This window comes from Peromyscus maniculatus, chromosome 5, assembly GCF_049852395.1.
Source record: "Peromyscus maniculatus bairdii isolate BWxNUB_F1_BW_parent chromosome 5, HU_Pman_BW_mat_3.1, whole genome shotgun sequence".
NCBI classification, from domain to species: Eukaryota; Metazoa; Chordata; class Mammalia; order Rodentia; family Cricetidae; genus Peromyscus; species Peromyscus maniculatus.
Window position 1 is genome coordinate 72,366,806 of NC_134856.1, and position 72,089 is coordinate 72,438,894.

General features: G+C 42.3%; 1 protein-coding gene and 1 long non-coding RNA gene across 7 annotated transcripts in view; both read left to right on the forward strand.

The window, feature by feature from the left end:
• The first annotated feature begins 10,732 nt into the window (after nt 1-10,732).
• On the forward strand, nt 10,733-11,772 carry LOC121829764 (uncharacterized). Its single transcript, XR_006072833.2, has 2 exons — nt 10,733-11,304; nt 11,676-11,772. It is a non-coding gene; the product is annotated as an uncharacterized LOC121829764 (long non-coding RNA).
• A 43,665-nt stretch (nt 11,773-55,437) lies between these two features.
• The window catches only part of C5H10orf67 (chromosome 5 C10orf67 homolog), a 120,653-nt gene continuing 104,001 nt past the window's right edge, over nt 55,438-72,089 (forward strand). For 2 of the 6 annotated variants that reach the window (XM_042278038.2, XM_076572583.1), the window contains exons 1-3: nt 55,785-56,000; nt 66,407-66,527; nt 68,762-68,905. In XM_042278038.2, the coding sequence (XP_042133972.2) occupies nt 55,888-56,000; nt 66,407-66,527; nt 68,762-68,905 (378 nt within the window). In that variant the 5' untranslated portion in view covers nt 55,785-55,887. Of the gene's footprint in view, nt 55,580-55,781; nt 56,001-62,195; nt 62,282-66,406; nt 66,528-68,761; nt 68,906-72,089 lie in introns of those variants that run through there. The other 4 variants (XM_042278036.2, XM_042278037.2, XM_076572582.1 and 1 more) reach the window with 4 other exon arrangements.

The window sequence follows — 72,089 nt, forward strand, 5'->3', positions numbered from 1 at the left end:
AACGTTTCTATCATTGTTATTGTATGTGTGTGCGTCACAGGGGGCACACTCACGGAGGTCATGACAACTCTGTGGATCTGGCTCTCTTATTTGACCTTGAAGTGCGTTCCAGGATTGAACTCAGGTCACCAGGCTTGTGCAAATAAGAGGCACCTTTACCTGCTGAGTCACCTCCCCAGCAACGCTACCCCCTGATATTTCAAAGATGACTAAATTCATAGTTAAATAAGGTTACTCCAGCTAGCTAGATGCCCATTTCTTGGTTTTTATTAGCCTGTGTCCTAACAGGGTACTTCATCACACTGGTGGGTAGCCTGCTCGGAGCTCTCTTATAAAGCTTCTGTTTCATGCATCTTTCTGAGGACTGTGTTTATAACATGCACAGCACGTGGCAGAAGGCAGTTATTCAGTGCAGTCGCTGTCACCAAAGCCTCTGCTGGGCTGCCACTGAGATTCCAGGAATTTATTAGATGGACTAGGGAGTCACCTGAGTGTTTTGATATACTACAGCATTAATGATCCAAACTGCGTCTGTCTGTCACATAACACCATACGTAAGTAGAAAGTAACTTGAATTTTAGTGACCAATAATAGCCATGGAGAATGCTAAACTTTCTGAAGACCATTTGCATTCTTTTCCCCCCTATTTATTTTGAAGTGCAAGAGTGTTTTGTTGGCATGTATGTGTACCGCATACATGCAGTGCCCTCGGAGGCTAGAAGAGGGCATAGGATCCCTTGGGACTGGAGTTACAGACAGTTACTATCTTCCAGGTCCATGCTGGGAATGGAACCTTGGTCCTCTGGAAGAGCAGCCAGAGATCTTAAATACTGAGCTGTCTCTCCAGCTCACACCTTGCATCTTATTTGTTGGTATCCCCTGACATTTTTTGCTTATTAGCTCCAGAACCACAACACTAGCCAGACTGGGCCTCACAGAAGGCTGAGGCAGAAAGATTGCTGCAAATGTGAAACCAAAAGGAACATAGTGAGTTCTAGTCCAGTTTAGTTTGCAGAGACAGACCTTGTCTTAAAGAAGACAAAGGCCAACGTACAGTACTGATATATCCAATTTTTATACTTAAAAACTTTTGGTATTTGGTAGACTTATGACAGAGCATGGGTAAGGGGTTGCTTAAAGGAACATGAGGGACCCCCAAATAACTAGAAAGTCCCACCCCATCATGGTTGATGACTTCATGGAAGCTGCATCATAGTGTTTCCCTTTCAACTAACCTTCCATTTCTTTTATACTCTGGCATCTCCCAAGATCATTTGTAGTTTGGTGGATGAAGGACAGGAGAGAATAAATCCTGGAATTCTGGTTAAGAGTCCTGTGACCCTTCTATGATGTGAGAAATCCACAGATGTCTGGGAAGAAGACTTATTTAATACAGGATGAAATGGGGATCACACACTGACGAATATAAAATGAAGCGACACCGTTGCCTCTTTGTCTCCCAGGGAAAGATGGGGAAAACTCCAGACCAGTTCACAAGGTTACAGTTTTCTGAATTGTGCATCAGGAAGCCTTCCATGTCCTAGAGAGCTTGTGATTCCCTCCCTCTACCCTTTTAAGAGGTCTCATAGGCAGACAAGAAGTACCACCTCCATCAGGTGTGAATACCCATTACACTTCTCCACCTCTTTCTACTAAGGAGAATTTACTGTTACCATCCACCTAGCTGATAATATGTTAGTCTGCTCAACTAGTTGTGGTATTTTTGGAATGGAGATCAAAACAAGAAGATTTATTTTTTTAAAAGAATGAAATATAGAAAAGGGAAATACTCAAACACCCTCATAGTGGTTGCTGGGAAATTAAAGCTTTGGAGGTCAAAAGTTTGGATTTAAACTTTGGAGATCAACATTGCTAAGATGAAATTAAGTAGGGTTCAAAGCGAACTTTTATGCGTATGTTCCAGCGTGTATTAGCAATTTCAAAAGGCATGAAGTTAAATTACAACCTACATGCTGGCTTTTTAGATGTGCCAGAGAGAGATGGAGACAGCGGGGTATAGTGAATTTCCTTAGCTGTCCATTCTTTACTTAGCAAGCATTAGACACCCACCACAGTCCAGGGAAAGATTAAGTGCTGACTGTCACAGGGAACAGGATAGATGTGGTTCCTGCCCTCTGGAACTTGCCTTCTTGGAGAAGACATAGGAAGCAAGGTAAACATAGAATAATGAAAACATTTAGTACAAGTGATGAAGATGCTGTGCTGGTTAGGTTTTTATTGTTAGCTTGACACAAGGTTGAGTCATTGAGAAAAGGAACCTCACTTGAGAAATGGCATTTTCTTGATTAATGATTATTGTGTCTGGGAGGACCCAGCCCACTGTGGTTGGTGCTACCCCTGGGCAGGTAGTCCTAAAAGGTATAAGAATGTGAGCCTGGAAAGCAGCTAGTAAACAGCATTCCGCCATCTCCTCTCCTTCCCTTCAAGACATACTGTAAGCTGTAAACTGAAATAAACCCTTTCCTTCCCAAGTTGGATCTGGTCCTGGTTTTTAATCACAGCTATAGAAAGCAAATTAAGACAGGAGCCAATTTCCTCCATCCAGAGCCTACTAAGAGCTCACCTGTAGTTGAACAAGTTGATTTTGGCCATTGCATTCAAGAGAAAACACACAATGCGGATTATGTGGTGTGGTGGAAAGAGACGGTGGGAAAATGATGATGGGTAAGTTGGGTTGGGAGCCCTGTTCTGAACAAGGCTAAACACCGAGGGACTTTTGCCAGTGTTGAAGAAACAGCAGCTGCCTAGTTAAGTACAGCGGGACAATTTGATACCGAGTGGGCCACCCGGTGGCCTTGTTCTTGTCTTGCTGCATACTTTCATTCATTTCATCATGGTCTTAGAGGAAACTTGTCCGAGTTTGAGAGTCAGTAATGTTGCTTCTATCCGTGCATGCCAGTGCTTCCTCTTTCCCATCCTGACTCCTAGAGGAAACCAATAAGGGACCATGGTGGCAAGTGGTGGGAAAGAAATTTATATTCCTTAGGGGTAATTAGATATTTTCTTGTCTCTCCCAGCATTTTATCCTTGGAATCTTGGAAAAGACACTAAAAGACACAGCAGTTAAAGACGCAACTGTGTGTGTGTGTGTGTGTGTGTGTGTGTGTGTGTGTGTGTGTGGTTACTGAAGAACATGATCTGAGTGATTTAGATTTGTCTTATTCATCTAGTGTCTAGAATCTGATTCTGACAAGACAGCCCATACATGATTAATGACACAGAGAGCACCAGTGCCATGAAACTGACTACAAAGTAGTTCTAATCATCATCTATCAATAGCTATCAGTAATGTAGGCCTCAGACAAACAGGCAGGTGTCAGCGGTGTGACTACTGAGGATGACTGCTGGTACACTGGCAAGAATTAAAATAGTGGTTTTGAAAAAAGTCATAAACGTAATGAAATGCCTTCATTTTTCAAGCCCCCCACCCTTCCTAAATTCACCGATCTCTCAGCTTTCTATTTTTACTAGAAAAAAAAACTATATTAGGGAGATGTTTGCATGCTGTAGATGCTGTCTGGGATGTCATGGCAACCGCTTGCTTTTCATCGAGCAGTTTGTGTCAAGATTATACATTTAGCAACTTTTTGCAGGATGTCTAAAATGATAGGTATGTTTCAGCCATCACTGCAGGCATGGGGGTCTTATCCAGAGACTCATAAATTCAAATTTGCATGAGAGAAGGATGGAATACAGGGATCATCTATGCTTCTGAAGAAAGCCTCCTTTCTCCCAACAATGGGTGACTTACAAGACATTCTGTAGCTGACAGGCACAGCACACAATGCCACCACACAAGTATAGAGGTCCATGAGACAACGAACAGACTGGGAAATAACAGTGTTCAGCCCTGGTTTCCTAACTCTGCTATGAAGCATGACACCAAAGACTGCAGGACTCAGTTTCCCTAGCTGAATGATGATGAATTGTATTGAGAGAAGTCCTTGAAGCCTTATGTTTCCGCGGTTGAGGCTTTACCTTCATAAGCCTGTGTTCAAGAGGCTCCTCCAGCATTTCCTCCTAGACAGAGCAGTGTGGTCAAGAGTTCATGCTTGGAATGAAAACAAACCAAGTTTTAAATAAACCCTGGCTCTGCCCACACACTTGCTATGTGTCCTTGGAAGGCTTCCTCAGTTGAGAAATGGACCTTATAATAGGAACCAGCTCATAGGGTTGTTGGGAGGATCCACAGGAGCTTAACTTAGTATTTACCTCATATGTTAAATTAGTTTTGTGATTGTGGTGGTTTGAATGAGAATGGCCCCCCACAGGCCCGTATATTTTAGTATTTGGTTCTCAGTTGGTGGAAATGTCTAAGGGGGATTGGGTGTGGCTTCGTTGGAGAAGGCATATCGCTGGGGAAGCTTTGAGGTCCCCAAAGCCCATGCTGTTCCCAATTCGCTGTGAGTGGTTGTTACTCAGGATGTGAGCTGTCAGCTAGTATTCCAGCATCTTGCCTGTCGGCCTGCTACTCCCCTCCCCCATCATGATGGGCATAGATTCTAACCCTCTGAAACTACAAGCCCCAAACAATTTCTTCTATAAGTTGCCTTGATCATGGTGTCTCATCACAGCAATAGAAAAGTAGCTAAGCCATATGAGACAGTGTAATAAAACTTACTTACTATGGTGTTTGACCCATTGAAAGCGATTAATAAGTTTTAGCAAATACCAATGCCAGCCTTAACAGATATCCCCCTTAGGGAACTGTTAATGTAACACATGACTAGCCAGGCTTGTAGAGTTAAAAAATAATCAGACTAACAAAAACCTCTTCATAATAAAGTAAGAGAATCTGAGATATGTTAATGTTTGCACATTGGTGCATAATGCATATTTCTTTAATGATCTCAGCACCTGTAACCTCTAATTGATCACAGGTAACAGTTCATTCCATTAACCTGCCCTACTGGGATTAATCAGACCTGGGGTCCATGCTCAGAGAGTTTTTGTAGAGCCATCTTCCTTAGCTTTATGCTATCACAGAAAATATAATCGTCATGATAGGGGCTCTGATTACTTCCTATCAGCCAGGAAGCAGAGAGAGAGAAAAAGAGGAGGGGCATGCATCCTCAAGTACATGCTCCCAATGACCTAACTTCCAGTAGGTTCTATCCTTTCAAGGTTTCACTACCTCCCGATAGTGTTATAAGCTGAGCAGAAGCTTTCAATACGTGGACCTCTAGGAGACATCCGAGAATTGAACTGTAACCACTGTAAAAAAAAAAAAAAACAAACAAAAAAAAACATACTGAATGACTGAATCCCAGACATAAGCCTTTGCAGCTCATCTGCCTAGGGCCAATGAAAAATTGTATCCTAGTTCTCTAGTTTTCCACACTATATTTTAATGTTGTTATTTAGTTTTCCTAATACCAGAGTTAGCTTTGCTTTCCTATCCTAAGTTACATATAAGTAGAGTCACGTGTATTTTCTCCTTAGTCACATACTGCCTGGCAATCAGTTACACACACACACACACACACACACACACACACACACACACACACTGACACTGACACTGTAATAATGGGTACATGTCATCATTCATTTGCAAACCCACATAGTTAGTTGAGGTTTGTTAGTAGCCATGGTGTAACTGATGGACATGTGGTGTGTAACTAAGGACAAAACACACAAATGACTCTACTTGTATGTAAGTTAGAAAAATGTAAAGAATAATCATCAATAACATTTGTACCAATATTGGTTCATAACTATGGCAAATATATCACATGATTCCAAGACATTAGTAAGAGAGGAAACAAAACAGGGCCTGGGAGTCTAAAACCTTTCTAAATTTCTCTCTAAAACTAAAACTGTCCGAGAAAGTAGACTCTGTTTTAAAGGTCAGGGGAACAAGTCTAGGTCATTATGAAAATTATACTTCTTATGGTCAGATATATGTTCCTTCTAAGTCATCAATCTGACCCGGGTATCATTATTGTCTGCCTGGATACAGGTATGTCGCAATCAAGTCTGGGTTCTAGTTGGCGATAAAGGGAAAGAGAGAGTAATGGAGGCATATCCACAGTCCATGGGTCCGGACCTGCATACTGCTCCAAGAGTTATTCTATTTGAGGGACTTAGTCACTTGTCATGGCTGAGACAGGATCCCTCCAGGTAGCCCTGGCTGTCCTGGAACTCATTACGAAGAGCAGGCTAGCCTCGAACTCAGAGTCCACCTGCTTCTGCCTCCCGAGTGCTGGGTGCAGTGCCCAACACCCTCATTTGTCTCTTTACATTAAGCAGGCAGCAAAGCTGTAAGACGATGCTTTGCCATTTGCTGATGAACTCTGTTGAGAGCCATGACTGTACCTGTCTTGTTTCATGCTCCAACAAAGGTCCAGGCGCTGAATCTCCTGCACTCAGCAAATGAGTGGTGTGAGTGAGTGTGTTGGTTATTTTATCATCACCATGGTAAAAAATATACTGGGGTTACTTAAGAAGGAAGTTTTTGCTTGTTCTCGGAGGTTTAGCTCATGGTTGGCCCACCTGCTTGGGTAGAGCATCATGGTGGCAGGGGGTGTGTTGCTGGAGAGGCTTCACCTGGCAGAGGCTGGGGAGCAGAGAGAGACCACTTGCACTCTCTAGCCTCTTTTGTACCTTTTATTCCATCCCGGTCCCAGACTGGCACCACCTACACACGGGAAAGGTCTTCTTCTCCCTTAGTTAATCCTCTGAAATAGCCTCCCAGACACACCAGACGTGTTTCATCCAGATGACTGAAGAAGGAAAGTACCTCAGAGTTCTCAGGGCATTTCTGGGATAATCCTTAAAGCACAATTGCTTCAACAAATTCACAAGAACATTACCTGTTTTTATAGCTGCTCCCAGGTTTGACCTGCAAAGAGTTCGTCCTGAGCTTTACTCCCATCTATACTGAATGATAAGGACCCATTTCTCCCACACTTTCCAAAAAAAAAAAAGGAGGGGAGGGTAAAGATTTACCTTTCAACAAAAATAAATAAGATCAAAGCGAACAGTTATTTTAAAACCTGATTTAATGTATCCCTATAATTATGTGTAGAGAAAAATGTTTTGTTGTGGGGAAAGTTGAAAATCATAAAATAGGGGCTCTCGTTAAATAATCGTGTCTGTTGGGTTTTTTTTTCCTCTGTAAAACTTCTGAACACTATTCAATGTTCAGTTCAGCTTAAATATGCCTCAGTGTGTGTAGATGGTGTATTATTCTACTTTTCTTCTTCTTAAAAAAAAATTAGTGGGTAGGGGTATGCCTCAGCGGTACAGTAAATACTCAGCATGCGTAAGGCTCTTCATCTCCAGCACCACACAGAAACAAACAAAACAAAACAAAACCTAAGATGAAATAATAACATTTGAGACCAGTTTGGAAAGCACAATAAAATACAGAGAAGAACACATATTTTAAATCTTTGGTTCGAGGAATGTTCACAGACTCAATGTGCTTATATAACAAGTCTCAGACCAAGAAACTGAACACTATCACTACCTCCCAGAAGTCCACTAAGTACATTCTTATTTATACAGATGTTCATCTCAATGATGTCAAATTAATCATTGATATTAGTATTGACATACAATATTGCTGTTATTGTCATTTTTATTATTAATGAGGATTGAACCAAGGTCCTACACATTTATTATATACAGACTCTACCACTGTGCTACACTCTCAGACAGAATGTATGTCTTATATGAGTGCATTTAAACCACATTTGTATATAGTGACATTTCCTCTATCATTACACTGCATATTTTAAAAGCAGACCAATGCAGACAAATAGAAGGTTGCTCACGTCATGGCTAGCTAAAATTAACATCCCTGGTCACTCTGCACATTCTCTGAGGTTTCCAGATAGCACCAAAAGCCAGCCACACAAGTCATGGAAACAGCTGAGGACTCCGTGTAACAGCCAGTGAGGAAGATGATTCAGGTCCAGGGCTATTATTAGAGCCAAGTATGTGCTAAATGTGTAAACAGATTACTAAATAATCCTTTGGATGAGGAAAGAGAAAAGGAAGAGTAGAAGTCACAGGCATTTTATCTCTCCCAACTGTACCATCAGAGTCCAAATCTGGTGTCAGCGTCAGTCTGTGTTCACACTGCTTGGACTCCATGTATCTGACAGCTGCTTGGGAAGACACGAGCAGCAGGTGTCTGCTCTATGTCATCTATGAGTGAATCAACTCAGTGCAGTTCAGAGTGCTCCATGAGGAGGAAAGAAAGAAATGCATACAGCCGCAAGCAAAGTTCCAGAACCTTCAGTGAGCATTCGTACTTTTCCCCAACTTCATTTTTTTTTAATCACATTTTCTTTGACCTCAGATGTGACTGCTTATTCTATTAGTGCCACAGTGCGACATAGTTTGGTTTAGGGTAATTGTTAACATCTTACATACAAAGACTCAAATCAAGATAAACATCTGCCCGAAGTATACGTGGAATCAAAACAGCCTCCCCCAAAACAGACCCATGAAAACAAAATCAACCACATAAACAAACCAACTGTGGTACAACTTGAAACAGGATCAGTCTTTGCCTCAGATCCCAACACAGAACTTTCTCGTAACTCCCCTAGTGACAAGGGTACCCAAAGCATCTATTGCTGTAATGGCTGGTTCTTGAATCAATTTGCTAAAATCCCAGGGGTTCCCCACAAGCAGCAACAGCATCTTTCTTTCAAGCCTGCAATGGCTTCAGTGTCAACTTGTCACAAATTAGAACCACCTGTGTAGGAGCCTCACCCAGAGATTTGTCCTGGTTGCTTTTATCGATGTGGCAAGTCCCCACGCCAAGTGTGAGCACACTCCGCTCACTTGGCTTTCTCTCTTGCCTGCATAGCCTTTCACCTCCCTGCCACGGTGATTTTCCTTGGTGTTGCCGCTGCTGCTGCTGCTGCTGCTGCTGCTGCTGCTGATTCCTTGCTGATACTAGAACCAGCATTTCCAGGCTCCCATCACTGACTGAGGACCAGTGGCACTCCAGGAACCTCCCAGGTTTTCAGTGCCAGATTGGGACTTCAGAAGGACCCAGCCTTACAGACCAAGGAACTACAGAATTCTCAGCCTTGTTTTATTTCGTTTTGTTTTGTTTTGAGATAATTTCTCCTTGTAGTTTTGGTGCCTTTCCTGGATCTTGCTCTGTAGACCAGGCTGGCCTCAAACACAAAGAGATCCCCTGGCTCTGCCTCCTGAGTGCTAGGATTAAAGGCTTGCATCACCACGGCCCCACCCAGTTCTCAGCCTCTTGGTGTGAGACAACCACTGTTACTATTTTAATGTAAGCTGATTAACAAATATATATATATATATATATATATATATATATATATATATATATATATAGTCATCCTATTGGTTCTGTTCCTCTAGAGAACTCTGACTAACTCAAAGTCCTTTGGATCACATTAGAATTGGTGCTAGTGGAGTGAATTTGGGTAGGTGGGGGTCTATAGACAGCATTAGCATGAGGTCAAGTGTCCAGAAAGACCAAATGATCGTGACATTAGAGAGTCACTTCAGCGTCATACACCAACCTTGAGGAGAGAGGGCTGACGCACTGGAAACTGACCTCCATAGAAACTCTTAGACAGTAACATGCAGGGAGCTTCCGGTTGGACAAATCTAGGTGCTAGCAGGGTGGTAGGCCCAGAGAAGATCATGGAGTTGCCAGCCCTATAGACCAAGTTCTACCTGTCTTTGGCTCTGGGTACTCATCTGTATCTTTTTTTTTTTTTTTGCAATATGTTTTCCAATAAAGGGTTATAGTTTGAATATGAAATCTCTCTGACAGTTCATGCATTGAGTTAGCACCATCTAGGGAAGTGGCGAAACTACAGGAGGTAGGGCCTACCTAAATGCAGTAGGTGACCGTTGGCATCCTTTTGAAGTTGTACCTGGTCCCTAGTGTCTTGTTCTTTCTGCTTCCTCTCCACTGTGAGGCCAACAGCAGCCTCCTCTGCAAGCTGCCATCACTATGGTGTTCTGACTGAGTGCATAAAGGCCAAGTGTCCCTGGACTGAACCATCTGAAATCCACAAGCGACATAAGACTTCCTTCCCTGAAACTGTTTCTGTCAGGTATTTTGGTTCCAGATATACAAAAGTAACAAATTCAAAACTGGTAAATGTTTTCCCCTCAGCTCTAAGAGGCATTCTGGCAAATGAGTCAAACCTGAGAGACCCATGGGTCAGGGGCATGGATGACCCACATGACAGCTGGCATCTGAAGAGGACAAACATTGTGGGAGAGAGCCTTCAACCCGTGGGGTTCTGTCTCTAGGTAGCTAATGTCAGAGTTATAGAACACTCAGTTGGTGACTCCAGGAGAATTGCTTCGGGCGTGGAAACTCCCACACACCAGATCACAAAAGCTCTCTGTGTTGCACTGAGTGTATGAGTGGAAAAGAAAAAAACAACTTGTTTTTCCCTTAACACACACAAAAATTTTTTTTAAAGAAGTAATAGTCCTCAATGTACCAAATAATTACAAATTTGACTTTCAATCTTGGCAGACTCCATCAACATTCAAAATCCCTGTGAATGAGCGAAATTGTCTAAGGGGAATAAAGTTCAATGTAAGCCTGAAGCAGAAGGCTTAAGATTCTCAAGTGTCTGTATGACAAGCACTTTTGCATTCCTTTCTTGTTTTGTTATTCTGAGGACATAATGGCCATTGTGATCTAGTAACTAAGGACTGAGGAACAGAGCTCAGGTACATGTCTGGTGGGAGATAAAGGGAAACAGCCTAGGTCTGTTGGACTCTCACAGAGCAGGTTCAGCAAATGACCACACAGCCTGTCATTGCGATTGCCCTGCAACATCTGGTTTAAAGAGGGAGTGGTTATGTGAGAATAAGCCAAAGGCGAAAGTTACAGGGTATCCAGACTCCCTGCTTTGTGAACAAAGGCACCTCAGGACTGTCTCCATGAACCCGGCAGCAACTGGCTTCCCAGGGAAGCCTGGTGAGGTTTGGAAGGGTTCAAGCAGATAAAAGAAATGAAGGTGGGCCTTGAACCCAGGTTTGGCATTTGATTCCATATGATGGCTTTCCCAAATGGATTCCCATGCAAGTGAAGCAAACAAGACTGTTTCTTGGATTGAGTCGCAAAGGCTGGACAATTGATAAAGAATAAAGGTTTGCTTTTAAAATCGTGGAGGCTAGGCAATCTAAAGTTAAAGGCCTGCATAGGGTAAATAAAGTCCGTTTAGCTTATGGGGACTCTGCAGTCAGGTCCTTGCTGACAGGGACTCTGCAGAGCCTGAGGCAGCACAGAGCATCCATCCTAAGAGAGACAAAGTAAGCATGCCTCTTTGAGTCTTTCTTCCTCCTCTCTTCTCTTCTTTTCCTCCTCCTTTCTTTTGTTGTTTTTATTCATTTCCTTTTTCTTTCTAGATGAGACCTTTCTTTATAAGCCAGACTGGCCTTGAATTCGTGATTTTCCTGCATTAGCCTCTTGAGTGCTAAGAGTAAATGTGTGTTCCTCTTCCTCCTCTTTCTCTTCTTCCTCCCTCTTAAGGCACACATTCCCCAGGAGCCCCTCCCCTCACCAGTGCTGCTTATCCTGATTGCCTCCCCAAATCACCATGGGATAAGATGGATTTGGGTAGGACGTCCAAAGCATAATCATAGCACTAATTTTTACGCCTGTTTTCTGAATGTAATTACAGTAAATCTTGGAGGCACATGGTTCTCTACAATCAAGCATGAGGTTTCCCATCACTTACGATCTCCAGGCATAAATACAAATAAAAAGTGCAAATGCCACATGACTGAATATTTCAATATGAACAAGGTCCTACATAAATGATGCTGCTCCTTCTATCAAGATGAACTGATCTTTAAAATACTCTGGATGGCTAAATTTCATTTTTCTAGTTCTCTCACTCCTTGTCCTTACAAACCATGGGTGACTGCACAGGCCCACACTTACCCTCCTCCTCCCATGCCTTAAGGAGCTCTTGCTATCCTTCATGTTGATGAGAATTCTGTGCCATGCCTCACCACCCAGGACAATGCTCCTTGGGAAGACAGATACTCCCCCTCCAACCCCCCCCCCCAAAAAAAAGCTAGAACAATCTCTGCAAAGCAGTTTGTAGCTCTTAACTCAAGGTTGTTTGGGGAACTAGGGAACTTAGGATCATGCTACAGAAGAGGGAGGTGTAGGTGTTATATGGGCACATTCTATAGTCCCATCACCCCAGAGGCTACAGCCAGAGAAACATCAGAACTAGGTCCTCCTGGGTATAGGGCCCCTCCTGCTGGGCCTCTCAGCAGCAGGAACTGCTCATGGTCCAAAGCCAAATGTAAAGACAGCCCCTTCAGACAGTCAATGTTATTTTTCTAAAGTGGATTCCGTTATTTTTAGCTGCCTAGGCTCTCAAACATGAAATGATTTTTAATGTTTAAATCCCAGTAATATTTTTTAATCGTTACATCCGTTGCTTTTCTCATTGCTGTACCAAAATATCTGATGCAAATATCTTAAGGGAAAAAATATATATTTTATTTCACGGTGGGGAAATCAGGGCGGTAGGAGTGTGAGGCATGTGGCTGAGTTGTAGACATAGGCAGGAAGCAATCACACACACACATGCTGGCACTCCACCCACTTCCTCCCTGCTATTCCGTCCAGACCGGAGTCCATGGAGTGATGCCACCCCAACGAGGCGTAAGTTTCCCAAGTCAGTAAAAGCCTCATGAGGAAAGCTTCACAAATGAGTCAAGACCTTTGTCTGTAGCTGATTCTAAATCCCATCAAGTTGGAGCTTAACCATCACGGCCATTTTTCTTTTTCCATTTTTATACCACTCAATGGCTCCAAAGACCTTCAGTTATACCTGCCCAGTTAAAGGCTATTTCTCCCCCTCAGCACTCAGTTCCACTCTCTCAGCTTTCCTCCCCTCCTCCTCTGCCCTCCTACATCCCATTTCTTTAGCTTTCCATTACGTGAGGCTTACCTTTCTTAAGGAAAATTCTGGATTTGTTTTAGACATCTTCTTCCTCTTCCAGCTCGGGCTCTTTTCATCCCCCAACTTTACATTACAGATATTTTTAACCAAAGGAGAGAAGACCGCGTAGGGACAGGGATGGGGAGGGAAGTGTTAATACTTAGAAGTTGACTAGGAGGTTGGATGCGGTAGAGGGGTGATATGAGAACAGAAAGAACAGCTTCTTTGGATGGAATCTAAGAAGAAATTTGAAAATATGGCTTGGATAGCCTCAAAATAAATCAAATATATTTTTTTCCTTTGGTGTAAGTGTACACTGAAAATCTGATTTATAGAAGTAAAATACAGAGAAATCATTTTAAAAATATTTTTATATGTGTGAAATGAATGTTTTTACTGATTAGTTTGATTTCTTGTCCAGTATGTTTGTCTAAAGAGCAAATGTTCCTCTAACACTTCAGAATGTACCATGTGGGCATCCCAAGCATATATCACAGGCTACATCAAGGGAAGGTATTTATGACAGCTTCTATTTGCCTTCAACTCAAAGTTTCCTTTTTCTCTGGCAATATTGGAGGGGTGGGGTGAAGATTGAACCCATGGCCCTGGGCCTACCTGCCAGGCAAGTGTCTTACCACTGAGCTACAGCCCCACTCCCAATGTGTCTTAAATTGAAATGGGAGGTAGTTTTCCTTTGAATTTTGAATGTGTTTTTAAAAAGTAAAAATAACTGCCACACTGCTGCCCCTGGCACTTAGCTTATACAAATGCTGATGTTTTAAATAAAAATATTATTTCTCTCCAGCTGTATTTGTTTGAAGGCTGATAGCTTAGTAAGTGGGGATACTTTCATACTGAGCTCTATGTTTCTTCCTAGGAGACAGCTCTGGAATTTTATTTTAAATGATATGAAAAAAACAAGGATTGATCAAGGAGAGTATGATTTGCAGGTGCAATTTTAAGAAGGGATTAATTCCATAAAATAGAGCATGTCCGCCTTTTTTTTTTTTTTTTTTTTTTTTCAAGATTCCACCTTGTGTTTTAAAGGCAAATTCATGGGTTGGTTGCAGATTTCTTCTGAAACATTGCTAAAAAGGAGACATCTGCTTCCTGTGAAATGAAGCCAGAGCAACACTTCTCAGCGTTTTTAGCCATATAGTGCTGTATGTAGTAGGACAGTGTTGGTGCCGAGGACTGCATGGTTAATTCTGGAGTAGGCAGGATAAGCTATTTGGAGCTGGAATTTTGCAGTAACTAGGTCTTAGGACACGAATGCCAGGCAACTTGTATGAATCATCCTTCACTTCCTGGTTCTTTTCCTGACATTTTGAAGGACTTCTCAGCTTCAAATGATGCTCCACTTGCAGAGAGCTTGGAGGCCTTTTGGTCCACTAAAGTGGACCGTCAGCAAGAAACATGACTATGACTTGGTATCTTGATTGTTGTTTGTGAAGTCTGTTAAGTTCTAAAAATTATCAACAGAGCTTTGAGCACAGAAAGAAAGAAATATGTAGCAATTGTCCCCTAAATTTAGTGTCATAGCCTCTCACATACTATATTTAATTCTGGGCTTTGCATCTAAAAGAAGACAGAAAGCTTAGAGGGAGTTGAAAGGAAAGCTTTAAGTACAATTAGAGGTTTGAGAAACCAGCCCCATGAAGAGCTTCAAGAGGTTTTGTGAATCCTGCTGCTGCCGAGAACGAGAGCTGAACGGACTCAAGTTTTCAGCTGCAGGGTGGCTACTGACGTTGCTGCTCTCCAGAGAGGATTTCAGTTAAATGTCTGACCATGGAATGATTTACCCCAAAGAACTATGCACGCAAACCCACAACTCTCATCTCAAAGGTGATAGTTTATTCTGGAGCCAGACATGAGTGAGTGTGGCCTGGCAATGCAGATTTAGGTTACCCCAAATTCCACATTCCAATGTGGAAGCTGTTTCATGAAGCTTTTATAATAACAGAACAAAGAAAGTCACAAATCAAAACACTTCTCAACTATATTGGTGGAAACACTAGGTAGGCAGACAAAGAGCAAAGTGGCAAGGCTCTGTTGTAGGCCTCAGATGCTATCTGATGACATTCTTAGCTTTTGGTTGCTTGGAGATTAGTGTTTTGTTGTGGACTCCAGAAGATCCACCTAGTGGTCGTAGAGACATTAGGTCAGCTACAGAAGATGGATGTTAAGGGGCCAGAGATGGGCCAGGATAATTAGTCTCTGGATGCACAACATTCCAAACTCTCCATTGAAGCTCCAATCAGCGCCTTCCAGAAGTTTCAGTGGAAAGTACAGCTTCCTTTCTGGAAACTTCCGATCACAGACCATAGAAAAGTCCTTTGCAAAGAACAATGAAAAGTAGGGTAGATTTTAAAAATAGGCCTACCATATGATCCAGCTATCCTACGCCTGCATATATATCCATAGCAACTCAAAGAAACCTACTGAAGAGATAACTGCACACCACCCATGTTCATTCACAGTAGAGAACAGAAGCAGCAGAGGTGCCCATCAACAGACGGAACGGATAAAGAATACATGCACAGCAAGGGATCCTATCTCAGGGGACTAAAGCAGAGAGCAACAGAGGAAGACTTCCCAAATCCTCCTCTAGCCTCTGGGTAGACACCCATTTACACACTCACGTATATGCATCATGCATAAACACCACGCACAACGGCTCTAAATACAATGGAGCAGCATTCAGTCATTTGCAGCAAAACAGATGACCTGGAGAACGCTTTTTGGAGTGAACACACAGAGAAAGGTAAATGTTGTATCCTCTCTCACACAGTGGGAGCCAAGCAAACAAACCGGCAAACAAGTAACCTGAAAGTAGTCTAGAGAGTGGGAAGGGCCTGCGTGGGGTGGGAGAATGGGAGAAGCGGGGAAGTTGCATTCGGTCCCTGCAGCAGGATATATGTACATATGGCAATCCCACACTACTGCCTGCTAACGGATACAATTTGTGTCTATCTAAATAACCACACACACACACACACACACACACACACACACACACACACACACACATCAACCGAGAGAGGGGGGAAAGAAGGGAGTGAGGGAGAGGAGGAGGGAAGAAAAAGAAAATGATTTTCAATTTTCAGGTAGGAGAGAGCTTTGGCCTACCTGATTCAGCGAGAATGTAATCAATAGTCCTCTAGAGGTTTCTTTTTAGTCTCACAACCATGGCCACTTATAGAAATCAGGGATTGATTTATGCTGCAAATGGCGAGATTCCCCAACCTCAGTTGGGAGTTTAAGGTCAGCCACACAGTGAGGATAGACAAGTAGCAGCACTGGTAGCGAGTCAGTAAATACGGCTTGAGAAGATGACAATGTTGTAGTCGAGAGCCTGTTTCTGTTGATGTTTAGAACAACTAGTTAGTTACTAGCGATGATAATCTCTCCAGCTGTAGCCCAGCTTCACTGGTGACCCTATAGAACTTGGAGGCGGGCCTGAGGAAATGGCACAGTCAGCAAAGTGCCTGTGGTGTAAGCACAAGGACCTGAGCTCCGACCCCCAGAACCCTAGAACCCCAGACATGCATCAGGCACATGCCTAGAGCCCCAGCCTTGGAAAGGTAAGGGAAGGGTGGAGTCAGACAGATTCCTGAAGTCTTGGCTGGCCAGCCTAGCTGAATTGTTGAGCTTCTGGTCTGGTGAGAGACCCTGTCTCAAAAATTAAAAGAGAGGGTGAGGGGGTGACCAGGGAAAGACAGAGAGAGAGAGAGAGAGAGAGAGAGAGAGAGAGAGAGAGAGAGAGAGAGAGAGAGAGAGAGAGAGAGAGAGAGAATAAACCTTAAGAGAAGTCATTGGGAATTATGATAGCTATACAGGTTTAATTCTAACTGAATGCTTATGCTTCCCCCCTCCATATCTGTATGCTGAAAGGCTAAGCCCCACAGTGGGAGAGTATTAAGGGATGATGCCAGGTGATTAGGTCATGAGAACAGAGCCTCATGAATGGAATCAGTGACTGTGGTATGAGGTGTATTTGATATTTCTTGCTGGTTCCCATTGTAGTCTTTAAATCCCTACGTTGTTGCTGGGTGTTATGGTTTCAATCTGGAAGGATCCCTACAGGCTCACATTCTGAAACCCGGTCCCTAACTGGTGACATTGTTTTAGGATGTATGAGCTCAGCTCAGGCCGTGGAGCTTTGTTGACAGAAATCCGTCAGTGGAGATGAACCTTTGGCAGGGTCCCGTCACTGCTTCTGGAGCCTGCCTTCTCGACTGACTCCTGGTCCGCTGTGCTTCCCAGAGCCTCAAAGCCATGGTCCAGCTGCCATGAATTCCATGGGGCTCCTGCCGTGGTGGACTAAAACCTTTAGACCCCTTCCCCACTTAGGTTGTCTCTGACAGGTGTTTTCTCACAGCACTGGGAAAGGAACAAATTACTCAAAGATAGGAGTGACTTTTTCCCTCAGAGCGAGCCCCTTTGACAAATACCTGAGCTTATCCAAAGACATGACTTGGGGTGGGGGGTGCTCCTCCATAGTCTTAGAAAGGAGGTTGATCCCTGGAAAGGCCAAGTGGAATAAGGGTAAAGGTCAAACCCTGGGGATTGGAGGCCAGTAGAGAATAATTGTTATATAAACACAGACTGATCTTTGATGAGCTTCCAGGTTGCTGAACACATGGAGGGGCTGGTGAGGTGGCGGGTGGGGGGGGGGGGCGAGGGAGGGGGAGGGGCACTCAGGGAAGGCATAAGATCCTTGGGGCATCTCTACATTTGGCTGTTCCTCTTCATCCTTTAAATAAACTAGGAAACATAAGCAGTATTTCCTGAATCCTGTAGCAAATTAATCAAACCTATGGGGCAGGGGGTGGTGAGGAGGGGTGGGGGGGTGCTGAGAACAATTTAAAGCCTGCCCTTTGTCCATTAGGCCAGAGGCCTAAACTGTTGTCATTTAAAGTGGGCAAGATCTATGGGACTCAGCCCTCAGCCTGTGGGTCTGACATCTCCAAGTAATATCAAAATTCAGCTGAATTGTGGGGCACTGTCGGTTGTGAGAAAAACTTCACACACTTCTGGTTACAGAAATATTCCTTGTTGAGTGTGGGAAGAGAGAAAACGCAGTTCTTTTTTTTTTTATTGCAACCTTTTAAAAATGTCTTTCTTTGTCTCTTTGATCACAGGAGGACATAATGAGAGTGTAGTTACTATGAACCAAGAAACTGGTCTTCCTCCTCAGACATGGGTGAAGGCACAGGACTTCCTAGCCTGCAATACTGTGACAGTAATTTTGTGTCGTTTATAAGCTGTCCAGTCTAGAGTATTTTGTTATAGCAGCCCAGACAGACCAAGACAATTATGAACACCTGTAACTCAAAAACTGTCACAACAACTTTAATAATGAAGAAATTTTACTTAAAATTACAGTGCTGTGACTGGTGTGTTCCTGTATTTGTAGAGTCCTTCACTTGGTATTTATTTTGACCCCGTGGATTCTCAAATGACTTTGGAGACTCAGTAAGGTGCAGATGATAAGCTGTATAAACATGCCTGCAAGTGTTTACTGTTATAAAAGGGAGGAACTATGAGCCCTGAGCATTTGTATGGGATTAAGAAGGCTGAAAATGCCCTATCCTCAGGAAAGCAAAATCTCCTAAAGAGATAAATGTATTTCCTAGCAGATCCAAACTGTTCATTAGATTGAATATTTTTAACTCAAACTATATATACTACATTGCCAGGAATGCTAAAAAATCAAAGAAAATTGAAGATTTACTTTTCAATATTAATGTAACAGTAATACAAGTATATTTGCTAAATTCAATTAATCTAAATTTAATATAAAATATAGAATAGGAGACAATTAATTGTTCAAGACTCGTGAAACAAGTTACTATCAGAGAAATTTTGGGGTGTCTGTCTGTCTGTCTGTTTCTCTGTCCTGGAACTTTCTATGTAAACTAGGCTGGCCTCAAACTCATACAGTCATGGATTACAGGTGTGCACCATCACAACCATAATTTTTGTTTTGTTTATGAGGTATGGTCTCTCTACATAGCCCAGGATGGCCTGGCCTGGAACTCACAGAGATCCCCCTGCCTCTGCCTCCCCAGTGCTTGGAGCAAATGTGTATTCCACTACCACCTGGTCTTCCTACAAATATTTTTAAGGTTGGCTATTATCTGAATTAAGATTTAAAGAGAAATAATAAAACAAGAAACAAACATGGATTGAAACTAAGATTAGGAAAAATAAAATGTGTATATAAGCCATTTTTTAGAACAATTGAGAAAATCCAATATATATTGTTCATAAGTCAATATTATATGAATAATGTCAATTTTCTTAAGTGTAGTGATAGTATTGTGAATGTAAAATGGATAGCCTGGGTTTTAGATGATCTGTCTTCTCTCTCTCTATTTGTACATATGTGTGAATAGTCAAAGACAAACACAATTTCCAGATATGGATATATATTATGTATATATGTATGCATGCCTAAATATGTGCATAGGCAGATTAATCAAATATAACAGAATATTAAAGACTTTGAATTTAAGTGAAAAAATGTGTGTTTATTTGCTATTCTTTAATTTTTCTGTAGTTGTTCAAATTTTCAAAATATAAATGGCCACGCAATATCATGGAATATTAGTTGAAGATGTGTTGCATTTGTTTATCTTGTGGAACATTTGTTTAATGATGCTACATTTGTTTAAGATGTGCTACATTCTTTTATGTTACATTTGTTTAACTCTGTGAAGCTGTGTCACTGTGCCTGTCTAAAACACCTGATTGGTCTAATTAAGAGCTGAATGGCCAATAGCAAGGCTGGAGAAAGGATAGGCAGAGCTAGCAGGCAGAAAGAATAAATAGGAGGAGAAATCTGAGAAGAAAGATCAAGGAATGACAAAAGGAGAAGAGAGGACTCCAGGGGCCAGCCACCCAGCCACCCATCTACACAGCCACCCAGCCACCCAGCTACACAGCAAGCCACTGAGTAAGAAGTAAAGAAAGGGCTATAGAACAGAAAAAGATAAAAAAAATCCCAGAAACAAAAGGTAGACTAGATAATTTAAGAAAAGCTGGCTAGAAACAAGCCAAGCTAAGGCCAGGCATTCCTAAGAAAGACTAAACCTCCCTGTGTTTATTTGGGAGCTGGGTAGAGGGCCCCCAAAGAGTAAAAGAGCAAAGAGTTACAAAACCAACTACTACACAGTGACTTCAAGACAATCATCAAACTCTGATCCATCATTAAGAATCCATACAGTACTGGAATTTACAAGAGCAATTTGCTTTGATGGGATCATTTTCTCTCAGCCCCCTGACTTTTTTTTTTTCCAGTGTAATACTAGTTGCTGTTCAAGAATTCACTTTAATACACAAGCCTCCAGCACCAGATTAATCACCAAAGGAATTGAGCACAGAGGATTATGTGCAAGTTGAACATTCTTAAGCCCCCAAACCTGAAATCTGAAAGGTTCCAAAAATTTGACACTATCTTAGCAACCGGATCCCACGAATGGAAAATTCCATACCTGACCTAGTCCAGTGGCTCACAGTCAAAACACAGGCTCACTGAAAATACCATACAAAATTACCTTCAGGGTATGTGCCCAAGGTGGAGATGAAACAAAAATGAATTTCATGTTTAGACTTGAGTCCCATCTCTCAAGGATCTCTATCTATGCAAGTTTCCCGAACTGGAAAACCAAAATCCCAAACACCTCTTCTCAAGCCTTGTGGATTTCAAATAGACAGCCATTGTCACCACTCATGATTTTTTTTTTTAATCCGTCATTTTCATCTGTGTTTGCCAGTATGAGCATATCTATCAGTGAAACGTGAGTAATAATTAGGGGCATAATTAAAAAGGCCATGAGCACTGATAAGAGGGCTCAGTGGGTAAAAGTATCTATGGTCAAATGTGACAACTGAGTTCAATCCTGGGGATCCACATGATGGAAGGAGAACTGAGCACATTGTAAAGAGAAGCTTCAAACACCTGACTATCTGCCTACGGGAAGAAAGGACATTAGGATGTCCCCTGAATCTCCTACTGGGGAAGAGCTGGCCTAAGCCCTAGCCGCAGCCAGAGGAGAAAGAACTTGTGAGGTACCTGCAGATGAGAAGGGCCTTGCAGAAGACATTTAGAGCTGAGACAATGTTGTTTAGTTAGACATGTCTCTTGCTTTCTTGGTTTAACTCTACCCTCATGTCAGAACCCCCAAAGACAAACTTGGGGGAGTCACTAGAGCTCATTGTCCTCTTCCCAGTATGGCCACATTGAACACATCTCCTTTTTCTGCTTTTCAATGTTAGTTTGGCTCCTTTAATTGGCTTATTGAGGAGGAGTGACTGAAGCTGAATTCCTGGGGCACAGGTTGTGACTTTTCAGTGTAAAAACACAAGTTGTCATTCTACCAGACTATTTCCAACACACACACACACACACACACACACACGCACGCACGCACGCACGCACGCACGCACACGCACATGTGCACACACACAAAAATAATTAACTCATTAAATAAAGCTTTTTCAGAATACCTTGGGTTCAACCTTTAATGTATCAGGTCATAAGCCTTAGGCTACCATTTGCTTATTTTAATAGTGCATAGAGTTTATTTAAGCAGATTGCCCATGGAACACATTCCATTAATGCAAACTACCACAATTCTAAAATATTTTGATGTTCTCATCTTATCAAGTATAAATAATTGATGAAATTCTGTTTCATTTTGCCAGTCTTCTTATTTTTTAATTGGCCTATCACAGTCCCACCACGTTCATTGGTGATTTGCCTTACGGGTTGCAACTTGCATATTTCATATTTAGATTAGAGAATCCTTCTGGAATGCTACAAGCTTGTTTTGCTTTGCTGATTAAGTTCTTTGTTAGATGTTTTGCAAAAATAATCCAGCTGGCTCACAAAGGGCTCCACCCAGTAAATGCTTCAGAAACACAAGCTGAACAGGGCATTTTGTCTCTGCTTAGGAATTGCCTGAGTCACCAGATGACTTGTTGGGTCTTGAGAGCCTGCTGAGAAGAACAGGCTTGACATATTTGCAGCAGCTCTGTGTGGCATGTTAACTTCAAATCAAGTTCAACACATTTATGCCTTTTTCCCCCCATTATTATATCCACATCCCAAGATTTCTTTGGAAACACTCTCTACTGAAACAGTATTCCAAATCCTTGGCTTTGCTCTGTCACATAAGGAATGAACAATCTGTGGAGAGATGGGATTTTTAAGATATTTCTGGGAACATGCAATGCATTCTTGCAGTAAGAAGCAGTGCTACCAGAGTGTTTTATGAAGGAGAGTTCAAAGGTTCGCTGAGAAACAGCAGAAGAGAAACTTAGTCATTATGATGTCTTTGCTTCTGGGGAGAAGAAGCGTGAAGCCTTGTGCCATGGATGCATTTGAAGCAAAGTATCTATCTCATAGAATGTGAGATAGAGCAAACCAGGGTATAAAGTTTGATATAGAGATACATCCAGGAAGGTTCTCTTCTGTGTACATGAGCTTTCTAAGCCCTGCATTGTTGAAGAGTTCCAGGAGGATACTCATCACTTTCACTCATGGGTCATTTGACTGTAATGGACTGAGACAAACTCAGAGTGAATCACAGTGAGCATACTCTCCTAAATGGGATTTTCACTCCCCATCTCTACTTCTGTGCTCTTTGCTCTCTGTTGCCACCGAATTGTGCAGTTTCCATTAAAAGGTATGTGGCACCCAATGTCTGGCATTCCAATCTACATAGGGCCTGAAAAGGCTGGAAAAAAAAAAGTTCCAAGTAGGCTTAGTGCTTGAAGCTGTATAGAGGCACAGCTCTTTTAAGAGGTCCTGCTACCGAGCACTTGAATGGGGTTTATGAGTAGCAGACAGTGCACTACTCGGTGGCATAGACCGGCTGCAGATCAGGGCCCACGGGCATGAGGCTCTGCTCTCACCAACCCAAAGGTGGGGGAGCTAGTCGCCAGACCATGTGCTAAGTGAAGCCATGCAACAGGAGGGCCTAGCCACAGCTTAGCAGTTTAAGGTTTAGCTCATGAGGTCAAAGAAGGCTGCAAGTGCATGGCTGCAGGTGCTTAGAAAGTCAGGATCAGATGAAGAAAACCTCTGGACAGATATAGCATGCTTAAAAATGTGCTTATATGCTAAAGAAAGAAAAGAAAAGGGATATACAGTCATAGGAAAATAGTCTAAAAATAATAACATCTTTAAAGAGAGAGTAAAGTAATATTAAAAAAATTAAACCATGCAAAGATGGGAAATACACAGGGCGTCTGGATCCTGTATGGTGCTTTGCTGACGTTACATTGTTTAAATGTTAATGAATAAAAAAACAATAGCTACTGAGAGACATTGGAGTATGGAAACTGCTGAATTAAACCAACCTATATATTTTAAGAATGCTTTAACTTCAGAATGAAAGTCAGAAAATACGTTCTATTGAGGGAAGAGGTTTTGCTTTTGTTTTCACAGGAAATAAAAAGCTTTGGATTTCTTCAAAATTAATAAAGACCAGATTTGATTAGAGAAGACCTTCTGAAAATCTTGGCTATACACATGAAGATAAAAAAAAAGAACAAGAAAACTGCTAAACAGGTGACATATAAGCTGATCCCTTGGCAAGAGAATAGCTCTGAGACTAGATGAGACACAATAAATCTTGTTGGCTACAGAGTCCTCATGACTTATTATCACAAGCCATCTTTTCATATGATATGGACAGAGGTTTGGTTATATAGTCCAAACAGACTTATAAAGTTAACAGATATCTTTTACCTGTTCAAATATAAAACAAAAAAAAACATCTTTAGCTAACTTGTGCATACTGCACAATCCATACTTGTGTTAATGCATACATACATATACATACATACATATATATATATATATATATATATATATATTACCTTTAAAAGTCTTGAGTGTTTTCAGAAAAAAAAAATGACCAGACACCAATGAAGACAAGTATCCCAGATAATCTAGCATCAAAATGCCTCTTTGCAGTTTCCTCAAAATTCTGCATCCAGAACAGCTTCAAAACTGGTAGCTGCCATGGTCCAGCCTCACACACTACTCTAGCCAGGACTTCAGATAAGCCCTGGACTTTCCCATTACACAGAGACTGGACAACAAATGATACAGCTAGCTCTCTCAGGACTTGACCATTATCTCAGTTTTCTCAGGGTACCCTAGAGATGCCATCACTACAAGTCAACAAGAAGCAGTCTAGAGAACATGATGCCCACATTCCCAAGAGGTGGGGGATGCGTAGTTTTTGGTCATTTAGTAGATTATGAATGTTTTTCATCATTTAGGGGGTTGGTTGAAAGTTGTTGTTGGTCATGGTCAGGGAGAAAGGCTGAGCAAAGGAGATTTGATTCAGGGATCTCTTTCTGAAGGGAAAGGGGGGATATAGTACAGAAATGATAGGAAAAGGGTAGATTATTGAATCTACTTTTAAACTAAAAAGCAGCTAATAATCTTAAATGTTTTACATTGGTATGGATTTTGTATGTTAATACAAATTTAAGGATATTTTTGTTATACTGTATATATGTTTCTACTCTTGTTTAAGGTATTGTACTGATGCATCTCATTTAACAATGTAATGTAAATTTCTAGTACTTGAAAGTTATTATAACAAATTTAGGATAATTAAGAAGTACAGGTTAGTAGTTAGTCATTTATAACAATCAAATTTGTGGGCATGTTAGGTGTGTTTTCAAGGTTAAACAGATATATTTTAGATAGGTAGGTGATCTTCAAACACTTCAGAGACCTACACAATACAGCATTTAAGATGTTTTAATAACCTAAGGCTTTTCATGACAGTGAGATATTTCTGCTCCTGGCAGAACCAACTTACTTCAAAAATAGATGATGAGCATTGAAAAACCTCCATATGGAGTTTGCTTTTATTGTGGCAAAGTTAGCCACTGGGCAAGAAATTGCCTTTGTCTCAACTGCTGACAGTATACTGTCCAAATTGAAAAAGCAGGACATAAAGGAAGCTGATTGCCAAACTTTGCTAAGACAAGGTAGGCCTGTCCTTCAAAATTCTTGCTTCACAAAGAAGTCTGTCAGCTATTCTAGGCCTGTAGGTCAAAGATGGATGCCCGAACATTGCACAAGAACCTTGGAGTGACTGTCCAGACAGCCAGATATCTCTGCCATTTTTATAGTTTTGGAATTTGTTTGATCTGCACTTCCTGTTTACTCAGGTAATATTATATCCTTCTTGGGTCTTTGATGGGGTTGAAAACTAGACAGTTACCATTTTCCTTATTACCAAATTCAGAGAAAAAAAACTCAAAAAGAAGTGTATAAGGTTGACAGACATAAAAACTTAAGTTGTTTAAGAAAATGTTTTGAGGTCTATAAAGATATTCTTAGGATGGTAATACAAGTTATGATAGAAAGTAGTTTAGGTATAAAACTCTAGATTCATTAAGATAGTACAGATAATAGAGTATTTTCCCTGAATATGCCCAATACGAATGGACTGGACATTGTGAATATAATTCTTACCTGATAATTGTTCTTACTGTATATAGTTTTACTATGTTAGAGCTAAAACTTTCCCTTTTTATTTAGGCAAAAAGGGGAAAATGTTGTAGGATATTTGTACACTGTGTGAAGATGTGCTGCTGTAATTGGTGTAATAAAAAGATGAATGGCCAATAGCCAGGCAGGAGACTATAGACAGGACTTCCCAGCAGAGAGAGAGAACTCTGGGAAGAAGAATGTGGAATCATGAACCAGACACAGAAGCAGAGTACAGAGGGTGTAGTACAAAGGTGTGGTAACAAGTCATGTAAAAGAACGGAGATTAAAAAAACAGGTTAATTTAAAGTTATAAGAACTAGTTAGGAACAAGCCTAAGCTAAGGCTGAGCTTTCATGATTAACATCAAGTCTCTGTGTCATTTTTTTGTGAGCTGGTGGCCCAAAGAAAAGTTGACTATAGGTATGTGTCAGTTTCCATTCAGAGCCTATGTCCATTTAGATCAGGGATAATGTTTTCTCACAATGGGTTCTAGCTAGCCTTGAACTTAAAATCTCCCAGCCTGAGTACTAGAATTAAACATACACCGTCACACCCAACTAGAGACAATGTTTTATTTAAAATTATCTTCTTATATGTTACCTTTTAGACAGAAATGCCTCTGCAGATGTTTATAGGATTACTAATGGACAAGGTAGAGAAAGCTAGGAGAGAGTAACGAGTGATCAATTTCTAAGCACGGAGTACTTCTGGACAACCAGGAAAAGCTGGAGCAGATAATTGCCTTACTTCTAGTCCTATAATTTATAAACAAGTAAAAACAGTCCTTTGGTGCCTTTTGATCATTCTGTGCCCTTTGACCTTTCCCTTTTTTGCTCCTCTCACTTTTGAGCTTCAAAAGTCTACAGAAACCATTAGCTCCTGAACTTCTGAAGCTTCAAAAAATGGGCAGAGCATGGAAATGCACATTAAAATGACTTTAAGATTTCATCATACCTCAGCCAGAACAGCTAAGACTTTAAAAAAAAGTGCTGGTATAGACAGATTTTTCTTTGGGCCACCAGCTTACAAAGACTTATTAATTATGAAAGCTTGGCCTTAGCTTAGGCTTGTTTTTTAACTAGCTCTTTTTACTTGAATTAACCTATTTCTATTAATCTGCATTCTATCACATATTGCCCATTCTGCTTCCTCTGTGTCTCCTCACATCTCTCTCCCTAGAGTCTTCCTCCTTCTCCTTTCTCTCTCTGCCTGGAAGTCCCACCTATACCTCCTGCCCAGCTATTGGTTGTTCAGCTTTTTATTACACCTTCACACAGTGTACAAATATTCCATAACATGCTAGAATGGTGTGGAGAAAGAGGAACACTTATTCAGTGCTGGTGGAAGTACAGAGTGGTTCAGTCACTGTGGAAATCCTTGTACAGGTTCCTCCCCACAACTAGTAACAGATGTACCACATGATCCAGTTATACCACTCCTGCACAGATTCCCAAAGGACTCTACATTCTTCCACAGATATACTTGTTCATCCATGTTCATTGCTGCTATATTCACAGTGTCATAAAATGGAATCAGCCCAGATGTTCATCAGCTGATAAAGAGATGATGAAAAGCTGGCATATATACACAATGGAATATTATCTAGATGCAAAAAAAATGAAATTCGCAGGTGAATGGGAGATATGGAAACAATCATTCTGCGTGAGGTAACCTAGATCCAGCAAATCAAACTCTGCAAGTTCTCTCTCATATAAGGATGCCAGCTTTGAATATTTACACAAGTGTTTTAAATTGGAATATCCATAGAAATCAGGGAACTAGTACCGGGCCATGCTGAGGGGGTAATTTCAAGGGGGGAGGTGTTAGAAGGAAGGTGGTATGAGGAGGGAAAGGGGAATAGTGGGATAGGAAGGGTTAAATAGGGTGGGATATGGGAGGGCAGGATAGAGAAGAGAGTATGGGGAGGGTTAACTAACACTAAAGACATTTGAAAAAGCCACATGGAAATGTACCACTGCAGAAGCTTCCGTGTGTGTGTGTGTGTGTGTGTGTGTGTGTGTGTGTGTGTGTGTGTGTGTGGTGTATACACTTTTTTTAAAGAAAGAAATGGACAGAAGTGACTGGACCTATAATCCAAGTGGACTCAGGAGCCTTTGGCAGAAATATTTTTGTCCATGTTTCTAAGACGGTTCATTCTGTCAAAGGTGTTGAAGAAGTCTTGGCTGGATTCTCAGAAAACAACCTGCTGAAGGAACTGAGGCCACATCAGCACCCTGATTCTGATGCCGTCCTCATGCTTGTCCTAGCCCATTAGGAAGATGCAAAGGGCTAAGGAGATCCTGTCCTGTATCTGTCCTCCCCCATGTGGCTCTGCAGTTCTGAGTCCCTAGTGAGTGCCCCCAGCATCATCACAGCGCGCTCTGGGCCCCCCGGAGCGGCAGAACCTGTTTTAAACTTTTTATTGGCGTTTAATACCACCCATCACTTGCAATGATTTCAGGAAGCCACGGGCCAAGATTTCAGGCTCAAGATTTCATCGTGTACACAGAACGCCCCCTCGTAACTACCGGAACAGTGTGTCTTCCACCTTATTCCTGGGACCCTTCTGTCCCTGTGCAGAGAACCCCACTTTAAAAATCATTTCTAAACGCAAACTAGAGTAGATGCTATGGTGCTCTAGTCTAGGACCCAAACGTGATTCATGACTCACACTCATCCCACCAGTTCTTGGGGCTGTTGTTGATGATGATAATTTCTGCTTTAAGTGAGCTAGCGCTTGGAGGCTGGAAAAAGAGGCACAGTTCTCTCCAGCATCCCAGAACTTTCAATGGCATGGTCCACCAAGAACTAGACCCCTCCCACCCCAACCATTCTGGATTACTTTGAAGGGCTCAAACAAGCCTTGAGGGATCTGCCCACCAGGCAGGCCTTCTAACTACAGGTCTGGCGCTGAAGCCATGTTTGCGCATTGCGAGATTGACCTAGATCACGTGTCATAAACGGAGCCAATCAGATTCTTCCTCCTGGGGCTGTAAAAACCAGCTCGAAAATGTTAGTCTCTGCTAAGTGTGGCAACTGTGAGGGAGCGCCAATTTATTTGAGAAGAAACACATATCCCCAGAAAGGTAAGAATGAAGCCAGTATTTGGGAAGAGACAAAGATGGCGGGAGGGCCAGCCACACGTTAGGTCCAGGGCAAACTGAGAGGGGTCTCTTACTCAAACAGCAGGATAAGAAGTAAACTAAATAGAGTCTGGGCTGTGGCTCCGTCATCGTGCGGTGCTTTCCTGACACACCCAAGACCCTCAGTTTGCTCCCTAGCAACAGCCAAATGAAAGAACGAATACCAAATGTTTTCGTTTCTTGTCCACCCTTTTTCTCAGCTTCTCGTGGTATGTTTTATTCGCTATTCGTTATCATACTAACTTAAAAAAAAACTTATATTATTAGCAGGGGCTAGAGACATGGTTCAACAGTTAAGAGCACTGGCTGCTCTTCCAGAGGACTTGGGTTCTATTCCCGGGATCCACATAGTGGTTACACCGTCTGTAACTCCAGTCCCAGAGCATCAGACAACTTCTGCAGACACCACGTGCATAAGGTATATAGACGTACATGCAAGCGAAACACCCATTCACCTAAAATAAAATGAGATATTTAAAAGTACACTAGCACATCGTTTGCAGTTCATGTTTTGCCACGCCAGCCTTCCTTCTTTCAGCGGGGAATGTTGATGCCAGAAGGATATTGCTTTGTAAAGCTCCCATTTAATATTTATCTAGTTTTCCAAATTTCCTACAGAGAGCAATTGCTTCTAGTCTTATTTTTTAAATAAAAATAAATTTGAATCAATTAGTGAATGAATTAATGGATTTTGTAGTGATAAGAGGTGAAACTGAAATTTGCACACGCTTGCCAAGTATTCTACCACAGAGGAATATTCTTAGTCAATCATTTTTATTTTCCTGAGAAGTAAAACAATAGGAAAGCAACTCCCCACCCTCGCTTGCGTTTGGTTATGGCTACTTTTTTTTTTTAACTTGTGATATAAAGAGATCAGATTCATGTGCTGTAATGCATTGCCAAGGTTAAAGAAAAATACCAGAACACGAGCTTGCAATGTGGAGACCCTGAAACTGCAGTCAACATACCACCCCCCACCCATGCCTGCACATTTGTTCTTACATCTAAGTTGATCATCTATATGTCTTGTCTCAGCATTTGTTCTTACATCTAAGTTGATCATCTATATGTCTTGTCTCAGCATTTGTTCTTACATCTAAGTTGATCATCTATATGTCTTGTTTCAGCATTTACAGGCTCTGCCAATACTCTACCTTCAGCTTACTGGTGATTAAAGACTAGAAAGGAGCTAGGAATTGCCTGTCTTTCCTTTCCTGCATATATATCATTTTTTTTGCTGTGAGTGGTTGACTATTATAGAGAAATAATATGAATAAGAAAAAAGACAGTCGTGTTTCTGCATCCTTCGTGTTTCTTAGAATGCTGTTTAGAGTCTGCACATGAGAGAAGACATGAGATATTTGTCTTTCTAAATTTGGTTTATTTTGCTTAACATGATTTCCAGTTCCATCCATTTGCCTGCCAATGGCATTATTTCCTTCTTTACAACTTAATCAAACTCCACTGTGTATATAAACCACATTTGCTTTATCTATTCATTTGTTAATGGGTATTTAGGCTGTGTCTTGGCTGTTGTGAATAATGCAGCAATAAATACAGATTTACAAGTATCTATGTAGTTTGCTGACATATTCCTTCCACTGAGCCAGGAATGGCTTAGCTGGATCATATGGTAGGTCTGTTTTTAGCTTTATAAGGAACCTCTATATAAGTGGTTCCCAATCTTCCTAATGCTGTGGCCTTTAATACAGTTCCTCTTATTGTGATGACCCCCAACCATAAAATTATTTTTGTTGCTACTTCATAACTAATTTTGCTATTGGTTTGAATTGTAATGTAAATATTTGTTTTCTGATGGTCTTAGGCGACCCCTGAGCAAGGGTCGTTTGACCCCCATGTTGAGAATCACTGTCCTATATTGATTTCTATAATGGCTGCACTAGTTTACATTCCCACCAGCAATGCATACAGGTTTCTTTTTCCCATTGCCTCCCAGCTAGCATTTGTTGTTGCTTGGTTTCTTGACAATACTCCTGGCTGGGCTGAAATGGAAGCGCAATGTAACTTAATTTTTGTTCTCTTGATAGTTAAGAATGTTGAATATGTTTTTCATATATTTATTAGCTATTTGCATTTCTCTTTTGAGAACCATCTACTTGGTTCATCTGCCCCTCGATTGTGTGAGTTGATTGTTATATGTTTGATTTTTGCAATACCTTCTAGATATTAATCCCTCATGACATGTACAATTGACCTAGGCTTTATGTCCATCCTGCAGACCATCTCTTCACACCACTGCTGGTTTCCTTTCCTGTTCAGGAACTTTAATTTCACACAATCCCATTTGTCTACTCTTGGAATTATTTCCTGACCTCTGGGGTTATTTTCAGGAAGTCTTGCCAGTATCTGTATCTCGCAGTGTTTTGCCTGTGTTTTCCTCTAGCAGCTCCCGAGTGCCAGGTCTCCCATCAAAATCTTTCATTCATTTTGACCTGCTTTATTTTGTACAAAGTGAAAGAAGGATCTAGTTTCTTTTACACGTGGTCATCTGGTTTTCCCACCACCATTGATTGAAGAAGTACTTTTTTCCTAATGTATGTTTTTGGAATCTTTGTCTAAAATTAGGTGATTAGGTCCTCTGTTCTAGTCCACTGGTCTATGTGTCTGTTCTTAAGACATGCTGGCTTTGTAACTCTATAATATAATTTGTTGTGATACCTCCAGAACTGCTCTTCCTGCCTATAGTTGCTTTGGTTATTCAAGGCCATTTGTGCTTCCAGATGAATTTTAGGGCTGCCTTTTTCTTGTTCTGTGAAGAACATCATTGGAACTTTGTTGGGGTTTTGTAACTCAGGTGTCATCATAAATTTAATGACGATGATAATGGTTAGTCTTTTATATTTGATATCTCAGAAAGTGTCAATTCATTAGTGAATAAAAAAATGAAATAAAAGGAGGAGGACAGGACTACTCCTAAAGTAGGGAGATTTTTATTGTAGACATAAGAGAGAAAGCAGGCAGAGTCCAGGCTGAACATGGCCAACAGTCTAAACCAGGCCTTGAGAGGAGAGCAAGAGAGGAGCCACTGACCAAGAGAGGCAGCCTGGCCAAGAGACCAAAATGAGTTACACAGAGATCAGGCTGGGGGAGGGCAGTTGAAGCCCAGCCCCTGGGAGGGAGAAGTTCAGGAGAGTAGGCAGCTGGGTGAAAAGTGCTGAGTGAGACTTGCCCTGGGTTGAGCCCTAACAATAGGCATACCTTGGGTTGCTTTATTTTGGTTGCATTTATTTGACATTTTCCCTTAATGTAACTCCTGTGTACCTTTTCTGACCACAGTGTGCCCTGGAAATTGGTTCTCATTATTGTTTTTTTTAATGCTCTATTTAGTGAGCTTCTACATGCAGCAGCTTTGGACTTCACCGTGTGCTTGCTCTTTCAAATCAGTTAGTTTAAGAATAACTGCACATTATTTTCTGTGGCCCTCGTTAAGCCCTCTATAAAACAAAGTGTTCTGTGAAGAAATCCTAAGAGAAGGCTTACAACTGAAGATCTTTATAGATCTTATCTAGAGCTCCCCAGGCATGCAGGGAGTCAAACAATAGATAATCATCTCTAGTCATTGTCCACACTTACTTACCCCAGTGACTGCTTTTATTAGTAAGATCAGATCTCCTTCCGCATCTTCCCTTCCAGAGGTCAAATGCCTCTTGCCCCTGTCAGAAAGAGTAGAGTCACCTCTGAGGAAGTAGTTGCGTTTGTATGAGTGGCTTGTGAGGGGTGTAGTATGTGTAGTGTGCCTTTGACTTAATATAGTGTTGTTATTTCTTAAACAATTAGAAATTCCTGTTTAAAAAATATTCACCAGAAGACTATGCCATGAGCTCATCATGCATACTAACCCTAAACAGGGGCCACCATTTTGAGAGTTCTTTTCATTCCCTTCATAGGCCAGGCATTCATTCATTCTTGTCTGTGTGAGTGAATCCAAGTTCTTAGGGGTACTAAGGAAGTGCTTTACCACTGAACTATACCCTAACTCCCACTATAAGCACCCTAAATTCTAAGAGGCAACTTAAATGACTAAGATGTTAACTGCTGAGTAGTATTTCTTTACTTTTTCTTTACTATTTACCTAACAGAATCTAAGGTGACCTTTAAATAATGTCAGAATGTATAAGGCCTCTCCTTGTTTTATAAATCTATCCATCAATGCAAAGTGTATCAGTTACTGTGCTATTTAATTAAAGAACTACAAGAACTCATGCCTTGGGTCAAGTTCAATATGTTCTAGTCAGAGGAAAGAGGAAAAATGGAGAACAGGAGACAGGCCCTGGATGATGAAGCCTCCACCTCCATCATCATCCACTACCTGTTTATCATCCTCTCCCCTTTTGTACCCTATAAAAGCACTTCCCCACACTGAAGTCCCCTAAGAGGGTCTTTTGAGTGAGACAACAGCTCCCTCCCCACTTTCTTAGGTTGCCAGCCCTCCAGTAAACCTGACTTACTTTCCATCAGGTCTCAAGCCCCAAGCACTGGTTTTTAAGCTATAAGCAAATGGACTTGGGTCTGGTTAACAGCCCCACATTGAAGGATGAAATTCCTCTTTGGTATTTCTATCTCTGGGAAGCACAGGCTAGTTCTTATTCTTTTGATTCTTGGGTCTGGAGGAGCTAAACAAACAAACTCACATAGAGCTGTGAGTAACCCAGTATCTCTCTGTTGGGGAGGTTGTAGCAGAAGGCATGACTTCATACAAACAATAAGTTGCTGATATCAGGAATGTTGACTATCCACCAGAATGGGCTTTGTGTGAATTTCATCTTAGTCATCTACTTCACAAGCATTTATCGATGACCCTATATGGTAAGACATTATACTGGCCATTAGCAAGGACACTGTGATTTAATAGCAAAAAGATAAGTAACGGTAGTACCTTCTGATAGAGTGAGAGTGGGAATGACCATATGCTTGTGATACAGGTGTTGGGATGTAGCTGAAGTTTTCCTGGTCCCACCTGGCTCCTGCAGTCCTGCAGACCCAAAGCTGCTCAGACCCAGATGAACACACAGAGGCTTATATTAATTATAACTGCATGGCCATGGGTCAAGTTAACTACTGACTAGCTCTTACGCTTAAACTCAACCTATTTCTGTTAATCTATATGTCACCACGTGTTCCACGGCTTTACCTGTGTGCCATTACATGTTGCTCCCTGGTCGGCGGGCTGGCATCTCTCTGACTCAGCCTTCCTCTCCCAGATTTCTCCTCATTTCCTTGCCCCACCTATACTTCCTACCTGGCCACTGGCCAATCAGCGTTTTATTTATCAACCAATCACATATTCACAGCATGCAAAACATCCCACAACATTGGAAGGAGAATGTGAGTCAGGAAATTAGGATTCTTTGTCTTCCCTTTTCTGTGAAGCAATCATAAGGTGGTAGGGTTCATCTCAGGTCTAGAGACAGGCACTGCATCTCCCTCTGGCTGCCGGCTCTTGCTCTCTGTGTCTCTGTTCAGGCCATGGTCAGGTGAACAGAGGTGTTCTGAGGACTTCTGTCCATGCTATTTTTTTTTATTATTTTATTATTTATCTTAGGTTAATATACAAAGTAATGGGTTTCATTAGAGCATCTCCACATATATGTGTCGCTATACTGTTCTTCATCACTCCCCCGTTGTCAAGCCCTTTCCTGCAGCTGGTTCCGTCTCTTCCCTCAGTCCCCCTTCTGTCTTCCCATTGCTTGTATTCAATTAACTTCTTCATTCCCCACCTCCCATCAGACCTCTTTCCTCCATCTCTGTGATCTCCTTTCTAGTTGCAGAACCTACAAGTACACTTAGAGACACAAACACATAAAATCTAGCATTGGAAAGACAATATGCAGTATTTGTCTTCCTGTGTCTGGCTTATTTTACCTAACGTAATGATTTCCAATTACAAATGTCAGGATTTCAGGTTTCTTTGTGGATACTGAAAGTCCCATTCTGTATTACATTTCCTTTATCTATCATCTGTGAGTGGACATCTAGGCTGCTTACATTCCCTGGCCATTACAAATAATGCAAATGTCTCTGTGCTGTGCTGACTTGGGATTTCTTCACATATAGACCCAAGAGTGGCACAGATGGGTCTTATGGTAGCCCTGTATTCAAGGTTTTGTTGCTGTTGTTTTGTTTTGATTTGATTTACCTAGTTATTGTGTATAGAGATCAGAGGACCACTTTGTGGCCGTTGGTTCTCTTTCCAGTATGTGGGTTCTGGGGAATCCAACTCAGATCATCAGGCTTGACATCAATGCCCTTAACATTAAGCCATCTTTCCTGTTCCCATTTTCAGTTCTTTTGAGAATCCCCAGTACTCTGGCTCTCAGTTCTTAGAAACTCAAACATAATCCAGGGCTGAGGAAGCAGTTTCATGGAAAAATGTTTACCCCCTCCCCAAAGAAAAAAGTCACACACACGCACACATGCACACGCACTCACACACACACACACACACACACACACACACACACACACACATACACACACACACACACACACACACATACACACACACACACACACACACACACACACGCACACGCACACACACACACACACACCATAATATTTAGCCTTTCAAAGTATATATCTGTAGCTAGAGTTTTTCTGCCTGGCCCACAGTCAAGACAAATCTGCCAGTCCCGCAGCCGCTCAGACCCAACCAAGTAAACACACAGAGACTTATATTGCTTACAAACTGTATGGCCGTGACAAGCTTCTTGTTATCTAGTTCTTCTATCTTAAGTTAACCCATTTCTATTAATCTATACCTTATCACATGGCTCGTGGCTTACCAGTATCTTACATGTTGATACTCATGGCAGCGGCTGGCAGCATCTCCTGACTCAGCCTTCCTGTTCCCAGAATTCTATTCTCTGCTTGTCCCACCTATACTTCCTGCCTGACTACTGGCCAATCAGCATTTTATTTATACAGAGCAATATCCACAGCATACATCTTCAGTGGTTGATTTTTAAATCAACCTGACATGAACCAGAGTGAAGAGGGACCCTCAGTTGAGGAATTGCCCAGATCATATTGGCCTATGGGCATGTCTGTGGGTCATTGTCTTGATTGCTAGTTGCTGTCCAAGGGCACAGTCCACGGGGGGTGATGCCATCCCTAGGCAGGAAGGTCTGGACTGTATAACAAAGCTAGCTGCACATGAGTCGTGGGGCAAGCCAGAGAGGAAAAAAGTAAGCAGCATTTCTTCATGGTTCTTGCCTGAGTTCCTTCCCTGACTTCCCTCAGTGATGCAGTATGACCTGGAGGTGTAAAGATGAAATCTCTCCCCAAATTGCTTTAGGCCATGGTTCCTATCATGGTCCCAGAAGGCAAAACATGACAGCATTCTAGTAATTTTAGCATATTCACAAAGTGTAACCATCACCCCTGTTAAATTCCAGCACACTCTTACCATTCTCAAAAGAAGCTTCCCTATATAACCTTGCTTCCTCTAGCCCCCTCCCCCAGGAAACCATTATTCACCACCATCATCACCACCACATCCTCCTCCTTCTCCTCCTCCTCCTCTCCTCCTCCTCTTTTATGTCCTTTTATGAATTTGCCTGTTCTGATAGTTTATGCATATTGAATCATAAAATATAGATTTTATTTTCAATCTGCATTCTTTCAGTTAGTGTCATATGTACAGGGTTTATTCAGAAAAAGTTAGGGGGTCAATTCCAAAAGTGGCATCAAAAGAATGTAGAGGAGAAAAAGTAATACCATTTTCTTACCCTTTGCAAGGGTCATGGATGCATCCTCATCCCAAATGACAGATGAATAAAAGCAACTTTTACAGGGGCCGGAAGGAGCTATATGATCAACAGCTTGCACTAAGCGTCAGAGGCCCATGCTGGGTGGGCCACTACCGCCTGTAACTCTAGGTCTGGGGGATCTGATGCCCTCTTCTGATGTCCTCAGACACCTACACTCAGGTGCAGACCTGTGTGTGCGTGTGTGTATACATAATCAAAATATACAATAAACCTTTTAAAAAATGGAACATTTGGCAAATTTATTTAACCAAGTTTTACATGATGTGGGAAGCTCTGAAAAATGAAGAGTCCAAGGAGAATGATGGTTTTTGTTGTATGAGAGGGCATTTCTCCTCCTCTGTGCTCTTTCAAGAGCATATTTGGAAGTAACTCCCTTCCTCCTTTCGGACAGTGATGGTGACTGAGGCCTGGAATAGAGGCAGACATCTTAACAAAGGCCTGAAAATGAGCCAGGAGGATGCAAGGGGCTATAGTTGTAAGCGCTGCATTGAACCAATCTCCGGAAGAACTTTCCAGCTCGTCTCTGGACTCTCCTCAGGTTCATGAGTCAATATGCTTACTTATTGATTAATCATCGTGTTCAATGCCCTTTTGCTAAAAGAATCTTAAATAAATCAGGTACCAAAGACACCCTGTGGAAGAAGACATTTTGACCCTTTCCTTCCAGTCAAACAGAATCACAGAGTTCAAGGACTAACCTTGAATGATGCCAAGAGCATCTAGAACTTCATCCAAACCTAAACGGAGTTGGAATTTGTATCATCTTTGCACGAAGGGAGCAGAGATGTAGATGACCTCCTAGAAGAAGCAGTTTGTAGAAGTTGCCACTGCATTATTAATTGAACATTAGTTTATTAAATGTCTATCTCTGCATCCATTTTTGGATTGAATCTCTATTTGAATGGTCTTTGGGCAGATCAATAGGGCAAAGACCGAATAGAAAACTGACCTTCCCAGCTAGGAACTCATTCTGACTAAGTAGGTTTCTGAATGAGGCACAGAGTACTGGCCAACCTCCACTTCCTCTCCTTTGGCTCAAACAAGCCGTTCCGCTATTCTGTTTTCAGAAACCTCAAAGTATATCAGTTAACCAGCTGTCCTGAATGTGGCTTGGCAGGTCTGTGTACAGACACTGAATGAATTCTAAAGGGAAAAAAAGAAAGAAAGAGCAAAAGCAGGCCGGGTGTGGACAGAGGGATTGCAGTGAAGTGATCCAATGCAGCGCGACTGAATTTCATCCGCATTTGGAAAGCCTGGGGATGGGAGGGCCACTCAACACCTACTCGATTTTGTTTTTCTTAAAAGAGAACTCTTTCGCTTGCAGAATCAATATGCCTGGTCATTCTCACCAAAACTATTCTGTCGGTCTTTCCCAGCCCATTTCTCACAAAGATTTAGTAACAAGGGCTAGGTATCGTGTTCTCAAGACTTTCCTTTTAGACAGCATTGTGCCGATGGTTCTGGGGCTTACAAGGCAGCTTACCAGGGATCTGTGGGAAAACCTAGGAAAATGTGTGAAATTGCCAGGCAGTGTCCCTTGGTGGATCTGACCCAGAACCCCACCAAAGCTCATGTTCCTTGCAGAGTGTGTGGCTAGCAAGCTCACAGCTCATGGGGAGGCACAGAAGTATTTACAGTTTACTTATTTATGAATAAGGCAGAGGGGCTATTTCTCTTGTCACTGCTTCCTGTGACATTTACTGAGTGACATTCACCTTAGAGAGATCAGAAGCTTTGTCAGGACTGTGTACTAGGGCCACTGCTGCCAGTCAGCCAGAGACACAGTAGCAACTTCAGGCAGGATGGATGCTTTGGGATCAACTGACCCCAGTTACCCCGAGCTGTCTGGCCATTGCTGTGTTGGGTTAAGTAACTTGCCAGAATACCTTTCACCTCCTTCACAGTCTGCTTTTGTCCTTTTAATTGAGTCTTAAATGAATGGGAAGCTGTTTCTCCCATCACCTGTTTATCTCCTGTTAGACTTCATCCTCAACTATGGGAAATCATTGTTCTAGAAAAGCCTTCTGTGGTCATATTTGCTAAAACAAGTTTGTGTCTTGTTTTTAATTAAACTTAATTATGTCTGCAGATGTTTTGCTGGCATGTATATCTGTGCATCACACCTGTGTAGTGCCTGCAGAGGCCAAAAGAAGGCGTTAGATATTGTGAAACTGGAGTTACAGACAGTTGTGAGCCACTGTTTGGGTGCTGAAAACTGAACCCAGGTCCTCTGCAAGAGCAGCAAGTGTTCTTAACTGCTGGGCCATCTCCAGCCCCTAAAGTTTGGATCTTAAATGTCCCTCTTTTTGTGTTGAAAGCTTGGTCCCTGTGAGGGTTGGTCTTCATTGTCAACTGGACTGTGTTTGGAATCCCTCAGGAGACACACTTCTGGGCTTGTGTTTCCAGGCAGGTATGACTGCAATTTGGGAAGGTCTACCCTGAACGTGGGCAGCACCTTCCCACAGGCTGGGATTCCAGACAGAATGAAAAGAGTAAGGTGAAAAGTACCCCGAGGGCTAGCATTCTCTCTCTCTCTGCTTGGTCGTGACTGCGGACACAATAGGAGCAGTCACTTGATGTGATCATCTTCATGCCTTCCCTACAAGGTAGAGCAAACAAGGCCAATAGTAGGGTGCATACCTAGATAGGTGGGTATGCCAAGGAAAGTTAGCTACCTACTTCCCCACCCGATTTGCTTCATTTCTGTAATACTAGGACCTATTGATTTTAAAGTAGTCACCTAGCCAATCAGAATGAACTACAGCCACTGTTTAATTGGTAGGGGCCATGAGCCTGCACTCTGCTAATAAAGTCCAATGGAGGTACTGCTGTCTTCTGGGAGCTCCTGCAAGGGCAATTTTTCTGCCTCTTGGCACATTCTCATTTTTTCCTCCTTGCCTCTGGCTATTATGCAGATGTAATGGCCAGGACTGAAACCCTTTGAGAAATAAGGTGACCGCATCCCATGAGTCAAGGCACAGAAGGAAGCTGGGTTTGGTGGAACAGAGCCACCTCACGACCCACAATTGCCAACTTCTAGACAAAAGGCCAGGAGACCTCCATTGTGCCTTAGATACCCTTGTTTGGATGATCATTCCTCAGAGACAAACTTATTCCACTAAGCCGGTGGGTTTGGTGGTTAGAGGGAAGCTGAAAATAGCAGTGGAAATAAGCAGTATATCTGGTTTGTCTCTGGTCTCCAGACCACTCTCCACTCTCCTCTACCCAGGTCTGGCTGCAAGAGCTGATTTTTTCAGTCAGATTCCCTTCTCCTCCAGCTACACCTCATCTGGTAAGCCTGAGGCCTCAGCAGAAGAGTGAGGATGGGCAGACAAGCTGAATACCTGCTTCGCAGTGATTGGCACTACCCCTTCTGAATTCTGCAGCTCCAGCCACGGCTGGGTTCTGGCATGCCTCTGATGTTCCTGTGGGTGAAGGGATGCACTCTGGTTGGATTGCCATAACCAGGACCACACCTTGCTAAGTCTTCCCTTCATCAGCCCTTCTTAGCTCCTTTGAAGTGACTCATCTGCTTCCTGTTGGGCCCTGTTGGGATGTATGTTTTGCTACATTAGGACTTTTGTGACTCTAAGTATATTGGCATTTTAATCATGATTAATGTAACTATGATTTGATAGCACTAATCCCATTTTAAGCTTTTCCATCTAACCCACGCTGTAACAGAGCCAAGGACAGTCTAAGAGTCACCTCAAGAGACATGAACTGACACACCAGCAGGAGAGCCAGTGTCTTGGACTTTTTTTGTCCAAGGCTGACATCTGGAAGTTAAGATAATATGCCTCCTTAACAGCAGAATACCAGGGAACCTCAGACTGCCATTTAAGACACATCTCACATTTGGACAACTTCTTCCACAGAAACACAAATTGTTTGGCTCATTACGGGTGTTCAGTGCTTGGATGCCTTTCTTATTGCAGCCCTGGTTGATGAACCCAGGGCCTAGCAGACGGTTAGCTTGGCAAACGTTCTAGCACTGATCTGTATCCTAAACACTACCTTGCATTATATGGGGTGGGGGGTTAGATTTTTTGTTTGTTTGTTTCATTTTGAGACAGGATCTTGCTATGCAGTTCATGCTGGCCTTGAACTTGTGATTTTCTTGTGTCAGCCTCCCAGGATTATAGATATGAAACAATCAGATTCTTTTACTTATTTCTGTCTATATTTGAATATGTTGTTAAATTTAATATAGTATATATTTTGTTAATTTTGCTTATTCTGCTTTTGTGTCTGTTGTTGTTATTCTGCTTTTGTGTCTGTTGTAGTAAACTGACTAACTCAGGAACTGTCTTTGTCATTTGAGTCGAGACTCTTAGCCATTTAAAATTGTCAACAAGTACCAAAAACTGGACTGCTTTGTTCGGTCTGGCACAATAGCCCCTGGCTGGGGCAAGCCCTGAGGTGGCTTCACAGTCCATGGTGAAATCAACAAGCCTCAGGCTGTAACTCTCACAACTGTGTTATGCCTATGTGGAAGCAATGAATGAATTAGAAGTCAGCTAACTGTATATACCATGAAGAGTCAAGTCCATGACTAAATTATCAGTATTGAAATAATAACGCAGAAAATTTCAATATTAATGGAGGAAGAAAGGAAAAGACAAGGGTCTGGAGATGGTAGAAGGGTTACTTTACTGGAGACTCTACTGTCAAAGGTGGAGGGGTGGGAAGGACCTGCAAGCTAACACTCGGCATGTAAAAGAGCGAGACACTTGAATCAGTGAGCCCAGAACAGATCAGACAGCATCTGAGGGCTTCTAAATATCCCCCAAAGAGTTACAATGAGTAGGAGACTTGGCCTGGGAAAGTTAGACAAAACACATTTCCTTCCCTGGAGGACTTAATACTTGACTTGAGAAGGCAGATCAGAAATATGTAAATTTTAATTTACGACGATCAAGACCGTGTGCAAAATGCCAAATGATGTTCAGAGAAAGAAGCATTCTCGAAGGCTACCCTATCCTTTGGGAATTGGTGGAGATCGGGCTTGGCACAGGCCTTGAAGGAGGGAGCCTTTAAGCCTGACAGAGCTGGAGGTAGTTCAGGTGGGGAGGCTGAGTAAGGCTATGGGACCAGGCATGCCCAAGGAGTGTTTGGAGTGAACTGGATTAACTAGAGTCCATGGACAGGAATAAAGAAAACATGGAGAGGTACAACAGGGATACCCAACCATCTCTAGAATCAATGAATGATTTACTGGATGGACTCATAAAACTTAGGCTATGAGCAAAAGGATGCAGGAGAAAATCAGCCAAGGAATAGATACAGAGAGAGATGTCTGGAAGAAACAAGACAAGCTTATAGGGCTTCTTAGAAGCTTTAGGATGTGTTTAATTCCCCCTGAAGCAAAAGATAACATCACAGTAAGATGTCACTTAGAAGTGCACAGTCAATGCTGAAGGCTTTTACAGAAGGATTTTTTCATAGTCATCTTTTCCTTAACAGTGTACAAATCCTAGACTCCAGGAAGAAGAGGTATTCAGCATAAACTACACTGTTTTACACAGTTGAAACATACTGAGAAACTCTTACCAATTCAGAAATGATGGGGACCTTCCTAAATCCAAGCTGTCAGAGCTAGCCAAGGGCCAACCTTTGTAGCAGGACTCTCTCAGCTACATCTCAAATGTACCATGTTCTGCACAAGGGATTACTAAGGCTTTATCCTAGGAGGACATTAGATACAAGCTTAAGAATACTCAGCTAGACACTAGCAAGATTCATGGAGACAGGGACAGGATCATCTGGAAGTGATGTGTAGGATACTGGATTAAGAATTATTGGAACGGCTGGAGGAAGGGTTCAGCCTTCTGCAATTCAGAGAGACTTGGAAAGAGATGCAGAGTTGGCAAGAAAAAACACAAAGACTTCTTTTCTGAGAGAAAAAAGCTTCTCTTTCATTTATTCTTCTTTCTGTTGCTAGTTCTACTCTCTTCTTCTTCTGTTCTGTTCTACCCTGATGTTTCCCTTCTTTCTCTTTCCTGATGACTTCCTTTTCCTTTTTTATTTTTTCTTTACAGCTTATATAACACAGCAAAATCTTTCAAGCAATATAAAGATTACAATGTGGTTACATTCTATTTTCTAAGTGAGTGATTACAATGTACAAGTTAAAAAAAAACAATGTTTCCCATTTCCTTTACATGATTAAACATTTTATGTATTACAGGTTAAAAAAAATTATCCCCAAGAACCCACATATAATTAAACATTTATCTTTTAGGAACCTTTCTGCTATAACTGTTTATATAGGCAATAATTTTTATGATTGCCAGAAAAACAGGTTACTAGTTTCACCTTCTATATTTTAGAGGCCAGTCAAATTATCTTAACTAATCGTCTAATTCTTTGCTTTCTAGTTACATGAAACCAATTGTTTAAAGCTTTGTTTTAGCTATGATGCACACTGAAACCTGTCAACACATTTCCCATTGTCAAAAAGAACTTGAGCTAACTCCTGGGACTCAATTGTTTTCCTTAACCATTAATCAAAAGTCTATGTGACTTCAGGAGACACTCATTAAGTCCTGGCTATGTGACACTTCCTTGTTCCTATTTCTATCCTCTGCAGCCCCTGCTTTATCAGGGGCGGGGGCAACACTATAGCCTTCCTTTACCTATGTTAATTTACCTGTAAACTAACCTCTATCATAATCCCTTACTCTATTTGTTAGAAAGCCTTAATTATCAGAGTTCTATTTAAACTAGTACTATTATTGTATAAAATCGTTATTTCAGTTAAACAGTACAGCTTAAGAGGAAATCATCTTCATAATAAACCACAGGGAGAAAGGCCCAGTAGAACAGGATATTTCCATCAGATAATCGCACTACATTAAAGACAGTGGGGAGCCCCCCCCCCCCAACACACCCATTCACACCATGCCAGATACCAGAGGAAAAAACGGCCGTGGCAAACCTGTAAAGGCGCAGCAGTAACAAGAGACATTCTGGAGCCGAAGCCCTGGGAGGCCTTGCCTATCTGAGATTCACCCATCAGTGCCTTGCATGCTGGTGGCCAGACTCCTGAAGCTCAGGTGCCACCTGATGCTCCTCGGACGTGGCCACCAGCAGAGCATTTGCCTGGTGTACTCAGGGGCCTCAGTTCCATCTCAGCACTGCAAACAAACAAAAGGGTGAGGAACTGGAGAGAGGAAGGGTCCTGAGAGAGAATAAATGGCGCCTGGAGGAGAGAGGTGAAAGGAGGTTCAGTTGTTCATTCTTGGCCCGTCTCAGGCTGTAGAGGACTTAACAGGTGCCTCGGCCTGGAGTCCAGCCAGGCTATAAGGCAGAAACTACAGAGAAGAAAACACAGATGGAATTCCTCTTTTCCCAGGGACTCCACTTGCCAGGCCTGGGCCTGAGAACTGCCCGCACAGAAGACTGTACACTATCATCCCACGTGAACGTGGGATGAAGAGTTGGATGGAATTCCAGGCCAGTCCCCTTGTATTCGTGATACCAAGAATCCATACGTACACCGCACACCGCCGCTTGAGAAGTATTTTTTCATACACTGTATTCTTGGAGCAATGAGGCAGCTTGATAAGTACACAGAGCTTCGAATGCCAGGGCCAGACCTCAATTCTGGGTGGTAACAGAAGAAAAGGGGGACTTTAAAGGGGACTTGCATGCAAAAACACAGTCTTTATTTGAAAGTACTAAGTGTAGCATTTGTTCAATATGTGTTCCTGAAGGTGGATACAGCGATTGTCCACCCCTTATACCACTGAAGCTTTATGATTGGTTGTTCTGGGCATGGCATCCGTTCTCTCTGCAGGACCTGTCATTTTATCTGGCCCTTAGGTCTCTCCTGTGCTGACACAAAAACCCTGGCTTTCATGTTAAAGGACACAAATGATAGTTTATTCTGGAGTCCTTTTGAGTGACCATGGTCTATGAATACAGATTTAAGTTACTCTAAATTCTATGTTCCAACACTGAAGCAGTTTCATGAAGTTTTATAGTAGTTTTTTAAAAAGTAATAAATCAAGGCAAGTTTAAAATACATTGGTGGGTACAAGATGGAAGCTTTTCTATAGGTCCAAGATGTTATATGATGGCATTCTTAGCTTTATGGTTGGTGGAAGCTGGCTGTCTGCTAAGTTAACAGATTCTAAAAGGAATTTTATCTATTAGTCGTAAGATGTTAGTTCCAGTACAGAGGTAGGAAAGGATTGGTTGTTCCAAATGGCTAAAACTAGCCTAATATGACCATCAGAGTGTCCATGGGGCTTACTCTGGTACTTTTGCAGTGTTCTACCTTTGGCCCGACTCACTTCTATAGGTGCTAACGAGCATCGTGTAGGGCAAAGGACAATTCTGTGCTTCTCTACAGGGAGCACTAAAAATTGCACATACTCAAAAATTTTTATCCACGACTTCTCAGAGCTCCTGTATGAAACATACAGTGTGAATTTCCAAGATGCAGAATGAAGCTGTAGCGGTCATGAGGGTGCGGGGATTGAACTGTGCCGTGGGAATTCAGAGTGAGTGGTGGTCTAGACAATGAGCTCTCTGTCTGCCCTGTCACTGCCGGGTCCCCTGTGGACAGCACAGGGGCAGGCACTGAGCAGCTGTCCATAAAGGTTGGTTAAATTAATGAACATAGGGATCTCAGACTTCATCCTGTACCTCCAGCTGGTGGGCTGCAGCGGCAGATGCTGGCTCTCAGCTCCAGTTCCCATGGCACTGGCTAAGGGCATGACTTCTCATCCTGTGCAGAGTATCGGGGGTCACTAATGATGGGTATTTTTCAAGTTTTCATTTGTGAATAGTCTTTTTTCTTCCAAATTGTTTTTCTTTTTACTTTGTGTTGGTTTGTTTCTATTTTCTGTTTAACTTTCCCTAAATATTTTGTTGATTCTCAACAATTGGTTTATATGTCACAGTGTTGTGGTGATATATTGTATCCCCCAATATATGGTGTACCCTAATGAAACTTATCTGGGGTCAGAGAACAGAACAGCCACTAGATTAGACATAGAGGCCAGACAGTGGTGGCACACAAACCCTTAATTCAGAGCATTCCAGATGCAGAGATCCATTCGGATCTCTGTGAGTTCAAGGCCACACTGTGAACAGAGCCAGGCATGGTGGCACACACCTTTAATCCCAGCACTTGAGATCTCATGCCTTGCTTGGGAAAGACGCACGACTTTAATTCTAGGAAGTGATGGTAAGAAGCAGAAAGGTATATAAGGCTTGAGGACTAGGAACTAGGGGCTTTTAAGCTTTTAGCAGCAGTTCAGCTGAGATCAATTCGGGTGAGGACTCGATTCGAGTGAGGACAGAATCGGCTGAAAAGTTGGCAAGGTGAGGTTAGCTGTGGTTTGTTCTGTCTCTCTGATCTTTCAGAATTTACCCCAATATCTGGCTCCATTTTCTTTGTTTGTTTGTTTGTTTACAAATAAGACAGTTTAGCAATTCATCTTACACAGTCTGTTCTTATGCTGAAAGAGAGAAGGGGTATATGGAAGCCTTCTGGACAAAGACCCATGAGGCCATTCCTTGTATTGGGGAAAACTCAAGCCCGTGTCTTGTGTCTTAAATACAGTTACTATTGCCATGATAAAATACCATGAACAAAACCAAGTGGGAAAGGAAAGGGTTTACTTGGCTTACACTTCCACACCATAGTCCACCACTGGAGGAAGTCAGAACAGAAATTCAAGCAGCGCAGGCACCTAGAGGCAGGAGATGCTGCACAGGCCATGGAGGGATGCTGCTCACTGGCTTGCTCAACATGGCTTGCTCAGCCTGCTTTCTTATAGAAGAACCCAGGACTACCAGCCAGGGGTGGCACCCACAGTGGGCTGGGCCTTCCCACACCAACCACTAGTTAAGAAAATGCCTTACAGGCTTGCCTACAGCCTGCAGCCCCATCTTATGAAGGCATTTTCTCAGTTGAGGCCCCTCTCTGATGACTCTAGTTTGTGTCAAGTTGACATAAAACTAGCCAGCACAACCTGTGTTCTTAGGTCTTCCATTTTTGTTCTCAGAGCTCTGCCAGGGGCCATACTGGACATCTCACCAGTCATGATGGAGACTGCCCTTTTGGAAATACAGGCATCATCTCCACCATGTCTTGGGTCCCCTAGTTCAGACCCCTATCACCAAGAATAAACCCCTAGTTTCTGTCAAAATATAGAAATTTTAGCATCTGATCAACATGGACCTGAGTGAGGAGTGTGGTATCTCTCTTCCTCTGAAAAACACTATCCATCTTGTTCTGAACAAGCTACATAGTTTCTGTCCTGTCTGCTGAGTAGGTTCCCACCGATCCTGTCCCCCATCCTTCTGTTTCCCAGTTTCCAGTATCTGACTGATACTGACTCCCCCCTGTTCCCCTAAGCTTAGTATGTTTGTGTCTTGTTCACACCCTCGACCATGGCTTCAGTGCAGTTGCGAGATGGACCCTGCCACCTTTCTGTTTCTGCTCGCCCTCCCCCAGGTCCCTCCCTCTCTGTTTCCTATCTGGACTAAAGGCAGCACTTGAAGTCGCTGTCATTCCAAACTCACCACAGTTCAGCCTGTTCTCTCCGCTGCAGATAGAGTGCTCCAGAGTGAAAGTGCTGGAAGGAAGTATCTGGCCCTTCCTTTGCAAATATACTTACTAGCTGGCAATGGTAACCTCTGCAGTTCCCTGAATAGATGCACTTCCTCTCTTCCTGTGTCCCTGTCCTGTGGTCCCCCTCAACCCCACCCCTTGTCCTTAGGTCAGTCTTCCAGTGCCTTGAATGGTTTTCCATAATTGCTCACCAGGCTAACTCTTAACACAGTCTCTGAACCTCAGCTCTGGCCAATGCCTTCTCCAGGGCAAGTGCCTAATAATCCCCAGGAGAGAGTGTGGATGGGGACAGCTTGAGAGCAGGGGAGAGGAAAGGGCCAGTGAGGAATCCCTGGAGCAGAGATGACCGTAAGTGGAAGGTTGATGCTGTCGTCTCAGTTCAAGGTGATGTTGGATGGAAAAGGCTCTTCCATGCTCATGGAGAAGCTTGGTGACAGTGGCAAAGGGACAGCGGAATCAAGTCTCCATCCCTGCGTGTGTGCTAGGAATTCCATTTCGTTTTGTTTCCTTCATTTTGTTGTGGTAAGGATGGAATCCAGGGCTTTCTGCATGTTAGGTCTAGTGCTCTGGCACTGAGCTAAACCCCTTGCCCTGTTGAAATAGTTTTTAATCAAAGGAATTCACTACTATGATTAATATTAAATGATTTTATTTATTTAGACATGAAGGGTAAAGCAGAACCAGATAGAATTTTTGACACTCTTGTCTACTAATGTAAACAACACTGTGAGAAAATGTAGAGGAAAGAATAAACCCATTAATAACCTCACCTCTGTAATATTCATTTTCTTTTGTTTTTATGTCCTGGGCTTTTTAAAAATTCTTTGCCCATTATAACTTTCCGTGAGGTTTTATGATCTTACTCATAGGGTTCAAGTAATTTTGTGTCTTGTTTTACAAGGTGGTGCATGATTTTCATATTTATCCGTATTAACTCCCATCTTCTTTTTGTAAGGGAGAGCCTGATTGTTGTCTTAATCAGCAGTTAAGGACTAATGGCCCTTTATCAGGAAGGCAGGTCAGTGGAGTAGAGTGTCACTGTAGTTTACCACCCCAACCCCAAATCAGACCATGATTACATAAGGACATTTGAGAGATGGAGTTGCTGGGGGTGGGACCAGAAGGGCAGCCTTTGGAAGAGGAAGTGTGATTACATCAGAGACCAAGCCCATGACCTTGAACATACTAATTTGGCTTTCAGCTAAGCTGTCTGGGATAACAATGAAAACAAAATCTAAAACCACAGGCTGTATCAAGCTTTGGCGTCTGAAGAATTAGTACCAACAAGTTTTAAGACACAGCATCGAAGGAGGCACTGTGGATGCAGAGGTAGGGAGGGGTACAATTCATTAAGACACACTAAGAAGCTGTAGTTTGGGCTTGTTGCAGGCAAAAAGGGACTGTGCCAATGAATGACTCAAGGTGAAAGGAGCTGAATGAGGGAATCCTCTCTGGGCTTGGCAACAGTTCGGGCATAGTTCACATTTTCTCCTCAGGGAACAGGGTAACAAAGAGTCCCAAAGAAGCATGTTCCTTTGTTACCTGAGTACTTTGTGAGTGTTAAAAGACCTTGGTATGAGTTCTCCTGTTATAGTCTGAAGCCTGATTAGTAATTTGGGGAAAAGAACATTAGGAAGGTAATCTGTCATTTACTAATAAACAGGTTCATGAAAAGTTTGAGATACACAGGGGAATTCCTCTTTAATGATCTTAAGCAAAATGGTAAGCCACATCAATTAAAGAATTTTAAACATCTTGTATGGTGTAAATGCACTGCCTCTCCATTTACATGCAGAAAAACAAAGCCCTTTCCTCAAGACACCAGTAATCTAGCAGTTTGTGTCTGCATCCTAGTATTTCTCTGTGTGTGACTAAAGTGTGTGTGGGGGTGGATGGGTGGGTGGGTGGGTGGGTGGTGGTGGTGGTGGTGGTGGTGGTGGTGGTGGTGGTGGTGGTGGTAATGGAAATACTGTTCTCCACTTTCTTGTCCAGTTTCTTGTCTCTGCCCATTTGCCCATTTCCAGTACAGCTGTAACAAAGAACACTGCATGTCTCGAGGATTCTACCTGTCCAGACCGTATGCAGTCTTTGCCTTGACTCTGTATCAACATTTTACAGAAGATTCCTTAGATGTTTCCCATGAAGCAATCTCTCTCTCTCTCTCTCTCTCTCTCTCTCTCTCTCTCTCTCTCTCTCTCTCCCTCTCCCTCTCCCTCTCCCTCTCCCTCTCCCTCTCCCTCTCCCTCTTCTTCTCCCTCTCCCTCTTCCTTCCTTCCCATCCTTTCTTTCATTTTCCCCCTTTATTTAGGATAGATTTTTTTTCTGTCACATAATACATTCTGTTTATGGTTTCTCTTCCCCCTGTTCCTCCCAGTTTCTCCTCCCCTTCCTTTCCATCTGGATCCACGCCCTTTCTGTTTCTCTTCAGAAAAAACAAACAGGCTTCTGTGGGATAATAATAAATTATAATAAAATAAAACAAAAACTAAGACCTGGATAAAACAAACAGAAAGAAAAGAACCCAAGAAAAGGCACAAGAAACAGAGACCTATTCGTTTGTGTGTATATATATGGAATAAAAAATAAGATAAAATTTTAAAAAAGAAAAGTCCTGACAGGACATTATGGGCCAAGGAACCTCCAAAGATGCCCTTGAATCCATTTTCTGTTGTTCATCTGCTCCTGGGCACACAGCCAGCCCTTAAGAGTCCTTAGTTTCCCCAATAAGACTCCCTTGGAGGGAACAACTTTCATTTGCAAGTGGCTATCAGTTGGAGGGAATCTTCTTTCTTAAGATGTCATTTTCCTTCCGCTTCCCATCATTATTTGGAGTTTTCTTGACAAAGCAGCATGTTATTACAGATTGTTTTGCGTGAATCTGTCATTTGACATGAATTAGTTTTGTCTTCCTAATTAATTAACTTGAAAGCAATCCCCAGGGTTCCCCTGCCTGGTTTTCTGACATCGGCAATTGGAGATTTGGACTGTGGAAATTGCTCTTGGTGGTTTGTTCAGTCTTACTTATTTGAGACAGGCTCGTGTATTGAAGCTTGGCTTTGAACTTGCTATACAGCCAAGAATGACTCTAAACTTGTGCTGTTTTTGCCTCCACCTCCTGAGTTCTGGGTTGTAAACATGTGCCGGGCCTAGTTTATGAGGCACTGACATCAGACAAAGACCTTTGTAGGTAAGCACTCCACTCTGAGCTCCATCTCCAGCCTGGATTCTCTTTGAAAGACTCACTGAGTTACTTATTCATTTAACCAGTGTTTACTGCACACTCACCACGTGGGAGGCAGATCCCTGCAAACAGAAGGATCAACAAGACCTGTACTGTACCGCAAAATCAGTTCCACTGAGAAAATTTTTATTATCTCTTGTGGCTTCTCAGAAAACTCACCTAATTTGGTCATCGGAAACTCAGATTTCTTGAGTTGGGATGGATGTTTTGTCTTCTGAAGAACTTTGATGAAGGTAAAGATTAATTATTTCCCCAGGTAATGGGGAAACAAAGAGTCCCAAAGAAGCATGTTCCTTTGTCACCTGAGTACTTTGTGAGTACTACAAGGTCTTGGCATGAGTTCTCCTGTTATAGTTTGAAGCCTGATTAGTAACTTGGGGAAAAGAACATTAGGAAAGCAATCTTCCATTTATAAGTTACTAATTTATATTGTAACTTTGAACTCAGGTAACAATAAATACAAGTCTTAGAGAACCATGGAAAAAAAAAAAACCCACAATGAAATCAGGTTATTTGAAGGAAACTGAATGAAACTCAGGGAGCTCATCAGCCTTGAGTCAATTTCCTGGGTCTTGTACGCCTCCTTCCTGAGCTGTCCTGGAACTCACTCTGTAGACCAGGCTGGCATTAAACTCAGAGATCGGCCTGCCTCTGCCTCCTCAGTGCTGGGATAAAAAACATTAGGAGGGAATGTTTCAATCTGCAGGACACGGCTACACAAACAAAACAAAAAACCAGTCCTTTTTACAGTGGGGGCCTGCTGCGAGGGGCCGTCATGCCCAGACTGTTGGTTCCTGGCAGACCTGTTGGTGATAGCACCAGCTGCGCAGTTCACCCACAACACTCTCAATGCGCAGTGTAGTGTTTCCAAGCAATAAAGGCAGCATCACAACAGCAGCAAGCCTGCCTCTCACAGTCCCATGACTGCCATGTACCTTACCCCTCTGAGTACTCAAAATTGCTAAATGTGAGTTTGGGCACGGAAATATATTTCTGTGTTAAGAGTTTAAAGCTAGGCCGGGCCATTATGGTCAAAGTGGCACACACCTTTAATCCTAGCACTCAGGAGGCAGAGGCAGGGACCTCTGTGAGTCTGAGGTCAGCCCAGTCTATCCTATACAAACAAGGCTATACAGTCAGACCTTGTCTGAGATCTTTATATCTATGTATCTATGTATTTATCTCTATCCATATCTTTATCTACACACACACACACACACACACACACACACACACACACACATAGATAGATAGAGAGGAGAGAGAGAGAGAGAGAGAGAGAGAGAGAGAGAGAGAGAGAGAGAGAGAAAGTATATTTCACATGCAGTGTTAATGGGAGACCCCAGCTGCCTGTCAGATAAAATCTCAGTTGATATACCGGAGGGAACCTCTTGATTCTGAGTCTAGGCCAATGTAGGGAGTCTAAGCTATGTGTTAGCAATTAATTTAATCTCTCTCTTTCTGTGTGTGTGTATAAAGTATATATCTGATAATTCATAAACTAGAGATAGTGATAACTTACTAAAACAAAAGTTTTTTCTTTCTTTCCTTTTTTTTTTTTCCAAGACGGGTTTTTCTGTGTAGCCTTAGTTGTCCTGGAATTCACTCTGTAGACCAGGCTGGCATTAAACTCAGAGATCCGCCTGCCTCTGCCTCCTCAGTGCTAGGATAAAAAGTGTGCACCACCACGTCCTGCTAAAACAGAGCAGTTATATCAGTTTACTACAATGCAGGTTCTATGAGTGTAGTAGCTCAGAATACCCTGCTCTGTACGATATTTGGGGTTGCTGCTATCTTTGGAGAGAATGGTAACTTAAACCACAGAAAGTAAAAATCACAGATTAATCGTCTTCAGTACTTGCTCTGTCCAAAATCACGTTTGCTGCCCAGGTAAGTCTTTATTAAATGTCTGTACCAGATAACATGAATTGGTCACTGGCCTACTGCCTTGTGATGGTAGGAAAGAGCATGGTGGTCCCATGGGATGATTTATCCAAGCTATGGGAAAGCCTGGGTTGCCCTGCTTCTCAGGAGAGGAGAACCCCTCTGGGTCTGATGAAATAGAGTTCTCAGTAAGGAGCTTTGATGTTCTTCTTTTGCTAATCAACATTAAGGTAGTATTGTAGTGGTATTTTTTTTTCTTAGCATCTAGTAAAATAAAGATGCATCTTACAAAGGATTAAGTCTTCCATGACATTAAATATGATGATTGTCCCTATATTATTCTCCATCCAGATTTCAACCTGTCCCAGTCACCTCCCTCTGTACTGCAATGGCAGCACATGACAGTGGTGTGAGGTCATAGCCAGGACAGAGGATCCACTCAAACTTACTCTTGGCAGTGAGCTCACATGCCTCTCAAGGGAGCTTCCTTCCGAAAGCTCCACCATTATTCACTCACTTGGCTCCTGTTCCTTTCTCAAGGGCCCTGACTTAAAGTCAGCTCCAACCAGAGGAGACAGCCTACTGAGCGAGCGCTCAAGGACATCTGACAGCCAACATCCCAATTTTAACGCAGCCCACACTGGCCCAAACTCAGCTTATCATTGCGCCTCTCACTTTGACCAGGTGCCAAATAGTCGTTAATGGAGACTTACAGTGGAGATGGCAACTGTCTGCAACACAGTTTGAGACATATCTAGTCTCTTTAGTTTTACCTCTAAAGGATTTAGGGCATAAAATTGTCCCGGCTGGGGCTTCACTGTTTCCTTTCCCAACGTTTTCCTTCAGATCTTCAGTGAGGGATAAAGCGTTACATAAAACAAGTTTACATAACAGCCCCGTACCACATAATCACATATTATGGTTGGTGATAAAGAAAAAATAAGCACTTCACATAGCATGACTCTCTCAAAAGAATTTAAATTACAAACCTAAGCTGAAACCTCTTGGCTTTTACTGGAGTGACAGAACTGATAATGTCCAACTGGGATATATAAATTACCACGTTCAGAGCCACCACTTGACTCTTAATCAAACCCTCCTGCTACTTAATCTAAGGTGCAATCATTCTTGATAATTGGCAGGTGACATTTTCATAGGCTGTCACAGTATATTTATACACATATGTGTTTAAGCGGTGCCCTCTGTCCTGTTGACTGAAGAAGTGAAGAATCATTCTACCTTTTGAAATGTTCAGCTTTTAGAAAGCTGAAAACTTTGGCTGCTCCAGTTGCACTCCTCGGGGGTGGCTTGGGGAGAGGGAAGACACTGTTTCAATAGCCTGGCTGGGGTCTGCTTTGGAGTGTGCTAAATGGGTGGCAAGTTCTTCCCACTTTATAGATTCTGTCTGTTGTTATCCAGATTTTGTTTATAAAACATCAGAAGCTTGGGGATGTTAGATAAATGAGCCCAGTATTCAAAAGTGAGTTTTAGAGCCTGTATTTCTAATGTTTACCCTCGAGTCCACGAACTTTCTCCACGCAAAACCACCAATGAACTCCACATCTGATGAAAGAAGACTGGTTTCAATATGACAAACTCTGACTGTGTCCGACCTCTTACTGTAGGTGAGATTGTGATGTGAAACGGACAGCTGTATAAGCCAGGACACTCGAATCAAACTCGGGTGGCTGACAAGGAACGTTATGCTTCACACTGGTTCCTTAGGGCCCTGGATGCTGAAAACTGAATCTCCTTGACAGGGTGTTGCAAAGTTCCAATAAAGATGTTTTGTTTGGTCCGTGTTTCTGGGGATGGCGTAACTATGCAGCCTGACCAACAAATGCCACACAGCCCTGACCGATGACTCATGGGCTCAACTGTGAGATCTTGCATCAGTTTCAAAATATCATTTATAATTACCTGAGCCAAACAGTCAAGGGCTTATCACAACTCATTATACTATCTTGGCTATGTTCTAATTTTATCTTTATTTTTTTTAAAGAAAATGAATGTGTATGGTGAAGAAAAAGACAATGTATTGTAGGTATCTACATTAAAAATACTTTTATATAATAAAAGTTTCCTAAGTTAATGTTGAAGTGTTTCGAAGTTAGATTTTCTTTTAAACATAGGATCTCTAGCCAGGCTGACCTCAAACCCCCTATGTAGGAAGGATGACCTTGAACTTCTGATCCTCTTGCCCCTAGAGTGCTGAATTATGGGCATGTACCATAATACCCAGTTTATATGGTGTCAGGGCTTGAACTCATGAACTTGTGCATGCTAAGCACTCTGCCACTGAACTATATGCCCAGGCCTAGAAGTTAGTGTGAAAATAAAAAAAATAAAAATCTCAGTAGAGTAAACGTAACCCTGTCCCCCAAGGAAAACAAACTCTTAAAGACTATTTTGTTATTGTTACAATTTTATATCCTTCCCTCCCTCTTTTTTTTTTTCTTGCCTTTTCCCCTTGTCTTTTTGAGACAGGGACTAAGATACAGTTTAACGGGACTCTGAACTTTGTATCTTCTTGCCTTCTGCCTGTATCCAGAATGTTGGGATCATGATCCTGGGCTACCACACACTACTGTCTTTGTGTGTAAACATAAAATAGTAATGGGGCTGGGGAGAAGGCTCGGCTTGTTAGGAGCACTTGTTGCTTTTGCAGAGAGCCAGGGGTTTGGTCCCCAGTAGCCAAAAGGCAAATCACGATGGTCTGAAACTCCAGCTCCGGGGGATCCATCGCCCTCTCCTGGTCTCCCAGGGCATTGTCACACACACACACATTTTTTAAATTTAAAGATAGTGGTAATGCTCCAGTGAATTTCTTTCTTTGTTTTATACTCTTAACAGCAAGCTAATTAGAAGAGAGAGAAGGGGGAAAACCCAGTGTCTTCTGTGGACATAGTAAAATGAAGACGAAGAACACTTAGTTCTAAACCAAAGTGATGACACCCTGAGCTTAGGTGTCCCATGTCAGCTGTCGTTACTGAGAGTGTCACCACTAAAAATAGTTTCTCTTAATCATGGTAGATGGTGAATTGAATTCCACACTACATGCTATAGTGTAAAATGCCATGTCTTTTACATTCTGACCTTTCTATTAAATAAGGATGTAGGCCCATTTAATCTCCACAAAGAAAATCTTTACTCAGCAGCACTCCTAGTGTGTGTGGTCAGGTGAAGGTGTCAGTATTTTATCAGACCACCTGCTCTCTTGTGATACTGCTGACAGCCAGGCCTCTTTATGTCGGGAGCATAGCCAATAGATAGGGTCATCAGCAGGCCAAGCAAAAGAGAGCCAAGCAAGCTTCAGGTCTGACAGCCATGTGGGAGGGGCGTTGACGTAGGAAATTTGAAGGAGCCAGAGCTCAGAGCCTTGAAGGTGAAGGAAGCAGAGAGGTCCGGAGGCGTGTGGGCCGTAGCAATTATTTACAGGGTGCAGCTTTGCTTGGAGACATTTTAGGAGCGGGTTGGGTTGTGGGCGTCCGGGGAAGAAGGTGCATTGTCGCAAGGTGTATGTTTGGTGGGGCAGGTGGCGTGGCAGGGCAGAGGGGCACCTCCAGAGCCCGCTCGGCACCTCACCCACCCCATCCCCTTCCGTTCTCCGCCCCGCCCCCGTCCCCACCCACCCTTCTCAGGTTTCTCTGGGAGTCGCCATGGCAACGGACGCTGGCTTTGGAACTCAAGATTCTCAGAGCTTGGAGCCAGTAGTTAGGTGGTGGCCGCAGGCACAGCCCAGCGGGCATGGCCGAGGCTGAGCCTGAGGAAACGGAGGACCCAAGGTTGAAGACCCAAGGATGCCGGAAGATTCTCGAGACCCTCGAAGTGGCTATTGAACAATTCCAATACAACCCCAGGTGACCTGCCCACTGCGCCCACGTCCCCCGGAGCAGGCCCGCAGCCTCGTGGCCTTTGATTTCCTAAGTAAATCATAGACTAAAAGCTCGGACTCAGGTCTGGATGCCAGTCCTGCTCAGCTTCTCACCAGGCCCTGACTTAGCCCGTTTACTTCTCTATGTCTCTATTATACCTGAGCTGGGAAACAGGACAGTGGCCAATTGTGCCCACTCGTCACAGACAATAGGGCGTGTTAAATGTGTTCACCTAGGTACAGTCTAGCAGAGAGCCATACAGAAATGTTACGAGGCTGCGTTCAGAAAATACCAGAGACTCCAGCTTTTAAACACAGGTTTCTTTGGGGATTCTGGAAGCTGGAAGTCCAAGAACTGAGCATTGATTTGGTATCTGGTGGTGGGACCAGCAGGGGTCTGTCCCCCAACTTCCCACAAGCCTGGCTTTTAATAAAGATACAGTCCTATTACCGAGGTTCCCACATCATGACCCATCCTCTCTCTTGACCCCGCCTCTGGAAGCTATCACTTTGGAAAGTAGGACATTGACATGGGTTTTCTTAGAACTGGAGCACCCCCCAAAACACGGAGACAACGAGCCATAGGCCTTTGCTAATGGAGTCATTATTTCAGGGTCCCTGGGTTTCATTCCTTCCTCTTGGGATCCTTTGACCTCAGCCCTACTGTTGTTACTTGGATAATGTAGAGTTGACGTTTCTGGGGGCAAGTTTTTTTTTTTTTAAACACTTTTTTAAAGTAGTAAGCACATAGCCCTGGGTTAACTACTACAAGATGCAATTCCATGTAGAGGCCTCAGGGAGACAGGCAATTGGTTCCAGGCAAGGCCAACACCCAGATTGCTCCAGGTTGTGGTGGGGGCAGTGGGAAAGGATTGACTATAGCTGGACCAGCCCAATAATAGGCCTGACCCAGTGACACAGTCCTCCTGGGCTCAGCCTCCCTAGTGCAACTGTATTAAATAATAGGTATGTTGGTCAAACCGAGTCAGGGTACACAGAGACCCTGATAAAGCTGCCAAAAGCACATATCACAGGCAGCTCTTGGCAGACACCAGTGGAATGCTGTGTCTAATCTGTTCCTAAGAGTCCCTTTCTCTTCCGGATTCCTTGACATTCCACAATAGAATAAATCCCCAACAAAACATTCCGGCCAGATTCAAGGGACTGGCTGACCTCTGCCAAGCACAGTACTAACATGCATTGATTGAACCAAGGAACTGCTAATGCCTGTAACAATTTGTCTTCACCCAAAGGCTCAGGGAACTGGGTTGGAGCTCTGAAATGAGTGGGAGGGAGAGGCTGAACAGTGTCTGACACCCAGGGATCTGAGCACAGCCGGGTTAGGCCCCAGGAAGCCGGCAGTTCACATAAAGACAGCTCAGCCTTGGGGAAGTAGACATTCTAATTAGGAACCAACGCCAAACTAGTTAATCGGTAACCACATAATAAGTCAGACAGCATTTATACGTGAAAGAAGAAAGAGAAGCGAAGGGTAGCAGAGGAAATTGAGTGTGCATGTTACACGCCCCCTCCCCCAAGTCACCAAGTGGAAAGGGGGAATTGTGATTTTAGATATGACTGTCAGGAAAGGCCTCACTGTGAGGACACTAAGAAGAAAACTGCAGGATAAGCCAGGCTGACATACGGAGAGACAAAATCCTGAGTGGAAGGACAAGGACTGCAAAGCACGGAGTCTGGTCTAGACTAGCCAGGAGGCCAGCGGGACTCTAACATAGAGAAATGGGGTGAGGCCCAAGAGAGATGGCCACATCCAAGGGGTCTTAGATCACCATAAAGACTTCAGCTTCTCTTTCAAAAGAGATGGGAAGCCAAGAGGGTATTGACACAGAGTCCTGTGTCTGACTTACCTATCTATGGGATTGTTCTGCTGTTTTGATACTGGACTCTAACAGGGACAAGGACACAAGTGGGGAAACCAGTTAGGGGACTTTTAGAATATCTGTCAAGGAGGATGGCCACGGGGACTGGGTAAAGCACTTGCTATGAGGGCCTGAGTTTGTATCTCCAGCCATGTAAGCCAATCTGTAAGCCCAGCACAGGGGGAGGGGAGCAGGTGAGTCCCAGGTGCTCACTACCAGCCAGTCTAGCTGATGCAGCTAGAAGCCTGAATTCCACAAGTGGTCCCATCCCCCCAAAATAAGGAGGAAGACACTCAATGCTGACTTCCACGTGCACACACTTGCAGACAAGTGCACAGGTGCCACTGTTCCCGTGTTCACACACAAGCAGATACCACTGCCTGTGGAAGTGGTGGTCGGCGAGGAGGATGGTTATGGGGGACCAGGAGGCAGTCCTTGGAGAAGCTGAAGATGTGATCAGAGTCTTCCTACTGGTTAAAAAAAGGGATTGGTCGAGTTTACTGAGGGACTGCCCACACATAGGACAGGTGTTTCTGAGGTTTCTGACCTGAGGAGTTGGAAAAAATGAGGTTGCCATTAACTTTGTTGGGAAAGGGCATGTGGGGCACAGGATGGGGGTAATGTGATAAGCTCACCTTGGGAAACAATGTCAGCAAGGACTGTTAAACATCTATTTAAGCAGTTCAGTAGTAAGGTCTGAAGGTGGGAAGAGGGGTCCAGCTTGGTATATCAACTTGGAAATAATTTGTAAAAGGATGCTGTGTTAAGTAAACTATGAGGTTTCATGATATCAACCAGGAAGTGTGTATGTATGTATATGTATATATTATATATATATATAATATATATACATATATGTGTATAATTATATATATATATATAATTACTTTGAAACAGAAAACAATAAAAGGATATTTTCCTTAACTAACATTGAGCCATTCACCACAGTGCAAATTTAGCACCTCTAATGTCATCTTCATTGAGTAATTCATTAGCCAGCATTTGTTAGGACGGACTATTCTAGGGCTCAGTGGGATGTGTTGCTGCAGTCTATTAATAAATATTCATGGATCTGTTTTGTATAAGTTAGCATATTAATTTTGTGTCTAATTTATTAAACATAATTGTTATCTCCCAAAACCATGCTTTATGCATAACGAGCAACCTATTATTTGGGAGGATTGCACAGACTATAAATAAGGACTGTGTAGGAACCACTTCGCTAAGGTCTTGGGATGTGGGCTTCCGTTCCAGGCAGAGCAGTTAGCATCTAAAATTAGAGCTACTTCAAACTTGAAGAAAAGCTGAAGAATGAACCTTCATATTTTATTTAGATTCTGGGTGAGCCAGATCTTTCTAAATCAATCACACAGGAAGTTAAGGCTGGGGTGGGGGGACTTTACAATCCCAGATCTGTCCCCCACCCCTGGCTTGCAATTTTAGATGAGTTATTTACCTTTGTTGACTTCAGTTTCCACATCTTTGAAACAAGATGTTGGAAAATGACTGGAAGAAGAAAAAGTGTAGATTGAAGCATATATCTTAACAAAGCCTCTGCGGCAAGTTACTCTATAAATAGGTGTATTGTTTTTAAACACTTCGGAGGGTTTATTTTTAAATTATATATTGTATCATTGTCCTGATATAGTAACAGAAGGAATAACCAAACATACTATGATGTTTCTAAATAATAACCTGAAAAAATATATTGATAATAAAAATTATTCACACACAAAATTGTCCACATTCTATAAACCTACTGCTTAAATAAGTGTTGTGGGGTTTTGGGGTTTTTTTTGCCTAAAATAGGAAGGAATAAAAGAACATAAATGTTCAAGCCTAATGGAAAATGAAGTTGAATAGAGAAAAAAAAAGCCACTTAGCACTGGGGGAGGGTAAAGAATTACAGCTCTGGACTGGGAATAAACAGAGGTCTAAACATACAGTGTGCAGACTACAGAGAAACAGGGTGTGTTAAGATGATGGGTTCTATCTGTTATGTTGGTATAGCACCCAAGGTTTAGACAATTTAGAATGGCCCCAAATGCCGAAGACTGCAATAAATACCGGTTTGGAGACAGCATGGGCGACACTAAAAGGTCCAGGCTGCTAGTGGCAGAGTCTTGGCAGAGGTTGCAGGCAGCACTGGTCTGCAGGGACAGCTTGCCCAGTGGCTAAGGAACACTAAAAGGTACAGTCAGGCAAAGCTCCTCACTGAGCCAGCAGATCCTTTTGTTGTCTTGGCTGCTGTGTTTTTCAGTTGATCTTTACCACTGGGCACGAGAATACTAAGAAGCATTTCGCAGAACCCATGGGATGCACAGAGAGTAATCCTTGACTCTCCACTCTGGCAATTGCCCAAGCATCCCTTGATAATCAGATTCCAATCACATCATGCAGTAGAGTGATCCCTTTCTTATGCCTTTGGTTCCGTGGCCTAAGGATCACAGAACAGCCAGGTTTCGTGGCTCTCAATGTAGTCACCATTTCTTACAGAGATGTTTATAGCCCGTCTCTGTTCTTCAAAGTTCATCCATAAAACTCTTCCCTGGATGCTCTCGCCACCAATCTTTTGCCTTCCTGGCCATGCATGGAGCTTTTTAGTGATGGTCCATGAATTAATCTAAATATCTACTCCAGGCCCTTCACCCAGAAAGAAGCAGACAGACAAAGTATTGCTCCAAGTGTTAACAATGGGAGGGTCTCCCTTCTTGGCGCTCATTCGTGATCACTCCCAGATGGGTTTATGAAACTCTATGAGCCTATCATGTGATGACAGGTCCACCTGTTAATTAGGCTTGAGTTTTTCTTCTTCAGTCAGCTAGCCATAATGTCCCACAAGGACATAGGATACATTTAGTCTAAAAGAGTTCCTCAGCCTTTCCCAGCTTTGTGTGTGTGTGTGACACTATCACAAAATATGAAGTTCACACCCTGTAGAGTAACTAGCTGTGACTCCGGCTCTTATGTTGTTATAGTCAGACTCAGGTCATGTTTATACAGCAGAAATGCCACCAAGAGGAGCTGTAATCGCTTCAGGGATTCAAAGTTGGCAAAGCTGTTCAATTGGCCACTATTAATAACAATGACCTTGAGCTGAGCATGGAGGCACAGGCATTTAATCTCAGCACTTGGGAGGCAGAGGCAGGCAGATCTCTGTGAGTTCAAGGCCAGCCTGGTCTACATGGTGAGTTGCAGGAGAAACCCCGTCTGCAAAAGCAAACAAACAAAACCCTCTGATCTTGCTAGGTTAGTGTCTTCCAAGGCTCTCTAACTTAAACGTGCCATTCTCCCTGTTGTGCTGATTTTGTCTCGTTGGTGGGTCGAAGACTTCCTCTACCTAAGTGAATTTATCCCGACTGGCCTCAGCCGCCGTGGATGGATTCAATTGCTCACCCTTGCGGAGGTTAGCAAGTCCTGGTTCTGTTTTCGCCCTGTTTGTGTACTTGTCAGGGTCTCCTATACACTCCACTCAATTTTTCTTCATCACATCAATACAAAGCTCCTTAACTATTCAGTTGCTATAATTGGATACCTTCAATGGGCTATATTTATTCAGTGCATTATAAGTTAGTACTTCCATTTTTTATTTTGATGTTCATAGTGTCCTCAATATGGCTGGTGGGACTCTTTTCAATCCAGATTCTTCTTCATTCTCTCATAACCCTCATATAACTGTCATCATCATTTATTAAGTATTTGTTCGTTTTCCATCATATGAAAATGTTATGGGTTCATTTTACACTTCTGTTTGTGCATAGTTTTATACTTTTATATCCCTCTCAAATCACTCTCTTTCCAAAGGGACCTGGTTACATTCAGGGGAGGATGGCATTTAAGTAGTCCCTGGACTTAGGGGATGCTCATTGCTACTGGTGTACCACTCTACTCTTGTAGGTCCCCTTGTCAGGTATAAATAGAACCAAATATATATGCACCTAAATAATATATGTTCACACAACATATGCACATACATTCACCTGTAACTATTTGTAGACCTAAGTGTATATATGCATTTATACATCCATGTATTTGTGAAACCATGAGCTTATGCCAGTTTTTCTAATTTCCTTTCCCTGTCTCAGGGTACATTCCAGCCTATTCCTTTTCTACACTTATAAATATTTTTTTCAGAGACTGAAAACCTTCACTCTATCATCTTAAATACACTTACTTGTTCATTCAGTATTCCCAATCTTGTAGTCATCATAATTGTCTCCCTGTCTCTTCTCACTCCTCCTCATCAGATCCACATCCTTAGCTGCTGGGCCCACTGACCTTCTCTCAATATTTTTTTTTAATCATCCCCATGTCATTGTCTACCTTTTTGACTCGTCCACAATGAGAAGTTAAGAGAGACTAGATGGAAAACTAAGAGGGAAAGAAGGTGAGTGCCGACGATTTAGTGGCTAGAACTGTGGGCAGACTTAAGCCCAGACTGAGCGTGTAGCTGGAGTGGAGAAGAGTCTCAGACTGCTCACCTGGCAGATGAAAAGAGCACCTGGGGTTTCTGAGGGATGAGGCCTACGACTTCAGAATATGTACTGCATTTTTGTTCACTGTGTATGTGGTCCACTAGAATATAGATGCCACAAGAGCAAGGGCCTCTCCTTGTCCACTGTGACTATTCTTGGTGCCAACTCGAGCACCTGGCACTCATATACAGAGTACAAAACACAGGATGCTCAGATCATTAGTTTGGACCCAGATTTTTGAGGTTAGAAAATGAAGACTGAATTTAATTCTTTTTTGATGAGGAGGGATATCCAAGTCCTTCATGGGAAGATAGGGACACAGTATAGGTTTCGGCAAGATACCTCGGGAGACAATGAAAATGATAGATTCAAAAATAATAGTTTAGGGCTAGAGAGATAACTTAGCAAGTTAAGGCACTTACCAGCCGGCCTGAAGACCTGAGCTCAATCACTAGGACCTACATGGTAGGAGAAAACCCATACCTACCGATTGTCCTCTGACCTTGACATGTAGGTGATGGCAAGTGCATATACATGTGCATAAATAGGTAAATAAATATAAATTTAAAATTATTAAAATTGAAAGGCTTAGAGATTGATGGCGATATTAGAAAAACTCTACACGGTTATCTAAATTTCAAGGTGCACATTTAAAAATGTCATAACTTTTTGTTTTATGTCATAAAATTGTCTCATATATTGTGAGAGAACTCGTAAGTTTCTAAAATACATTTTTCTTAGAAAAACAATTCATCATCAATAGTTGCCATCTTTGAAGTACAAGGAATATTTTCCTGAAATTCTGTCATCATTTCTAAGAGTTGCTTTTCTCCTACATTTTTGTAAAGCATTTAAAAATATGTTTAATTTTGATTGTCTAACTTATTCATTTCTACAGTGTAGGGTAATACCATAACTAATCTTACATTGTCAGGATACTTTATTGGTGTTTTTCATGAATTATTTTTCAGAGTTGGCTATAGATTTCATAGGGGCAGAGACTTAAATATTGATTATTATTTCACTGATCTCCGTAAGTTGCTCTTAAGGAGAACATTCAATACTGGCTGGTCTCAAATGTGCTATTGCTGTATTTTAGTCCTCGGTGCTGGGATTGCAGGTGGGTGCGACCACACTCTTTCTGGGTCTTTCTGGGTCAAGCGCTTGTCAGGGACTGTTTGAAATGTCACCCTGCTCAGTCACTAACAGGTTTTCCTGTCACTGCTCCTGCTCCTTGGTGGACAACATATGGTACCAGGGTGAGAAACAAGTGACTCCATCAAGGCAGCATCCTGCGCCTCATTTTCATTTGTATTGAGTGCCCCATCTCACCTCCCATTCCCACAGAGGTGTTGTGAAAGACCCATGGTAGATATCTACATGCAGGGAGTTACACTCAAGGAGAGGTTCCCAGGGATTGTGAGCCACTTTTTTTTAAAAGATTAATTTATTAATTTTGTGTATGTGTGTATAGGAGTGTTTTACCTTCATGTATGTAAGTGTACTGTGTGTGTACCTGGTGTCTAGGGAGGTCAGCAGATACAACCAACTCCCCTGGAACTAAAGTTACTAATCGGTTTTAGTAGCCACATGGATCCTGGGAACCACACCAGGGTCCTCAGCAAGACCATCCAGCGTTTTTATCTATCAAGCATCTCTCCAGCCTGGCCACCATTGCTTCCTACTAGGGGCAAGATGTTACCTCATTCTTCAAGGTTACTCTGAAAACATAACTTAGAAGGGGCCTGCAGAAAGACTTCTCCTTTTCAACATCTCCTAAAATAATGTGCAGGGATGAGGAGGACCTGTGCATGTTTCCAGAACACCATGTCAGTGAGAAAAACACTCAAGCTCCTAAACTGAACTAAACTAAATCTAAAACACAGTTTCTTCTGGAGAAAAAAATCAGAAATCTTAATTAGCATCAGATGCTTCTCTCTACCTAGCTGCTGCTGCTGAAGATAAAGTTTGCCATCATAATATGGATGCACAATTGAAAATTTAGTGAAATTCATTGAAAATCATTATTTTGAGTATTAAGTTTTAAATCTCAAATTAGCTTTTGAATACGGCCATGCTTTCATAGTTTTCTTCAAATATGATGGACAAATTGTGATATTTGAAAACCTGACCGTCGGCCATGCATGGTGGTGCATGCCTTTAATCCCAGCACGTGGGGGCCAGAAACAGGTGGATCTTTTTGAGATAGAGGTCACCCCAGTCTATATAGTAAGTTCTAGAACAGCCAGAACTACATAATAGAAAGACCCTTTCTGAGACAGAGAAAGAGAGAGAGAGGACTGAAGAAGGAAAGAAGCATGATGATGCTGGCGTTATCATCACAACTCCCCCTCGGCGACAATACCAGCACTGTTGAGAGTTTATTGCGTGTGCATCAAGCACCACACCAAAGTGATTCTACAATGAATACACTCGTCTATCAATGATCCTACGGACACTGTACTGTTGTTACCCATAAGAAGAAACTGGGGCATGCTGCAGAGATTAAGAGAACTGGCTGCTCTTCCAGAGGACTGGGTTTGATTGCCAGTATTCATGAATAGGCTCACAACTGTAACTCCAGTTACAAGGGACCAGACATCCTTTTCCTGACTCTTTCAGAACTAAGTAGGAACACAGTACACAAATATACATGAAGGCAAAACACTCATACACATAACGTTAAAAAAAATACAAGAGGAAATTGAGGCAAGGAAAAGTTAACTCATTTCCCTGAAGTCACATGGTTACAGTGCCCATTAGGATGCTTCCACTAGGATTGGCAGAAACTGCCAACCGGAGACACACATTATGTGATAAAAACAGAAAGAACAGGGGTGTGGCAGGTTTCAGAACTAGCTAGTTCTCTGGCAGAGGCCTCTACAGCTCTGCCACTGTACCCCTAGCAGGTCTGCCCCTGCTGCTCAGCAGAAGAGTAAGAAAAATGTCTACATCACAGCCTCTGCTTCTATTGGACTTTGTTGGCTCGTTTGCATGCTTGCATCCATCCTTTCTTCCCTCCCTTCCTCCCCCCACCCCTCAGCTGACATTTTAGAAACAAAAGGTTGTGATAAGTTTGATCAAATTGATGGGTACATGCAGAAAATGAGCTTATTTCTAGCATTTGAAGATGCTAGTCATTATAGAGCTGTGAAGGAGTGTGCAAAGGCTGGCCCCTGGCCCCCAGATGCTTCAGGGGTAGAGTTTGACAGTCAGTTACAGGATGGTGATTATCTAAAGTAGGGCTCAAGCTTTCTGGCTTCAGAGCCTCTTAGAGTTTCTTCAAAGTGTTGACTACTTCAACAAACTTTGGTTTACATTCGTTGTATCTATTGATAGTTGTCGTAGTCAAAATTAAAAAGTAGAAATTAAATGCATATTTATAACTCTTTTAGTATAGTGATAAAAAAATCATGTGTCAATATAAATAACAAACTTTAAAGAAAATGTAACCATATTTTTCAGAACCCCAATTTTAAGGTGGAAGGTGTCACTGTTTTTTCAAATCTTTTTTATGCCTGGCTTGAAGGCAGGCAGAGGATTCATCCCAGTCAGTTCTGTGTTCCAGCAGTTACACAGCCATGGAACACACCAGTGAACTTTTGTGAGAGAATCCTAGGGAAAATGAAAAATTCCTACTATTACTATGAAAAACTAAGTTTCCTCCTGCAGATTACCCCACAGAGTGTTCTGGAGCCCCAAGGATTCTCAGCTCACACCAGGAGAATCTCCATCTTGATGTGCTTCTGTTAGATATGCCCATGCATAAATTATAATCATCTCTAACAATAACACAGGATAAGATACTAAGATAATAGACTTAAGTACATCAGAAAAAATGGAAAAAACACACAAAGACTAGGGTGCCACAGTGTAGGGAATCTGACAACCAGGCCAAATCCAAGTCATGCATGACCAGATATTCCAGAAGTTTCTTTATTGAGTAGTCTCTTGAAGTATTGTAAATATAATTGAATTTACCTCCAAATATGTGTGCTTGCCTTTTTCTAAGGAAACTTAATCTATTCTCTTTCCAGACTTACTATTTCAGAAGATTTAAAGGTTGGCTTTTTCACCTCAGATCATGCTACTCAGACAGATTGCAGTGAAATTTTGCCATTGAAAGATTTGACTCAATCAACAGAAAAGTTAATACAGGTAAATCTGGGTGTAACTTCTAAAATAATTTTGTGTGTTGTTTGTCTTTATAGGGTAATTTTTTGTTTGGGGGGAGTAAGTGTACTAGAGATCAAACTCAGTGTTTCATGAATGTTATAAAAAGCACTTATCGCTGAACAACATCCCTACACATGTGGTTTTATACGTCTTTTATTGGCAAAACTGAAGTGATTGAGATTTTCTCAATTGAGAGTGTCTCAAAATAGTAAGGTCTTTGGGAAACTGAGCAGACTGAACGCTGTATTCTTTTTTAATTCTTAAAGATTGAATTGTAACTTTGTGTACATGTGTGTTTTGTCTGTGTACCTCATGTGTGCCTGGTGCTCCGAAAGGTCAGAAGAAGGGATCAAATGCTCTGGAACTGCAGTTACAGATGGTTGTAAGTTACCATGTGGGTGCTGAGACCTGAACCCAGTCCTCTGCAAGAGCAAAAGGTGTTCTTAACCACTGAGCCTTTGCCCCGGCCCCCAGCTGTACTTTATAATATCTATTCTTTTTACATCTGTGAATATTTTCTCCTTATGATACATTAAGAAACGTAGAAAATATTTTACATATAGATTATTGGTGAAATTATTTTGGCCACTCCACTTAGTTAAAAGGAAGATTTATTTAGTGGGCAACTTACAAGAAGGGAAAGGTAGGTCGCAGAGTCTGGGAAAGGTGTATCGCAGTCCAGCGGTGTTCTCTGGAGCTCTGCTCGGTCCACCTCCAACGTTCAGGGTCCCGGCACAGAGAGAGTGCTCGCCCATCCAGCTCTCGGATCTCCAGGCGCCTCCCCTGGCCCCGCCTCATAGGCGTAACAGTTGCCAGAGTCTCAATGGGGGTTGGAACTTCCAGATCCAAGCTGAAATGGCTACCCATTACAATAGATAAATGAAGACAATGAGATACTAAATAACTTTCTAACGGTATAGCTTGGTCAAAGCATATCATTTCCTTTGGATCTTTTGAGATTGAAAAAGAAGAATATTTCATAAATAAGATACTGAGTTATTAAGACTACTACATGAATTGAAATACTACTACATATTGTCTCAGGTGCTTTTTATTTTTCACCTATTTGAAAATCATTCCAAATCTATACATAAAAATCTTCCACATAGTTGAATACAGTAACACATGACTGGAATCCAAGCTAATCAGGAAGCTGAGACAGGAGGATTGCTTGTTTGTGGCCAGCCTGGGCAACTTCATGAAACACTGTGTCAAAAATCACATTCAAAATTTTAAAAAAAAAGGGGGGGAATAAAAAACAAAACCAAAATCAACTGGGGAGGAAGTGTAGTGAGATAGAGTGCTTGTCCAGCTTGTGCAAGGTCCTGGGTTCAATACCCAGTGTCTGCTTTATCCCATAGCTATGGCACAAGATGTACATCATATATTTGCTATTCCTGTATTGATAGACATTTTGGTAGTTTCTAATCTTTCTCTGTGATGAATAATCCTGCATGGACTCAAGTGCCAGTAAATCTGTGGCGTAAATTCTTAAAAGGGAATTTGTGAGTCAGAGGGTATGTACATGAGTCACTTTGAAGGGCACTGCCAAGTTGCCCTGCTGAAAGGCTGTACCTTTACATTGCTAAGAGCTTTTGAAGATGTCGCCTTGCCACATGCTTGTCTATTTATTGTCTTCTTTTAGAATGACATTTTCCAGCAGTATCTTTATAATGTTCTTCCTCGGTAGCTAGGTGTGCCCAAACTAAGTTTTAGTCAGGAGGATTTAGATGGCAGTGGTGTGGGAGCCTTGGGAACCTTCTTTGAGACACAGTTCACAAGCCCTGGCTTGCCTCCTCTTGCCTCCTCTTCTACTTCCTCCTTCCCACACCCCTCCCTGTCTTCTGCCCCAGGATTTTATCTCATCCTAATCACATCCCCAAGTTTTCACCTGTGAACAGCATAGTCACACTAACATTTTATTTTCTTAATGTTTCATGATGGAGATTAAATTCCAGCATAAGTCTGGGAAGGAGCAGGCCATACTCAAACCATACTACTCCACTCACATATCTTAGTTTTGAAATCAGACATCATTTTGAAAACCTAGACATAGTGAGAAAGAATTATTGGACTTCTCTAATAAACCATATCAGAGAGATAATCTTCAAAGGGAAGCCAAGTGCCAGGTCAAATGCCCTGCACCAAGGAATGTGCTGGAATATTGGTACCCAAGACCCTGTTCTCTACAGTGATGAATGATTTTTATTTTGTAGATGATTACATCACTTCAGGTGGATTTTGGATTCCTCAAAGATTTGGTTCAGCTGAAGTTCGAGGACCGACTTAAAGAGGAGTCTTGGAAAATCGTCAGTGTGCTTAATGACAGGATTTTAGAAATGAAAAAATATTATCGACAGGTAGGTACCCTCTCGTTCGCTCTGCTGTGTGAACTGATCCTGTGTTGGATGTGTATGGGTTTGAACGCAGTCACTTATCAGGGTAACTGCAGTTTTGTAAGACATGTCTCAGGAGCTAATACTGTCAGGAACTTGGGTGAACACTTCACGTGTGACCTCAGTAATCCTCACACTTACCTTGTACAGTTGGTATGACTATTAGTTATAGGGAAACAGGTTAATTTGCTCACAATTACCCGTCAGGCAGCAGAACTTTAGATTCTCTGCCAGATGCTTGCTCTTGAACGTTTTTTAAAAACAGTACTTTTGTTTAGTTTTCAATAATTTCTTGCATATGTACAATGTGTTTAATCATATCTATCCCAACTCCTTCCTCCAACTCCCCCAGACCTTCTCCCAACACATACCCAGCCACCCTACTTTCATGCCTTTTTTTAATAATCCACTCAGTTCACCTAGTGCAGCCTGCATGAACATGTGCAGCATATCAGTGGCCGTAGAGCCAAAGAAAAATGGCTTCCTTCCCCCAGCATCCACCAGTTATCAACAGTTCCTTAGCTAGGGGTGAAACCTCATGAACCCCTCCCACTCCACATTGGAATTTTTGACTGGCTTGAAATAACACGGGTCTTGTTTAGGTAACCATAGCTACTAAAGATCCATGACATGGTGGCCACGTCTCAACCAGAAGAAAGCATCTCACAGCAGCCCTTCTCCATTCTCCAGTGTTTACACTCTTTCAGCTCCCTCTTCTGCAGGTTCCCTGTGCTTTCTAGGGAGGAGGTAATATAGATATCTTATTTAGGGCTGAACATTTACTTATTATCATCACTTCAACTACTTGTGAGTCTCTGCACTGACTGCTGCCACTAAGAAAAGAAACCTCTGACCAAGGCTAAGAGCATCACTAATTTGGACTATACAAATATTTAGAATATTTAGAATAAATAAATATTTAGAAGGCCTTATTTGTTAGGCCATTGGGGCTTTTAAAAATGTCTTACAGTAGTAGTAGGTTACCCACTTCTAGGGCCTATGACCTCCTGAACCATGTGGGTTTTTTTATACTCAAAATTTATCTTATTATTTTGTGTATATGGGTGTTTTCCTATGGGTATGTCTGCTCCCTGAGTGTCTGGTGTCTATACAGGAGAGGGTGTTGGATCCACTGGAACTGGAGTTACAGAGACTCTGTGAGCATCTTTGTGTTGATGTCCCTGTTCCCAGAATCACTTGTTGAAGATGCTGCCCTTTCTCCAATGTGTATTTTTAGTGCTTTCATCAAAAGCCAGGCAGCTGTAATTGCATGAAGTTATATCTCAGTTTTCTATCCAGTCTACTGATACACAAATCTGTTTTCGTCCAGTACCATGCTGTTTGGATTACTGTGCCTCTGTAGAGTAAATTAAAACCAGACAGAGTAATACCTTCAATTGTACTCTTTCTGTTCAGGATTGCTTTGGTTACCCAGGGGGTTTTTTTTTGCTTCCATATGAATATTAAGATAGTTTTTGGTATGACTGTGAAGAACAATGCTGGAACTTTGGTTGGGATTTCAGTGACTGAGTATGCTTTCATTTGGACAGCCATTTTTATTTATTTATTTATTTTTTATTTTACAACACCATTCAGTTCCACATAATAGCCACAGATTCCCATTCTCTCCCTCCCCCTCCGCCCCTCCCCCTCCCCCCAGCCCACCCCCCATTCCCACCTCCTCCAGATCAAGGTCTCCCCCGACGACCAGGATCGACCTGATAGACTCAGTCCAGGCAGGTCCAGTCCCCCCGTCCCAGACCGAGCCAAGCGTCCCTGCATAAGTCCCAGGATTCAAACAGCCAACTCATGCAACGAGCCCAGGATCCGGCACCACCGCCCAGCTGCCTCCCAAACAGATCAAGCCAAATGACTTGGACAGCCATTTTTTTAATGCACTTTTTTATTATTATTAGATTTTCTATTCATTTGACATACCAACCACAGATTCCCCCAGCCTCCCCGCTAGCCCACCCCCCATTTCCACCTCCTCCAAGGCAAGGCCTCCCATGGGGAGTCAGAAGAGCCTGGTATATTCAGTTGAGGCAGGTCCAAGCCCCTCCTTCCTGCACCAAGGCTGCACAAAGTGTCCCACCATAGGCCTGGGCTCCAAAAAGCTGGCTCATGTACCAGGGATGGGTCCCGATCCCACTGCCTGGGGGCCCCCTAAACAGTTCAAGCTAAACAACTGTCAGACAGCCATTTTTGTCACATTGATTCTTCTGACCCATGAGCATGAGAGTATTTTCATCTTCTACTGTCTTCCTCAATTTCCCTCTTCAGGGCTTGGAAGTTTTCAATGTAGAAGTGACTTCCTAAGTTAGGGTTATTACAAGATGGGTCCTTTTATCTTTTTCTTTCTTTTGTTCTTTCTTTCATTCTTTCTTCTCTCTCTCTCTCTTCCTTCCTTCCTTTCTTTTTTCTTTTTTCTTTTTTCTTTTTTCTTTTTTTTTTTTTTTTTGAGGCCATTGTTACTGGAATTCTCTGATTTCTTCTCAGTATTTTTCTCATTAGAATATAGGAAGGCTACTCATTTTTGTATGATGATTCTAGGAGTTTTCTGGTGAAATCTTTAGTGTCCCTTAGGTATATAACCATATCATCTGCAAATAAAGATATTTCAACTTCTTTATCTTTTCTGTTTGTACCCTTTTTACAAATATATTATTATTATTATGTGTGTATGCATATGTGTGAATGTATGTGCACATGTGAGGGTGGGTACCTACAGAAGCCAGAAGACGGCGTCATAGTCCTCAGAGCTGTTGCAGCAAACCGCCTGATATGGGTGCTGCAATCTGAACTTTGATGCTCATAGCTGAACAACAAGTGCTCTTAACCACTAAGTCGTATCTCCAGCCCTTATGTCTCTTTTAATTGCTTCTCTTTTCTTATTGCTATAGATAGACTTATAGTACTAATTAAATAAGAATGAGAAAAGTAGGCACCCTGGTCTTGTTCCTGATTTCACTGAAAATGCTTTGAGTTTTTCACTATTTAAAATATTCTGATTATATTAAGTAGATCTGTTTAAGTTGGTTGTCTCATCTTGGTTTAATTTTGGTTACCTTCACCTAGAAATCCATCCATTGCTGTTAGATTTTCAAATTTATTGAAATACATGTTTTTAAGATAATAATTAATGATT